This window comes from Tauraco erythrolophus, chromosome 3, assembly GCF_009769465.1.
Source record: "Tauraco erythrolophus isolate bTauEry1 chromosome 3, bTauEry1.pri, whole genome shotgun sequence".
Lineage (NCBI taxonomy): Eukaryota > Metazoa > Chordata > Aves > Musophagiformes > Musophagidae > Tauraco > Tauraco erythrolophus.
In genome coordinates this window covers 38027452-38099540 of record NC_141467.1, presented here as the reverse complement: position 1 = coordinate 38099540, position 72089 = coordinate 38027452, and positions in this window count along the sequence as shown.

The following is a 72089-nucleotide window of genomic DNA, read 5'->3' as shown; positions in this document are numbered from 1 at the left end:
TTCTCTCCTCCTACTGGGAAACTGTTTTAGGACCTCACTGCATGATGATTGGAAAGTATTTTCTAATCTCCAGCCAAAATTCAGTCACAGCCAGTTTCTGCCCATTGTTCTATTGCTAACATCATCTTTCACTTTAAACATCCCTTTTCTAACTCTTCAGAAAATATAATAATAAAAAAGCAGCAAGATAAAAATCAAAACTTCCCTCTGGTTTTGGGAGGGCGTCATGAAAATCAACATTGGTGATATTTAATCCGTACTGCGAGGTGAGAAATCTCCTGAAAACCCTATTATGAGACTGCAGTTTAGAAGGGAAACGAATATTGGCATGACTGGACACTGAAGTGTTTTAATATCTCACTTTGCTGGGATAGAAGCTTCTCAATTGCTATAAAGCTGTACTGTCTCACTAGAGCTGCAGGCAGAGGCCTTCTGGCCAAGTATTGTGCTGTGCCTGAAATGAGCATTGCTCAAATTTAGAAGCAGAAAAGACGTTTGTCTTTTTAATGTGCTACCTTTAAAAATTTAAACATGTATGTCTCTGTAGAGAATTCAGCTAAATACAAGAAACATGAAGTCTTAACGGCAAGACTCAAAAGCTGGTTAAGAAGTTTGGCATCAGCCAGCAAAAAAATACTCGTGAGGTTATAGAGAGGCTCAAATTAGCCGGTGTTGATTAGGTGAAACACGGGCATGGGAGGAGGCTGGCATCCTCTGGGAACAGTCGTCTCTACAAGGGCAGCCGCATCACCAATCTAGTGCAGAGATAGGTTTCTTTCAGCTCTGCAGCCCACTTCTTATGTCTGTACTTGATGTGCTGTGCAGCCCACGTCTTCACACCACGGATGCTCAGATAAGGATTTTCACGATTTCCCGTTGCAGCACATGCTGGTCAGTATGTGCTGAGATTGGTAGAGAGCGGTTATGTGTCTAGAAGGTTATGAAGAGCTCGGTTCAAACAAACCTGGATTAATGAGGTCCTTTTGTACAAATTCTCCAAACAAAGCAATTAGACTGAAAAATTTCTTAACTAAAACTCATTAGCCTGCCCAGTCTGCATTGTCAAGCAGCTGAGCCATGTATCCACTATTCCAAAATCATGTCTAGCCGTCTAGCCAGGAGAGAGGGGAGGGAGGAGGCGCCTCATAAGCATTTAATTGCACTCTGTTATCTGCAATTCTAGGCTGTGTAGCCTAAATTGGTTTTGCATTGGAGAAGGAAAACCAGCTCACAAAAATAATCTGTCTGTGGTGTTGATCTACTTTTTTTTCCTAAATTATTAAAAATATCCATCTTCTTTATATGTATATACATTTATACGTCAAAGCGGTGGATTTGAAATTAACAATAAATTATATTATTACAGCATATCATTAAGTTATACTCAAGTCATTTCAGGTCTTTTTATCTAACTTGTTATTAGAAACTGTTTGGTCTATGCTGTCGACTCTGGTGCTAAAAAATTCTCAGTATTATGAAAATTTTCTTAGTGGCTAACCTAAATATCCTGTCTCTAAATTTAAGTCCATTGCTCCTTCCTTTTTCACTTTGGACATGGAGGTGATTTTTCTAACAAACAAGCCTTTCCCTTATTTGTCAAATTCTGGAGCGTCCTTCAGTTTTTCAGCTCTAGAGTATCAGTTGTGTTTCGGCCTTCTTTTGTGAATCCTTCATATGGACCTGTAATTATTCTTTTTGCTGTCATTTTGCAGTGTCTTCACTATCCATTACTTGAAATGAGGTACTCACAGCTGGATATAGTACACCATATTCTTGGTGCTATCTGCTTTATAGCAGAAGCCCACTGGATGGCCTAAAGCTATGCTGCTTCTTCCGCTTGGCAGTATGATCACAGAAGGATATGGTGATGTCAACGTATGTTCAGCTTGCAAGATATTAGAATCAACAATCCTTCTTCCACAAAGCATCCCCCTGGTCAGCTGTTCCCCATTCTGCCTTTGTGCAGGTGATCGCTCCTTCTCAAATGCAGAAGCCTGTACATGTCCTAACTGGAAGCTAATTCCTTCAGTTCATAAAAATCCACTTGATGCTGTTCATCAGTGGAATTGCGGCACTTCCCATTTCAGAGATTTTGCATCCACCTTGTATTCCGACCTTCTTCAGATCTATAAGCTTACTTATGAGACACTGTCAGAGAAGATCTGATTAAATGTTAAAGGCCTGATTCAGAGTTTGGACAAGCATATCTACAGCTTCTAATCCATCCTCAGGCCTTTTATCCTGTTACAGGAGGAAATCTGATAAATCTGATGTTATTAGGAGAGGTTTTTGTCAAGTACATTCTTTTTAATATTACTCTTCATTTTTTCTTCCATTTCTTTACAAATAGTGCATTGGGTTTTGGGGTTTTTTTGCAGATATCGTAGCATAATATACAGCATGTTTTGAATCTCCCTTATTCCCTTTTAAAGAGAGCCATTATTTTCACCTCTTAAAACCTTATGCTTCACGAGTTCTCTGAGATCACGTCAGTCAATTCTTTAAGCTTACTTGCATCAACTTGATCAACTTTATTCTTTGCCTTCTTACCATTTTTCCCCTTCTCTAAAATTCTTTGGTGCATTTAATTCTTTTAACTCCGGTAATTCTTTTTAGAAAACAATGAAATGAAAGAAGTGCTGTGTTGCCAATGGTCATTTCTCATGATCTGTCACTTCTCAGGTCATTTTCCAGTAGATTTTCTTCTCACAAAATCAGCAGAGTAAGACTTTTCTTGGTTCTTTCCTTATCCTCACATGCAGAGATAACAAATTGTGACTCCTCAAGTTTGTGTAAAAACAGGCCATGAAGGAGTAGTTCTTGGATAATTAGAAATCTCCTCAGAGTGAAAATTTTGTTATCTATGTGATACGAATTTCATTGCTGTCTCATCAAGACACATTGCTAGGTAGCAGTGATAAGCAACCATGTTGCAAAGAAAAAAGCTTTCTTCTGTGCCATTTTTGAAAATAGGAACTGTTGGAAGTCCATCATATGAAAGCTAAGCAAATAAATTCTCAAAATGCAAATGATTACAATTGCTACTAAAGTGATTTATTGCTATTCTACATGGTGGAACTGATGAAACCTACTATTCATATAAAAGACTAGAGGAAAAAGAGACGACTAGTAATTCTAACCAGTAACACATGTTTAAGAAATACAAACTAAACAAATTAATAGGCAGAAAAAACCCGAAACCCACAAAGTTGCCATAGAGTATGAGTGCAGTTCACACTGAAACTCAAGCAGTAAAAATATCCTGAATTACACAAATACGGAGTAGAGTGTGAAAGCAGCATGATGGTATACAGTTGCCAAGAATCTGCTTGGTCCACAGAGAAGTGTGCACTCACTGACCTCTTAACGTAGTGCCTGTTCACAGAAACCTGTGAACTTTACAACATGATCTCACATGACCATTATAACCAATGTTACTGTGGTAGGAACACGTTCTGCATGGCAATGGCCATAATATGATGCAGAATAAGCAAATAGTAGCTTTTTATATGATGTAATAGTACATAGGAGCAAAGTACTTTGAATGCTTTCTTTCCTTTTTTGTTTAATCATCTGTTTTGTGGAAGACAAATTACTCTGAAAAAAATTTTTATTGCCTCGCAGTTACATTTTTTTCTTGGATGCTCTGCTTTATTTTGTTGTTATTATTAGATTAAAGTTGAAAATGAAATCAAAATCTCACTTCTAAGGAAATGTGAATTTAGGGAAAAGTCACATTCATGCTTCAGAACTCATACCCGTCTGTAAATTCATGATCAATAGCATACTTCCTTCATTTCTCATCTTTCCTACTCTTTGGATTATATTAGTGTTCATTTTGTCTCCTTTCTTCAATGTTATCTTCCATTAAGATTGCTCTAGTGCATCCTAATAAGTAGAGCTGAAGCAAGTATTTAAACCCTTTTTTGGACTTTTTGTATTGCAGGACCATCCACTAGTTTTATTTTATCTGCTACAGAACTTACACCTATCATAATATTATTTGGCAAACTCCACAAGGAGTACTGGAAAATAAGATCAGTATTTTTATAACATCTCTTATTAATTCTTTATGTGGGCTTCTATGAATCATTATAAATAAATTTACATACAAAACAACAAAATGGGATTGAGTTGTCAGTGAACCTATGTATACCCAGATGTCAAATGTAACCCTCAGATACATAAAAGTTTTGAGCTGAATTGTAGTTTATACTTACATTTTTCAGAACAATGAAGGCTTATTTCAAACTATTTATGTGCTGTATAATACCTATATATTTACAATGCGTATGATGAAAATAGTATAAAGCTGCCTAAATTATGATGTGTTGTATATTTTTATTTATGATTATGTTTATGTTTATTTATTAATGTTTTTGCAAAATTCCTTTCCACCAGAGCATAGTTCCTTTATTTATACTGTGCAAGAGTTTCGTACGGTATTTTTGTTGCTGCCAGTGCAGATTCAGGATAGAACATGGTGAATATAACATCTAGATGCATTGTTTTGCATAACAATGAATAAATTAAAATTAGCTTAGCTATGACTTTAAAGGAAAAGAGCTCTATATTCAAACCAGAGTATTTTTTAAATGATATTATCCTTTCCCTTTATTAATTCTTATGATAATTAAATCATAATGTTCTTGTACATCGACATTATTAGGTTCTTTGTTAGGACATGAGATGATTTTCATGAGTAGCTTTTTTTCTCTGTTGTGACTTCACTGAGTCAACCAAAGGGAGCTGGTTTTAATTGTTGCATTCTCAAAAGCTATAGAAATGCCATCTCTTTTATGTTTAAACACAGCTGCACTGTCGAAATAAGCAGCTCTGTTACTGACAGCTGTTTTTCAAATATCACTCAGGGACTTAGTGAAATGTTTGCAAAGTCTCATACAAAATACAGCTGCACTTGGTAGAATACAATCCAAACAATATGTAGTGGTTTAGAACATATAGTTATACGTGAGTTCTCCTCCTATTTGCTCTTTCAGACTGGGCACTTGAAATCCATGCCAGAAGATGACAGTGACATGAGTCTGATTGTGCGATCAGCCAGATATATTTCAGGCCTCCACTGTGAACAACACTGTGTGCAGTTACAGCTCCATAGAAAAACCCCAGAGAATTAGCAGTGAAAATTGTTTTTAAGAAAGAATTGGATTTGTAAGCCTAGAAGTGGTGGGAGTTGTTTTATCTTCTAAAGCGATAAAAAGCATATGGCCAGCAACTTGCAGATTGGGTTTGTTTATCCCTATTTCTTACGACAAGGCCAACTGCATGATTTGAATCATCATATATTTAAAAAAAAATTGCTTTGTAGCACAAGAGGATTAGGCATTCCTTAGTGAATGCATGCAAGTCTTCTCTCAGCCTGGTTTGTTTGAATTCCATTAAAATTCTATGATTGATTTGCAGTTTGTGTGGAAATACATCAAAAGATGTGAGGGAAGAATACGTAGCTTATCAAATGCTTTACAGTATTTTTTAGGCCACTGTGGGGCAGATCCTAATATGGACTTTCAGAAGAGTTTCGCATCAATTCAAAAATTATTTCACTCTGTGATATCTTCAAGGCAATTTATTTGCCTTCATACACAATCGTGATGTAAGTTTTGGGAATGTTGGTAGAAGCGGTTACATGATTTCAGGAATTTCTTTCTCAGCAGCAAAAGAGTAAAATGCGAAAATTCCTATTACAAAGTAATAGTGCCTATGCAAAGTTAGTTGCTTTATGAGATACATTTATCATAGCTTAAATAAATGCAATTTTTTCAAAAAGAGAAAAAAATAAATGCCCTGGAATCCATGAAGCTGAAATACTTTGTGTTGAGTGACTGACTATTCTCATGATTCTTTTATGTCATACATAGTTGTCTTTCTTCAAAAATTATTTTGCCAGCTATACTGTATGTCTTAATTAGTCATTATAATCCCAGTGCTAACTACCTTTTCTATAACATTATCCGAATATCCCCTTCTTAGTGCAGGGATACGTTAGGTAATTTTAATATATATATTTTACTTGTGATAACTTTTCCTATTCATTATTAAAATATAATCAATCAAATCAATCAAATCAATTTTATCACAATGTTTCGAACTTAACTATAGAGGATGTGAAATGAACAACGCAATAGTGTTGCTGTTCACTATAGCATTATACATGTGCTACACTTGCAAAGATTTTTAGCATCTCAGAATTTTAATTTTGTGTGTTCATGTCTTTACCGTCAAAACACAGATTGCAATATATGGGGAAAAAGGTTAAGGTCGAAATTGCATTCAGATTCAAGTATAAACCAGTCTTTGCTTTTGAAATGTGAACTCACGGAGGAAATTACCAGCCTTACTGCTTATTCTTATATTAAAATTATCCAGTGCTAAACAGTCTAGATGAATAAATAAATAGTATAAGGGATAAAAGGCTTGTTTTCCAAATGTAGGAAAAACTTCAGAATAAATAACTATAAGAAGCTTCAAGTGACATGTCAAGTTACAGAAATGTGAATGGAAGAAGGTAGAATTTAGAATTACATGGAGAAAGAAGAGGAATAACAAAAAAAGAGAGCTAAATACTATATGTTTGAAAATAATCCTACAAGTATTTCCAAGAACTGCAGAGAGAGAATGAAACTCAGCTTGTAAATACTTTTCCTGGCTAGAAGAAGATTTTTAGGTACACAAATCTCTCAGATGATTTTTTGTCCCTACTAAGTTTTTCTACAGCCAAGAAGAGCTTCTATTTTGTTCTTACCTTAGTAAATATTTCGAATGTTTTGTCATCTTTATTAAAAATATATATATATTTAAAATAGGCAAGTGATATAAACCAAAATATTCTCTATAGTCATTTAAACGTTTGATTAAATCTCATGCGACTCCAGTGTTTTGACTTTCTAGAAGAGTGCAACAGGGAGATGGTGCTTCCTTATCTCATGGTGTCACAGCTGAAGAGAACTATGACATATAGTGCAGAAACTATTCACTGGACAGGTCAGTGTAAGGAATGTATAGTATTATTCATAAATGGGTTGTAGTTAGTACATCTTTGCGTGGAAAGCATAGATAATAATGTGATGAGGGAGTCTGAGAGATCATCTTCTTTACCTCACATAATCTAATAAACTCACCATTTCTTGTAGCATCCTAACCTCCAGGTACACCACTTAACCGTTTTTATCATTGAAACATACTGCATCAGATTGTGATACAGAATATTCTTCAGATTCATTTTTGCAAAATACTGTCTGCTCAATCATCCCCCAATTATAGCCTGTGCTGCTGATTATTTCTACTTATTTGTGGAAATCAGATTAGTTCCTGTTGAGTGGTTCTAACTCTAATCTTATTCTTAAAAATACTGATCTGTCACTTTTTTGTCACATCTGTAGGTTTATAAGCATGTCTATTATCATCCAGTTGTGCCATAGAAAAAATACTAGGGAAGAAAGAATATAGTACAATTGAGGAAAAAAAAAAAAAACAAAAACAACTTTATCTTAGTCTGCCTTGCTAAGAGAATGTCAGACTTTAAATCCTTTATTCCTTTTTTTTTTTGTAATGAAGAAGAAGATCCATTTTTTTATTGAAGGAAACAAATAATTTGTTTGAAAAACCTAGCAAGATGTAGACCTGGATAACTCAGGCTGGGCCCAGATTTATGTGTAAATATACAAATTCTGCTAATTTCAGTTCCTTTAGAGGCTGAAACCTCGATGCCACAGTGCCTCACACAAGCACTACATCTGCAGTAAGAGAGTTTCTCTAAATTTCTGCCATATCCAGACCTCCTTTTCTGTGTCTTCAGAATAGAATAACAGAATCTTTAGGGGTGTCTCAGCTTTGCAAGAGCGTATTAATACAGAGGATTCCTCAGCTTTCTTCTTACATAGGAATTTCAGGCAGTGAAGCATGAGAAATATCCATTTAGGTAGTAGTATATTTTATTTCTCCAATGGTGCAAAAGAAAATTTTCTACTAAGCCTTCTGACTTGGAAAATAAAATGTTAAAAACCATGACCCTTTTTCATCAAAGTAAAATACAGTTTTAAATAAGATTCATTCAATCATTCTCTCAGTTAAACACATGAATATACACATGAATGTGCATTGTTACTCAGCCTTAAGGAAAATAAGGAACTTAATCTTCTCTGTTACATGCATCAGTGTGTGACTACACAAAGAAGCAAATCACGTGAAAAAGATAGCATTTTTACCCAATTATTGAAGTAAAATTCCTCTGTAGAGATCCAATCCAGAGCTCACTGCAGTCCTTATTCACTTTACAAGGTTTCAGATCTGGCTTAAGAACCCAAAGGAGAAGACTTTCTCCTCACTTTTTTTTTCTTTTAATTAAAAGATAACTGTGTAACTTAACTTTTTTTTATATAACATTTTATGTGAATGAACTTTTCTCAGCTACGTTCCTTAACAGATTCAACAATAAGACTTCTATTAATTATGAATTTGGTAATTTTTATAATCTAGATTTTCATAATCTGGTACACTTTATGGTATTCTATCTTTTGAAATCTTTAAAATATGCCAAAATTCAGAGGTATTTCATCAGTTTTTGAACCCTCTGTGTTTTTATAACAGATACGTTTTATAACACACAGCAAAAAGAACTCTAGAGTTTCAGAGTTTAGTTATGCAAATTTCTCTTTAAATTGGAAAGAGAAAGAGGTATTAAAATTAACACATCCATCAGGTTCCCGCTCTTCAAAAACTCTACTTTTAGGAGTAAGCCATGCATTAGATAGATAAGAGGAAATTTGTTCGGTATCTTTATTCCTAAAAACTTGATTATTGCATTTAGAAACATGACAGACATAAATAATGCTAAAGGATAAAAAAAGGCAAAAGATTTTATGCTAGAGTGTTTTGTATGATATAGAGAAAGAATCATTGGTTTTGAAGGGATGATGAGGATCTGGGCCCAAACAAAAATCAATCAAACTGTCAGTGGACCTCAAAGGGAGGGAATAATGGGCTTTCAAATTAGAAACATGATGAAAATGCTATTGTCACACCTGCTTCATTTCTGACTATTGCACTCTGTATTTTTCTCTCTCTTTTTGAAGATTGAACATACTGTAAAAGGAAGGATGGTACCCCAAAGTGTTTGCAGTAGCAAGGTCCAATAGGCTTCAGATTTTGTGAGATTCATTTTGTGCAGAGTATCCCGAGCTTTTTGTTGAATAACCCTCCATTGTTGGTGGACTGAAGTTGGTAAGCTTTGCAGAAGCATGTCAGCTCCCCGAAGAAAGATGTGTTCAAAGGAAAATAAGCTTTTATTTCCAAAAAGAATGAGTAGTGACATCTCTGTCTCTAATTCCATCAAACCTTCCCATATGAAATTAACTCTGGAAGAACGAAAATAAGCATATTTCTGTGACAGCTTCTGATAGTTATATACAATCTTGAGTTTTCACCCAAGACTGAAAAATAATGCCTGCCATGTGGTTTTAAGAGCTGCGTGAAAGAAAGAAGACGGACATGGATTTGGTTTTGGAGCAACATTCTTCCAAGTCATTAACACCAAGCATCTCCTATCCAACCTGCGTTTGTAGATAGTAATTTCCTGACTGAGGGATCGTCTTTTGTTGGTCCTTGTACAATGCTGAGCATATGACCAGGCAAACACATTCACTTAAGTGCTTAAAAAATTTCTTTGATGTTAAAACTAAGCTGGATTTGCTGCCAGGAGGTAATTTATGGAACAAATTAACAACTCACATTATTTTTTGAGGGAAAAAGATGAAACATTTCAGTTCCTTTAAGGGAAGAAACTAAAATGGTTTTGCAGTAAAGAAAAACTTGTGCTACTTATAAGGGACAATCAAATTATTAGACACTTACAGTGAAGCAAAAATTTGAGGTAAACGTTAGTATTTACATGAGTCTGTTATTATAATTTTCTTCTATCTCTGGCATTGGCATATAGTTTATTTTTCTGATAAAATCTGTTGTGAAGAGATGTCATTGCTAAAAATGATGAAAATACCAGGGAAAATGTTTTTTGTTTCATGTCAGTAAGATTATGCTCTTACTCTTTTTGAAACTGTATCAGAGAACGCCAAGAGCGATGCATTGCTCTAACAACACTCGGAAAAAGTCAGTGGAAACACAGAGGGATGAGGTTGAATCCCATTATTCATTTACACTTACATGAATTCCTATAAGCCTTGTCTGCGGCTCTGTGCAAGTCATGAGACAACATGTTGTTTGAAGTGATACGTGACCTTGGTATCCCGCAAGGAAGACTATAAAGGCTACGCAGGAATATCTTTCCATGCTGGTGCAAGGCAACAAATAGGGAAAATAACATTTTAACCAAAAACTTTTTTATATCTCTCTAACATTTCATGAAAGTTATAGGTCTGAGAGAGGGGTGAGAGACATTTTTTTCTGCTAAATACACTCTAAGATAAATTTGTATTTAAAAGGTTCAATGGTAAGACATTGAATTTACGTTAAATGATTTTCAGGGTCTTAGCTTTTAATGGTTACTTTGTAGTGGATAATTATGTGGACCAAGGTTAAGCATGAAAGACTGAAAATTTAAAATGACAAAATTTGGCAGAGAAGAAGATATATCAGCTCTTTGATGGACTTGTGAATGTCGACAGGAAAGCAATAATGCATCTTCTACTAATCTGTAACTATGTTGGAATGACGCCAAGATGACTATGAGGGAACATAAACATTCAAGGTTAATAATTTCGAGTCAGTACTAGTACTCTGCCTTTGTTACATTGGAGATTGAAGAAAGTACAAAGAAGTAAACTTTGACTCAGTGGAGCTGTGCTTGGCATCAGAGCCTGACCTGAACCCTGCTTTGGACTTGCCAGGAGACTCCATGACTTACAGAGGAGAGCACAAGATAAGCCCTGGCCACAGACACCATTTCTTGTGTATTTCCGGAGCATTTCTTGTGCCCTGGCAGGCTGCCATAAGCTCTGAATTGTGCAACCTCCCTCTTTCCAAAGAGAGGTCAAACTGAGGCCTATTTTCTGTTGCTTGAGGATATTTTTCCTTGGCATTTGTTATTATTAAACACATTTCAACTATGTGAGCTCCTCTTGTGGTTTTAATTTCCTTTTGTTTTCTTCTGTTCCGAAAACCACTACTTTGAAGTGGTTGTTTTACTCTTGCTTATCTGAAACTCATTCTTGGATGAAATAGAGCATGTTTTAGAGGTAGAGTTAGATTAGAAAACATACCTTTAGATGAAAATTTCTATGTTAATCGCAGTACAGTCTAAATCCTTGTCAGTGCGGCATACAAGGACAGGTATCTCCCTCTCGTGTTAACTTGTGTTTGATTTGATTTGGGTAGAGACTTCCCTCCTGCTGGGACAGTAGTGAAGAGCAGATCACTGGCAAGGCAGTGCCTCCCCAGCCAAAAGCAAGTTGCAGAAAGTAGAACCAGGAACCTTGGAACGGAGCTCGATAATTAGTGAACACAAGCAAAGATACCTGACACTCAAAGGTTGTAGTACTTACCAGTTAAAATTTAAAATACAACTGGAGTGAAGCTGCTTCTATTTGATTCAAAAGAAATCTAGAAATTTTGACCAGCAATGCACCACTGCTTACCAGTTCTGCCACTTAATTGTTCACATTTATTTTAAATAAATAAATCCATGTTTCAGATAATATGCCATTGCAACAGCTAGCAACGTCTTATCATAGAAACAATGTGGTTGTATTCCTGCTATGATTAATAGCAGTCGAGAGCGTCAGTTAAACTTCCTATACAGAAAGCAAGAAAACTCTCATATACCCAACTTAAACTTGAAGTGTGTATTAGAATATACTAGAAGTATGCTTTTACTTTTTGTTCTTTTTTCTCCTTCAGTTCAAAGCATTTCAGAGAATAGAAGGATTGTCCTGTATCTCAATAGATGAGACTTCTGTAGGAGGCTGTGCATCGTGTGTGTTGGGGCTGGAGAGTTCCTGGGAGTGCTTGGAGGTGTACAGGCTGCTAGGGCAGTAGTGGAGGGTGCAGCCGCATCCACCATGCTCTAGGTAAGCGGTTGCTGCGGTAAACTGTATCTCCAAAACTGCTTCCAGGCTTTCCTGGAAAGAAAGGTTGTAGGAACATTACAAAGCAGAGTCAGGGAGCAAGCAGCATGAATAACCAGGATCTAGTCCTCATGTTTGTTCCTTGGCCCTCTTTAGTTAAGTGTCATGTGCTCAGTAAGACTTACTATATAGTGATTTTGGTGATAGTCTGAAGACTCTAAAACTAAAAAATCACCTTCAAACTTGATTCAGCATAATGTTTATGAGTCTGTTTATGTGTGTATACACACGTACAATCTGATACAAAGCTTAAAGAAAACATAATGTCTTGGAACAGGCTCGTAAAACACCTGGAAATTGAATCATTTATTCCACATCTATTCTTTTCTATACATGGAAGAACATTAGAAAAATTAGTGGTCAAGCCTACAGGGTAAATTCAAGGCATGATATCTCAATTCTTTCATTTAACTAGGTGTATTTGTCTCATAACAGACCAGTGCAGACTTTCAGTTACAAGAAGTGAATCTGTACTTTCTTTTGTGCAGTCAGTTTTGTGGTAATGTTACAGAAATACCTACTGATGTTTCAGGATTGCTGTCAGATCTTCAATACTTCCATATTCAAGTCAGTTGGCACTCATGCCTCTTTTTTTTTTTTTTCATTATACTAACCCTCAAACACTCGTTTATCACAAAGGTGAATTATCCTGTCTCCAATTTTTATATAACAGGTAAAGGAAATAACTGAAAATAAAGCCCAGGCTAGTGAACGTCAGCAGACCAGGGAATGTACGTCAGTACAAGCGGTGCAGTGCAGAGATGACCATGGAACTATGCATCCAAACCTCTCATTTACTGTGTGTTACCAGAGTCAGAGCATTCAGAGCCTTGCAGGTTTGCCATCTGTGTTAGAAAAGTTAAAAGAAACACATTTTTCATGTATCAAAATATAATTTCTGGTATGAGAACTTCCTCCATGCGTTTTCTTCTTCTGTCACGATATCGCATGAGATGTGTATGTGTGTAATGAATTAGGTGTGAGGACAAAAGCTTTTTAAAACTTTGCCAGATATGTCCTGAGCTCCTTTTTCTCTGTACGTAGTGAGTTTTCTCTGAAACACTGGGAAAGGAATAAAAGAAAAACAAAGAAAAGAAATTCAATTTTTTAGAGTACTAAAGAGGTATTTGTACTGTGACAAGGGACATAGCTCTAGTCAACATCTAGAAATTATAAGAAAAAATGGCCTTGAGGCAGCAACATAACTTTTACTACTCTTGACATTAAATACGTAATTCAATTTTCACTTATTAAGTCCTTTTATTGAACTCCTGATTTCTCATCTTCCAGTACTGGGTGCTTTAAAGTGGTGTTTCTCAAGTAGCTTATTGAGTCAGCTTACTTAACTTGTTGCCTTGTACAAAATTCCAATAATGTTACATTTCATGATTGCATTTGAAAGAAAAATAATATTCTTAACTACTTTTGTTTCTGTGTATTTGGTGACAGTCAGAAAAAAATGTACTAATGCGTCTGTTTTCCTATATTTCTTTGCTTCGGATCAACAGTGTGTATATAAGGCCATTAAGAATGAAAACAGAACTTTGGGAAGTTCAAGCTTGCATAATTTGAGAATTTGAACATTCCAAATTATTTAGTTTGTGGGGTTTTATTTTATAACTTTCTAACTGCCTAAGAGAAAAAAAGTCTATTATTAAATTGATTCCTTTTGTTTCAAATCAATTCTGCTTTTCTGCATTGTAACAGCTAATTAAGTTCTCCCTTTCTTCTGTGAGAGCTTGAGGTTTCTTCAATTTAAATTCTCATTTCAGTTCTTATTCCTTGTTCTTGCCCTCCATTAATCAAGATAATAATCATTAATGATAGTAGGAAGAAAAAAAAAATGTCTTGGATATAATTTTTTGTTATTGTTATTAAATAAAAAATCATCAAAACACTGTTTCTGTTACAGTATAAAGATTTTTAAACTTTTCATTTACATAATCAAGCTTAACAAATTTCTGCTAAATCTTCTGAAGAGAAATATTCCAAAAAGTGACCAAATTGAAAGGCAGGTGACATCTTTTGAGAAATACAAGACACACACACAGAGACAAGCAAAACTTAGTTATCACTGTACAGTGATTTGGAAAAAAATCCTAACGAGTTAACATTTGCTGGTGGTGTTGTCCAGGTTAGTTACACATGCTAGTTCTTGAAGGCCTTCTGAATTTCTGGATATATTACTGTGTGCTCCATGGAAAAGAAATAATAGAGACACCATGCTAAAATCCAGATGCTATAAATATGAAAAATAGGCAGTAAGCTTTGGAAAATCACAGTAACAGTCAAATGAAATTGCCATTCATTTCAAGGAGGTGTATTTCACTGACTTAACAGAAAAAACATTTTTATATTTGGCATGCTTTAACCCCAGCCAGCAACTAAGACACATCCTGCTACCTGCTTGCTCCCCCCCAGTGGGATGGGAGAGAGAATCAGAAAAGTAAAAGTCAGAAAACTCATGGGTTAAGATAAAGACAGTTTAACAGGGAAAGCAAAAGCTGTGTGTGCAAGCAAAGCAGAACAAGCAATTCATTCACCACTTCCCATGGGCAAGCAGGTGTTCAGCCATCTCCAGGAAAGCAGGGCTCCGTCACGCATAACCATTACTTGGGAAGACAAACACCATCACTCTGAATGTTCCCCTCTTCCTCTTTCTTCTCTCAGCTTTGTATGCTGAGCATGACATCACATGGTATGAGACATCCTTTCAGTCAGTTGGGGTCAGCTGTCCCAGCTGTGTCCCCTCCCAATACCTGTGCACCCCCAGCCTACTCGCTGGTGGGATGGGGTGATGAGCAGAAAAGTCCTTGACTCTGTGTGAGCACTGCTCAGCAATAACAAAAACATCCCTGTGTTATCAACACTGTTTTCTGCACAAATCAAAAACATAACCCCGTACAAGCTACTATGAAGAAAATTGACTCTATCCAGCAAAATATTCGCAACTGGCGATGGTGTCTTTTAGTTCTAAGACAGATGTTTACTTGCTTTCATCAGAGTACCACAAATGTTCTGAAATTAAGACAGAGCTGTGAGGAGAAATAATATTTTACATCAGACCAACAAACAGAGCTGGAAAAATCAAAGATCTTCAGAGCATGCCAAGAGTTGATCAAGCTTAATCCTCAGAAACACTGAAAATTAAATGATTTTTGCTTGGAAAGGGGATCTCTGTGTCAATCAAGGCAAGTCCTATTTGTTCAGAAACACGCAGAAGACTAAATGGTAACTATTCAATTTTCACTTACCTGTGGAAATCCAGGGTGGTTTTTTTCGCTTTATTCTGTGCTGGTTACGTGCTGGAGTGATCTGTAGTTCACATACAGCCTGAACATTCAGATTTCTATACCATGGAAAGCAAATAGCAAGAGGCCTGCTGGGTGACTGAATCTTTCTCCAAGACACTGGTTAGACTGGGTATACATACATCCCAGGTCTTTTTTTTTATCCTGAATACGCTGATGAGAATATAACAGGGAGTTCTACCTGATTCTGTAGAGTCAGAAGCACTCTCACGTTCATCAGTGTAACTACAATATGTGAGAAATCTTACATGAAGCAACAGCCCTTGGATTCCCTTGTGTAATATTTCCCTATAATATTTCACTAGAGAGAGATAATGCAGTACAACCACTTCTGGTACTGGTGTTGCCTGCCTGGGCTTCATTTTTTGTGATTGATCATGTCATCAAAAGAGACAAATGGGATTATTCTCTTACTTTTCTGAACCAGGCATAACTCTTGTTGACTTAAATACCCATTACGCTCATTGATGGATGCTAAAATATAGTAAAATTAATTTTAACCTTATTTAAAAGATTAGAATCTCAGAGTCAATATAAATACATCATATGCCATGAAATATGAAAGAATTACAAAAAGTGAACTATTTTAATTTTCTCAATTGTTTGTTGAACAATTTTCCATCACCCTATAACAAGGTGCCTTCAGTTTTAAATCACGACAACATGGTTTAAACAATATCCATCTGACAGCTTCAGCAAGCTGCTAAATTTGCAGATAAGTTGAAAAAAAAGAAAAAGATAGACAAACAGAAAGCAAGGAAGCAAGCAAACAAGAAATAAGAGTTTGAAAACACAATAGAAAATTAAATTTATTTTGCCACATGAAAGATTAAAATCCCATTGGAAAGAAATAGGATAAACTACTCAGACATTTACGAGTTTTCAACTCGCTATATCCATTAACAAAATCAAATATGACATTTACTTTTGACAACTCAATAAAAATAAAAATAAAGCATTAAGAAAACCTATTTCTTTAAGAAAAGAATAAAAGAAACACCAAAAACATTAGAATGACTTATAGATCAAGTCCTTAATTCTCATTGCCTGCTCCCAGCAAGATATCATAAAATTATTGGAGACATAGGAAATGCAAATTTCTAAATATCATCACAGCTCAGTTTTGAGAGAACAAAGATCTGAGATGGAAATGGCATTAGGTCGCTGCAGAGAAGATAAACACATTCCCATATCAGAGCCCTTCTTTGCAGGGCACACTTCAGAGGATTTGTCTCGACTTAAACTGACTTAAGAAGAGGTTATGGAGCAATTTAACAAAATCAGTGGTAACAAATTGCCTGGGTCAAAATGATATTACCTGGGAGTCTGAAGACCAGTCAAGGATGAAGAACCTGAATTGCTAATGCAGGTGGCTCGTCTCTTGCTTAGAGATGTCTCAGTGCCTGCAGCCTGAAGGGTGGCAGGTCTACCCTTGCACATTGCCAAAAGAGCTTCCAGTCCTCATCTAAAGAATTACAATCTCACAAGCCTGACATGTGTACTGGGAAAATTAGAAGAAATTATAGTGAAAAGTAAGAGTAATAGATACCTGATAAACACTATCCACTGGAAGAGTTAACTTAGTTTTTTTGTTGATGTGTGCGTGTATGTGTGTGTGTGGTGTTTTGGTTTGGGTTGTTGTTGGGTTTTTTTAAGCAGCCCTGTAAGTCTATTGAATATATATGAAATTCGAAGTAAAGAAGCATGTGGGTAGGAGTGAGGTTGGTTGAGGCAGGTTTGTAAAAAAGTTCTGGGCAAAGACTGGACACAACAGCTTTAAGGAAACTGAGTATCCATAGCAGAAAAGAGAGAGCTCTTGCATAGATAGCTGGGTAAAAGACAAGAAACAGAGAGGAAGAGGGAGAGGATGGCACTCCCAGGACTTTATTAGTGAAATGTCTGTCCTGAGATATCTGCTGGTTAACAGCCCTGTGAAAGGCCTGGGCAATGGGATGAGCAGTGAAGTTAAAAAGTCTTATGAAGATGCACAGTTATCCAGGATCATAAAGGCAATGAAGAATTTGAGATGGACTTCAGAGACTAAATCACAGGGCAATAAAATGGCTCAGAATTCGTTGTGGATAAATGGGAAGTAGAGGAGGAAGAAATCAACAATCTTGACTCCAAAGGCTAACCAACAGGTTGAGCTATTAATTTTTTGGAGTAAAGATTTGGAGCTATGATAATTGCAACAAAAGGTCTACTCAGTGTTTGACAGAGGTAAAAGAGATAAATCAAATCTTAGTAATTCTCAGGCAGAGAACAGACAACAAAACAAGGGGCATGATGCCACTGTTTGGATCCACAGTTTGCCCACATCTTGTGGGTGCAGTTCTGGTCCTCTTGGACAGCACAGTAGATTTGAGAAGAGTTGAAGGCAAAGCAACCTGAAATAATCTACTTACACTGGCACTAGCATTTGTCTGACTGCTGAGGGAGCCTGCTCAGCTTGCCAAGCCAGGGGAGGAATAACCCAGCAAAACTAAATGAACATCATTGAGCCAGGTAGGAGGGAAGGGGCAGGAGGCTCATCCTTTCAAAATAATTAATGACGATTTACGCAGAATTTGAGGAATAAATTAGACATTCCTCTTTAGGAAGACATTTTAGACTAATAAAAACACATCAAATTTTAAAATAACACTACTTAACTACAGTACTCTTTCTAACAAGCTAGCTGAGGCTAGGTAACATCAAACATATATATTAGATCATTTTACACCACTACAGCAGTGTAAAAGGGATTAAAAAGCAGATGTAAATCATATTGGCACACACATTAAGGCACTGTTTGGATAGTGTCATGTGCCTTCTCTGTAAATGAAATACTGGTTTCTGCGATGGCTAGTAAGCGTATCCGATTACGTTACTCAGTACTACATTAAATGGATGAGGAATATCAACATTCAGACCTCATGGAATAAGCCAGTCACTAATTAAGGAGGCTTGAAAAGATTTGGTTTGAACAATTGACTGTTGGCTGTGTCTTGAAAGCTATATATTTCTTCTAATTTCTATTTTTTGTTACATTTTTAGATAAACTTTCATTGGTTTCTTCTAGAATACTGAACTAGGTGCAACGATTCAGTAAGGCAATTCTGCAAGTTCAGCGTGGTAGAATTTGGTGAACAATAGTTAAGTAGAATAATATTTTTCAAATTTTGAAGAAGGTCATTAACTCATTTCCCACTTTAGGAAGTCTTTCACTGAATCCTGTCTTGCTCATTTTGACAGATTCTTATCAAGCTATATATTGAGTAGGAATTAAGGTGCTACAAATTATTTTTTCTGAAACTTTGCTTTCCTCTTTCCTGTAAAAGTTATTAAATAATACATACTTAGGCATCCAATGAATTCTTTGTACCATAGAAGCTAATCAACTAAAATGTATCCATAAATCTTATTAGTGCTCTAAGCCACTGTATATTTCAACAGGGAACCCAGAAGTGGCCCTAGAAGGCAAAGATCCTACAGCCTACCCATTTTATATAATTCATAACTACAATCATTTGACCTCCAACATAATCCAGATGACTTATTACTACTGCAGGCCCAATTCTAAATGACTACTTCCTATGTACGTGTATATATATCAGGGTGCTACTACTACACTATACACTGCATATAGAATGCTTATCTCTGGTCAAGGATAGGTAAAATCTCACAGCCTATATGCTCTGACTCTTTTTCTTCCTAGTTGAGAACAGATTGGATCAAGCTATGTCCATATAATGGATTTTTTTCTCATTATAGAAGGTACTGTAGAGAAGCAGGAACCACACCAGTTTCCGCTGTTTTTCGCACTCTGGATTGTATAATGTTTGTTTCCAGTCCAGGTCTTAACTCCTGCCTGGGTTCTATAGTTAAAGAAAGGTGTATTGTCTATTATAGTTTATGGTAGAGTACTGCCATGCATGCAAAGGTCTTTTTCTCTATTTTTATATGGACCTTCTCTGCATATCAATAAGTGTTAAGGATATGGGGCTGATCTGTAAGGCTTCATAAATCATAATATTAGATTCAAGCCTAAGTTTAACAATTATTAAGCTAATAAACATAATATTAGTAGAGGGGGGAAAGGACCATAGATAATGCATCCGTCAGTCTTAGGACTCAGATGGTTTTGTCATTAAGCTAAACTAAGCAGACACACACAACGGACGTTGCAGTGACCCAATCCAGCTCTTTTGCCCAGATGCATCTCACTAATTTTAACTGTCTAAGAATTAAATGTCTGATCTAAGCTTGCTGTCTAAGCTCTCTTAACACTCCGCAGAGAAGAAGTCATTTCTTGAGGGTGATTCATCTGGCTTGTGTTACAGAAGTGTTTATTACATGCATATGTTGGTTTAGCTTAATAATCGAGCTGCTAGGGTTTAAATAAGCAGCTTCCTAGTAAACATGGCAGGGGGTCATACAAATTCTCAGTGCTTTTCATGGCCAATTCACAATGTTGAAAGCAATAACTATCAAATAAAGTAAGAGAAGTAATTTTTGAACAAACTGTGTAGATTTCTTGCATGGCTACAGGAAATAAGGAAGCCCCGTTTCCCACAAATCTCCATCTGATGATGCACAAATGCTGGCTGCAGTACTGCTTACAGCTGTGGCAAGTATAAAGCCATATAGATCTTCTAGGGCACAAGAATATGCTGCAGTTAGCTTCTTCTCATTAGATAAACAAAGAACTTCTGGCTAAAATCAAATACAAAAGGGGAATACACAAAGCATGGAAGCAGGAGCTGGTAGCCTGAGATGATTACAAGGAAGTTGCTTGTGTACTCAGCGACCAGGTTAGAAAAGCTAAGGCCCTGACAGAGTCAAATCTGGCCAGCGATATTAGAAATAACAGAAAAGGGTTTTACAGGTATGCGAGAGGAAAAATAAAAACGAGAGAGAATGTGGGGCCCCTCCGGAAAGATAAGGGTGACCTGATTACTGAGGACATCTGTTCTGGGTCCAGTGCTGTTCAACATCTTTGTCAGCGACATGGATGACGGCATTGAGTGCACCCTCAGTAGGTTTGCCGATGACACCAAGTTGTGTGCTGCCGTGGACTCACTTGAGGGAAGAGATGCCATCCAGAGGGACCTTGATAGGCTTGAGAAATGGGCTAGTGCTAACTGCATGAGTTCAACAAGTCAAAATGCAAGGTCCTTCAGCTGGGTTGGGCCAATCCTAGGCACAAATACAAACTGAGCACAGAGTGGGTTGAGACTAGCCCTGAAGAGAAGGATTTGGAGGTGTTTATAGATGAGAAGCTCAACATGAGCCAGCAGTGCGCTCATGCGGCCCAGAAGGCCAACCACATCCTGGGATGTATCAAGAGAAGCATGGTCAGCAGGTCGAGAGAGGTGATTCTCCCCCTTTACTTTGCTCTTGTGAGACCCCACCTCGAATACTGCGTCCAGTTCTGGTGTCCCCACCATAAGAGAGGCATAGATCTGTTGGAGTGTGTTCAGAGGAGGGTCACAAAGATGATCCAGGGGCTGGAGCACCTCTGCTACGAGGACAGTTGTGGGAGCTGGGATTGTTCAGCCTTGAAAAGAGAAGACTTCAGGGTGACCTAATAGCTGCCTTCCAATACCTGAAAGGAACCTACATGAAGGCTGGGGAGGGACTTTTTACAAGAGTGTCCACTGATAGGACAAGGGGAAATGGGTTGAATTTGAAGGAGAACAGATTTAGATTAGATCTTGGGAAGAAATTCTTCAGTACGAGGGTGGTGAGACTTTGGAATAGATTGCCCAGAGAGGTTGTGGATGCCCCCTCCCTGGAGGTGTTCAAGGCCAAGTTGGACGAAGCCTTGAATAGCCTGCTCTAGTTGAGAGGCGTCCCTGCCCATGACAGGGAGGTTGAATTAGATGATCTCTAAGGTCCCTTCCGGCCTATGCCATTCTATGATTCTATTTTATCTTGGCTCTTGATTTTTCACTAATTTATTGGCAATGTGGGGAGACCTTGCCCCAGGAAACTGAGTAGAAACTGAGCTATAGGTTCCAATATTAGAGAGGATAGGAAGGAAGGAAAGCTACGCGCACATGCACACAGATATATGCTTGTCCCGATCACATAAACCTCCTTTTCATAAAATTCCATTCTAAAAAGACAAACAATATTTCTCCAAGAAAAATGAGGTGTGCTAAAACCCCAATCTAATGTTTAATCTTCTCCCCCTGACGTGCTAATTAGAAATGTATTGGCTGGCCCATTTTTAACAAGTAAGGCTGACATTAAATAGCAGATATCATAATCTTATCCACAAGACCATCAACACTATTCAAATGAAAAAACTTGTACGCTGACACCAAAAACTGTGAGTTATATGCAGAGAATGATAGAGAGTTGATAAGTGAAGCAAAAAAAAATACAAATCAGAATCACTAAGGACAGCACAAAGAAACTTTCAATTATTAAGATAAAAAATAATGGATAACAGTATTGGCTCGTCATTAGATAGGTATTGTGGAGATCTCAATAATAAATCAGAGATGCTCAGATTTTTCAGTGAGGTTTATAATCTACATTTGAGAAAAAACAAACAAACAGATGACGCAGTCTTGTTGAAGAAGACTGATGAATAAATATGTGCTAGTTCAACTGTCACTCAGAATAGGGCAATGAATAAAAATAGAGATTTCTAAATCAGCAACTCCAGAGGGTTTCGTCCAGCAGCTGGCCAAGAAGCTCCCTGAGCTTGCAGAAAACTGGCATTGCACCCGTAGTCAACAAGACTGAATAAGATAGCATTAAAAGAAATTAGTCCATCAACCGTGGCATTGATGCTGGACAAAGAGACAGAAGGGCTTCTGCAGGAGTTGGGAAAACAAGTTTGAGAGGACTGAGGAGCAGAAACTGCTGACTTTGCTGGCAAAAGAAACATGAGAAAAGAACAGCCTCTGCGCGCTTTCACAGTTTTAAGGCCTTTTTTTTTCTCTTGCTGGTGAAGTCATTTCTTGAGCAGACTGCAAGTTCGATGGATAAAGATAATATTTTTGATGTAGCAGACTTATTCCTGTAAGGCGTTTGACTTAGTGGTGCATGACATCTTGATCAATTATACAGGGTGGTACAGTATCAACATGGCACTAATTAATTTAGGACAGATTAAATTACAGGTCTCATTAGTAATTATAAATAGGGAATAACTACTGAGTGATTGTGTTTTTTCTTATGCCCTGCAAAGATCACTTCTTCGGCCTCTGATGCTTAATGATTTTATCTGTGTTCTGAAAGAACGTTGAGTATTGGTGGTGAAGTTAGCAGTTAAGCTGGAAAATTAAGTGTTGAATTAGAGGTGTTTCGATTATGAAGGGAACGTGTATTCATAATAGCTCTCTCTTTCTGCAAGTACTGTAGAATGTAGTCTATCAACAGCTGAAACTAGATAGAACAGTGGGCTGCTCTCTGCAGATCTATAAAGAATGGTTTAAAATTAGATTTTCGGTATGGTTGGGACTAAACTGTGGGTATTGTGCTTGAAGCTCTGAAGCTCATTTCAATTATTTTTCCATCTCTAAGCACTGGAAATCTAGCTACAAAGAATAACGAATTGTCTTCTGCTTGGTTAGTGATCTGAAATGGCTCACTGTAGGCTGATGAGTGCTGGAGCCAGCGTGAAAAGGACGGGGTGAATGCATGGCAGAGAAAAGGGGTTCTGGGGAGGGCGGGACCATGGTGACCAAAAACCACAGCAGCTCCTGTGAAACTGTTTCTTCCCAGAAGATTCGCCAAAACCATATCCACAATATAAACCATATAATGTCATAATTCTGTTTTATTTACTCATGGGAATAAATGCATGCAACAAATGCATGCAGAACTAACCCAGCTCCCACCTGAAAGCAAAGTCAAGAGCATGGACTCGGTCTGGGGTGCAAGTGCAATTACGGCACTGTGTCTTCTGACACAGTCTATTAGCGGGTGCTAGCAAAGGTTTGAGAGGTGCCTTCAGTGCCTTGAGATTTCTGCAACATCACCGTGTTTGTTCTCCCCATTTGCAACCACCTAGCTCTGCTAGTTGGTGTTGATGGAGGGCACAGACCTGTCAGGTATTCAGGGTCACAACCTGATTACATGACATTCCTCAGGGGCTCCGTATTTTCCCTTGCACAGGGCTACAGCTCAGCATATGGCCCGAGATAATTGAGCTAAAAGAGCTTGAATATGATCCCATTTAGAAGCTAGTCTCACTTGATTTCTTAAATTGTTCCGTTTTCATGGCAGTTCAACTCTCTTGGCTTCATTGGAGCCATTCTCTGAGAAAAGAGATTGTGTGAAAGGTGGTTCTAGGTCGTTCTGTCCCTCACTGATAAGGTAATATGACCTATTAGTTACAGATACATGGCATGCTTCTTTTGCAGAAAAGCCATTTTTAGGAATTCCTAGTATTCTTGTTGTACCTGTTCCTATACTGTCTTTTGCTGTCCCTCATTTGCAGCAATTCGACTGGTTTTTGTACTCAAGATTGGTGGAAAGACTGGGTGAAAATAACAGTTTTCCTTTTGGGGACTGATTGTTTTAATGGAGGTCATCACAATGGCAAAGTGTTCCACAGGGCTATACCAGTACTTCTGATAGGGAAAGGGCTTCTGCAGGAGTCGGGAAAGATGGAGCTGAGAGGACTGAGGAGCAGAAACTTCACAAGCTGACTTTGCTGGCAAAGGAAACATGATAAAAGGACAGCATATTTGTGCTTTTGAAGTTTTAAAGATATTTTGTCCATTACTTTCCTGACATCTCTGTTTATTAATAATATAATGGCTTTTGTGTGTTAAAATTAATATTTTAGCTGTTATAAATTATCTGCATCCTTATCATATCCATCTGCTTTAAAGTAGAAATGTTAATCCCTTCAAAGCAGGAACATTACTCTACTCTTTCCTAGATAAATCACTTGCAAGGTAATATCAATATAGAATTAATTTCAGACTAAATGAGTACAGACTATATCCTTCTGCGTGACTTTCATTTAGAGATTACACAATTAATTTAGCTCACAGAGACATTTCAAATTAAACTCCCTCACTGTGATATTTTAATTATACCAATTAGTGAATTAAAACTTTAATGTATCAGGATGTCAACATTTCTAAGCAATAAATAAGTAAGATTGCTATGATCTAACTGGCAAATATTTTTCTGTGTTGAAAAGAGTATTTGAAAATGTATCTAATGTTAGGCAGTTTCACAGAGAGGTATGGAAATTTTGCTGGCTGCTTATAAAACATGCCCGTGGAGACCAGTGATGAGTGGCGTTCCTCAGGGGTCGGTATTGGGACTGACACTGTTAAACATCTTTGTTGGCAACATGGACAGTGGGATCGAGTGCATCCTCAGCAAGTTTGCTGACAATACCAAGATATGTGGTGAGATGCCATCCAGGGGAACCGTGACAGGCTAAAGAGGTGGGCCTGTGAGACCCTCATGAAGTTCAACAAGGCCAAGTGCAAGGTGCTGCACATGGGTCGGGGCAATCCCAAGCACAAGTACAGGCTGGGCAGAGAATGGATTGAGAGCAGTCCTGAAGAAAAGGGCTTGGGAGCGCTGGTTGATGAAAAGCTCAACATGAACCAGCAATGTGCGCTGGCAGCCCAGAAGGCCAACCATATCCTGGGCTGCATCCAAAGAAGCATGGCCAGCAGGTTGAGGGAAGTGATTCTGCCCCTCTACTCTGCTCTCATGAGACCCCACCTGGAATACTGTGTTCAGCTCTGGAGTCCCCAACTCAAGAAGGTCATGGAGCTACTGGAGCGGGTCCAGAGGAGGGCCACAAAGATGATCTAAGGGCTGGAGCACCTCTGCTATGAAGACAGGCTGAGAGAGTTGGGGCTGTTCAGCCTGGAGAAGAGAAGGCTCCGGGGTGATCTTATAGCAGCCTTCCAGTACCTAAACGGGGCCTCCAAGAAAGCTGGAGAGGGATTTTTTTACAAGGGTATGTAGTGATAGGACAAGGGGCAATGGATTTAAACTGAAAGAGGGTAGATTTAGATTAGATCTAAGGAAGAACTTCTTCACTCTGAGGGTGGTGAGGTACTGGAACAGGTTGCCTAGAAAAGTTGTGGATGCGCCATCCCTGGAAGTGTTCAAGGCCAGGTTGGATGAAGCTTTGAGCAACCTGGTGTAGTGGAGGGTGTCCCTGCCCATGGCAGGGGGGTTGGAACTAGATGATCTTTCAGGTATCTTCCAACATAAACCATTCTAACATTCCGTGATTCTAAAATGGCAAAGTATTTAGATTTTCTGAATGAGAAAGACTGAATATAAATGGCATATATTGTCTTCAAAGATAAATGACTTTTTTTAAAAAAGTTGAACCTATTTAAGTAACTAATAGAAGATGATAATTTCCTTTTTTTCTTCTTGCCACTTGTTCTTTTAACTTGCCTTAATAACTCAGTAGTGATAGGGGAGATAAGGGACAGTTGTTAAAATCATAGAATTATAGAATGGTTAGAGTTGGAAGGGACCTCAAAGATCATCTAGTTCCAACCCCCCTGCCATGGGCAGGGACACCCTCCACTACACCAGGTTGCCCAAAGCCTCATCCAACCTGGCCTTGTACACTTCCAGGGATGGGGCATCTACAACTTCTCTGGGCAACCTGTTCTAGTGCCTCACCACCCTCTGAGTGAAAAATTTCTTCTTTATATCTAAATCAATATTTAGTATGTTCAAAAAGTAAAAGATTTCATAGCAGAGCAATGACTTACCTCAGATCAACTTTCAGTAGCACAGAACATAAATTTTATCTACTTCCTTTTATATTTATTTATGTATTCACAAAGAAACAATAATATGGATATTCTGTCATTTAGCTTTTAAAACAATATTAGAAAGATCAGGCTTACTCACTCTTAAAACATCCTGGATAGGTAACAACAACTACAAACACATTTTTCTAACTAAAGCATAAACAGAAATTTATACATTTATATCTGTGTCATCACACTTTTACTGAATTACAAGTGTGCAAGAGGAAGCCTGAGCTTAGGAATCATTATATATTTCTAGAATAAGATTCTCATAATACTGGTCCTTTTGATATATTTTTGTTTATTTTGATTTCATTTTATGTTTCAGTCATGCCAAATACAGTGCCAAATACATTGTCAAGTGAAAATCAGTCTTTACTCAGAATTGATCCTAAAGGGTGTAGGAGAGTCCTTTTAAAGGTAGGAAATATTAACCAGAAGACTCATAGGTTAAAGACCTGCACCATGCAACTACATCTCAATCATGAGATGGGCTGGTCCAAGCTTCTAGTTTGCTCCTTTTGAAAGAGGCGGGTTTACCCTCTCTCCTCCTCCTCCTCCTCCTCCTCCTCCTCCTCCTCCTCCTCCTCCTCCTTCTCCTTCTCCTTCTCCTTCTCCTTCTCCTTCTCCTTCTCCTTCTCCTTCTCCTTCTCCTCTCCTTTTCTCCCAGGTATGGAGTCCCATTCCTCCCTAAAAGGTGCCTGATGGCCTGGGAACAGATTCAGCTTGCTACCCTGGCAGGTGTGTTTATCTTCTGGCTTACTTGAACCAAGCACAAAACTACTTTTTTTGATGTTTTATGTTGGAGATGTAAGATGGAAAGTGTTCAGCCATGCCATACAATGCTTTTGTATCTGGTGTGAATAATCCTTTGATGCATTATGAGCTAATTTGAGAGAAAGTAATAAGACACTGGAGAAATACTTATTCTCAGAGGAATGTTCGCAGAAGTCTGTGACTGTAAATCTGTACCAGATAAAGTCTATAATTTCTGATCTTAAAAATGAAAGCAGAGAACTGAATCTTTAGAACTAAATCTTTAGAACTTCATTTCAAAAAACAATATTTTGTGATGACTAGTATGTCACTATAACGGAAGTAATTTAACAATATTTCCAAGTCCAAGAATGTATAAATTACTTTATTATTAATGTAAAACAATGAGTGAGAAATCACATTATATTTTGTAGAAAACATCAAGCAGTGTTATTAGAGGAAACTTGCTAAAAATATTGTCGTGGTTTAGGCTGATCCGGCAACTAAACTCCACACAGCCGCTCTCTCACTCCGTCTCCAGTAAAGCAGAGAGGAGAAAAATATAATAAAAGAACTGAGGGTTGAGGGAGCACACACTAACCATGGTCCCGGGCAAAACAGACTTAGCTTTCTTAAAGTAAAACAATTTATTAACAGTTACTTAAAAGAATAAAGACAAGCAAAACCAGTTACTTGAGAGGATAAAGAGAAAACAAGGCCATATCTTAAAAACAACACCTCTCCACCTCCTTTCCTTTTCTTCCCGGCTCTACCTCCTCCCCCCAGCGGCGCAGGGGGACAGGGAATGGGGGAGTGCGAATCAGTTCATTCCATGTTGTTACTGCTGCTCCTTTCTTAAAGGAGAAGGAGTCCTTAGACCATTTTCCCTTGCTCCAGTGGATCCCCTATTCACGAGGAAAATCCACAAACTTCTCCAGCATGAGTCCTACCTGCAGGATGCAATCCTTCCCCATCGGATTGCTCCAGTGCAGGCTTTACCACAGTCTCGGATTCTTAGGGAGTTGTTGTCACTTGCTCCAGCGTGAGTCGTCACACAGACTCTAAATGCCTCTCTACCTTGTCGTGTGTCCCATTCTTCACGACCTATCTCAGGCCCAGGCATCTCTTCTCCAATGTGAACTTCTCCATGGGCTGCGAGTGGGTCTCTGCTCCACCGAGTCCGTCCTGGCTGCAGGGGGCCGCCTGCCGTCTCGCCACCAGTTGCAGGGGAAACTTAGCTCCAGGACACCTCATGCCGCTCCGTCTTCACTGACCTGGTGTCCGTGTGGCTGTTTCTCTCAGATCTTAGTCCTCTCTGGGTGAACTCGGCCCAGTGGGCGCCCTGGGAGCGGGGCTCTCCCCGAGTTCCCCAAGCGGCTCCACCGCCGCCATCCTCAGTGGGTGGCGCCGGCCCGACACGAGCCACCACCCAGCCAGGAGCCGGGGAGCGGGGGCAGTGCCCTCCTCCCCTCTCCTCGCTCCTGGGCAAAGCACCTTTTCCGGTTCCTTTGTCCCAGCTTAAATAGAGCAATTCGCAGAGACACCAATTGGCTCAAACCCCGAGGGGGATGGGAGTCCGATCTGGTGGCCAGAACCGGGAGGTCACAGGGAGCAAATCCCCTCTCCTGCCACCAGAACCCCCCAACACACACATACATTAAACCATCACAAGTATGAATCTATGATTTTTTTTCACATTGGAACAGTAAAAGTTGCCAGTGGTAACCTAGTGTTGGTTTATTCTGTGCTAACTTAACTCCTAATGTCACTCATTATATCCATGTCTCCTCCTACAATTATGCTTAAGCGAACAAAGATACAACTAATAGAAAGCTGTTTCAGTTCAGGAACCCTCTCTGCGTTGGGCCTGAAAGAGGAAACCCCGAACCTGATCTTGCACCGCTTGCTTCTTCTATCTGTGTGCGCACTTGCACAGACTGTAGCTAGATGGCCACAGGACTATTAAAATGGCTACGCAGAAGGCAAGATTCTCCTGACGCTGTATTCAGTGCCTCCAGATAGACATAAATTCGGGGGTAATCTTCCTTGACGCTGTTTACCATCTTTGTTTCTTGGTCTGGCACGTAATTGCAAGAATGGCTGATTTCCAAATGCTCCACAAATAGCTATCCAAACGATACTGTAATTCTTTGCAGGTAAATGTGCACTTACTCTTCCTATAAGCTAACCGTACTGATGCTTATGGATGTTGCTATGTCAGAGGTGTATTTTCAGTTTTTTCCCCAACATAATTTCTGAAGTTCTTAAACTCTGCAAATAAAAACTATCTGCAGGGGTACACTTACCAAAATTGACATAAAATGAACATACTGTAGTTTTTTCCACACATCAGTAGTCACATACCTATTGTCCCACTACTTCTTGTTTCTGGCAATAACAGATCGTGCTAGAGAAATCAACATGTATAATACACAACTGAAATGTGTCATAGCTCTGTGATAACTGCATACTTACGATATATTTGTATGAATCAAGTGGACTTTTGTAGTTGGCCCCAAAGCTGACTGCATCTAACCAAGTGATAACGGGGTATCTGGTCATTTGAACTGCAGCCAAAGACAACCAGAGTTTCTCTCAAGTTGTTAGCTACAAAAGCATCCTTCAATGCCATCAAAACAATAACTGGCCAATAAATGGCTCAAAAAAAGTGGTTTCTGCAGAAAGGGAGAATGGCAAATTTGAAACTCGCTCCTGGACTTTACTGGTAACAACTTGTTCAGATTATGCAGGAGAATAACACATTGTGCCATTGCAGCTCTCCTAAATCTTTCACGTTTCACGTTTTGAATGCTGTTCTCTAAGGAGTTTGACGCATGAAGAAAAAACCCATAGCAAGAATCAAAATAAAAAGGTTAGAGAGTGAATTAAATAATCCTAGCCTCTGGACATCTTAAAACAAAATTATAGAGAACTACAGTGTGTGGCCAAGAGAAAGGCAAGGGCTGTTACTGGACCAGGGATTAGCTGGTGGGGAAGCAGAAAGGGCTGCACTCAAGCTGCCTCATTAATGAGAGCTGTGGTAATACAAGAGAATAACACCTGCTGCCGATTTTGTTCACATCTATGGGCAGAGACAGGCAAAATGAAGTGGATGGAGCCAGCTCAGTTCTTAACTTCAATCATACGCTCCCCCAGCAATCAGAAGAAATTCTGGTAAAGTCAGCCAGGAGTCCTACTGCAGCACTCACAGCTCACACGACTCGTCTCAGCCATCTGCACCTAAACCTTCTCTGCTTGCCCTCAAATCCTTTCCCCAAAAACACTGTTCATGTCTTGTAAGTGTTCATCCAGAAGCAATCACCTGCCATGTCCTCAATGGACTTTATCAGGGACAGCTTTTTCCCAATTCTTTTTGATCTCCTTTAAGACAGCATTCATAGGAGTCCTTTTCCCAATTCTTTTTGATCTCTTTAAAGACAGCATCCAGAGGGGGTCAATGGGTCTGAGGACACATATGCACAGAGCTTTTAGCTGTTGGTCCTCTGGTTCACAGAAAGTACATGGTGACCCTCTCTGGAAGGCTTTCTGTTTCTCAGCTGGCGTGGGTGGGAATGAACAACAGACCTGTCAGGAGCAGTCTGGGGGAGAATTTACTGGCACTACAGCAGCAGTAATCGAGTTTGCCCTACAAAGATCTGTCAAATTATATTCTTATGAAAGACATTTGTCCTGACACATGGCGTAGGCGCTGCAGCTGAATGATTGACCCATGGGACCGATTCGTTCTTTATTTTCAGCTTCATTGTATGCTTTCTCTATATATTACTGCGATATTCCTGAGCACAGATTCTTCTAACAACTGCCTTCGGTTTCCAGTCTTCTGCCACATTTTCCAGGACAATTTGGACTGCAAAACCAGAACCACATGAGACCTGAATTTCAATTCGGAGTCTGTTAAATACTCCTAAATTAATTTAGGGTAAACCTAAGATTATTTCACTGATGAAATCCAGGGTGGAAGGAATCCGAAGGGAGTTTTGCATGCCAAGAAGAAAAGGAATGAAACGTGATGCAGCGAACTGCAGGGAGAAAGAGCAAATCTGTAAAAGTGAAGTGTTCGAACTAAACACCAGACTTTGAGTCTCATTTTACGTAATTTAAATGCTAGCTGCAGTTGAAAACCATCAGATAGTAACACTTTTAGTAAATAAACCAGAACGAGAGGTAGCTGTCTGGTTCTACTATCCCTTCCAGCCAATCAAAGGGCATGGTACCGCCAAAAGTGGGGATGGAGATGCTGTTGTTGCCACCTACACTTTTGTCTGGTGTTTCCTCACTTGCTCTGTCATCCATTAAAGAACTCAATGTAGCTGTGCAATGACTGGAAGCAAACTTGATATACAAAAAAAAGAATTTATGTTCAGTCAGATTAATAAACCGGTCAAACTCATGAGACTATGCCATCATATAGGAATATACAGTCATGGCCAGGGAAAGTGTGAGATCTTTGGCAGCAACATGGTTTTAGACCAGCTTAGATTGGTTGAAAAACGTCTTACATGCTCATACTCAGAATGTGATACACAGAGAATATAGAAATTTAAATTTCACAGTGAGGGTGATTTTCGTCTGAAAAAGAATATGTAACACAGTTTTCCAACGCACTTGAGTAATCTGCAGCAGAGCAAGGTCTCCACTGGGTCATTGACCATTAGCACATACTTCTTCTGAACTGCAGCCTGGGAGAGTTATTCTCATCACTGAGGCTGGGAAGGAGATTCTCCCAGTCCAGCACCATACTTGATACACCAGAAAAAGTGAGACTGGTTGGGAGTGAAAACTGGGAAAAGGGACTGACCTTTTTGCTGAGGCAGCCAACCAGCAAATCTTTATTTCCATGGGATGACAGGAATAGATAACAGTGTAAGACCCAAGTCTCCAGTATACAAATTCACTGAGTCTGTTTGTTAATTCAAAATTTTGTGCAAATAGCTGTTCTTTATTTATGTCTGTGACTGTCTTCATAGTGAATAAATCTGGATCACTGGAATAATAGATGAATGAGGGCAAATTTATTATCTCCTCTGTGTATTTTAAAAACTAGTAATATGAGTATTAAATTCAGCAATTATGTCTATGGAATCCTATTGTCTTTTTTATATTCATCATAGAATTAGAATAGTGAAAGTAACTTCAGCAACATGACGGAGTAACAGTCCCTGTTCCCAGACATGTGTCTCTGTATTTATCACAAATAAATGACAAGCTGGAACAGGAAAGACTAAACACGGGGAAACCCCAAATCCAATGGCTTTATTTTTATTAAAACAAATGCTTTGTAAAAAGTGATTTACTCTGACTTACGCATCAAATTGATAAATTTTATGACTAGTTTTGTAATTCATTCTTGTTGGTCATTGTTGCCAGTTTTGGATGTATTTTGAGCTTGGATATGATCTGATTCTGTTTTTCTGTTTATTTCTGTTTCATTTAGGCAGAGACTGAAGTCTCTAGTTTTCCTCCCTGCTCCTTTTGTGGATTTGTTATTCAATTTTGAGTTAGCTTTTGGAGTTCTTCATCCTTTTATGTGTTTTTTACTTGTACAAAAATATTCTCCTAGGGCTAGTAGCACCTCATGTTAACTTTTATTGAGTTTTGGGCTCCTTTTTGCAGTAACTATACATAGAGTTGGTATTTAAGGTCTATGAGCAGAAAGAAACTGTCCAGGAAAGCCCAGTGAGGATAAGCATTGCGTTGACATACAGAGGAGAGAAAGGGAGGGACAAAAGAAAGAGTCCTGCACTCTGTGCTTTTTCATACGGGATGGTATTTACATAGAAAAGTAGTGAGTGCACCATAGAGGGAAGTGCAGACTTATGATAATGTGAAAGTCCAAGCAGACAGAGGAGAATGTTTGAAGATAATGGTCATCCTAACCTAAGGCAAGAGCTTACAACCTTGCACAAATCAGGAGCATAACAGAAGAAAAGGAAAAGAAAATTTATATAAAATGTTTCCTTTAGGCAGCAAGAAGTTTGCATGCTTCTCTGTACTGCAGTCTCTTTCTAAATAGTAGAAATCGTTAACAGAAAAGAAGGGGTAACTGGAGAGGAGCAGTTATCTACGTATGAGTTAGCAGAACCGGCTGGGCAACTTTTTTGCTTAAAACCAGTTTGTAGAAGTAGACAGTGGTAGGTCACTCTTCTATGTCAGATGAAGGTCTTTGGGAGGTTGATGTCAGCTCTTGGTGCCTGACTTCAGACATCTAAATCAGCATTTTCAAACATAATTTTAGAGCTTCATAGAAAGTACTAGTGTTTCAAAGGCACTGGGGAAGAGGAGGGATTTTCAAAAGAGTTGATTCCCACCACTACCAGTTATTTTTTACATTTTGAATGTTGAAAAGGATCAGGCCTTTAGATGTTTCTTGTTTGACTCTCAAAAAAAGGAGACCTCCCTTCTTTCAGTTTGTCTTAGGTTTACACGCTATAACTCAATTCTGTGCATGTTGTTACTGTGTTTGATTTTAGTAAAATAATCTGAGGAAGAATAAAGTCTCCAGAGGCCTGGGGTTTCAAATGGATTGAGGAGATTATTTTAATCCCAATCTCAGCAGCAACTGCATTTGGGTTGCTATCATTCACGAAACTGGAGAAGAAAGCCTGGCTTCTGCCAGCATCATTGTCAACTTGTTTCTGCTGAAAGACTCAAAGGTTTGAAATTATGAACAGGGTTCAAGGAAATGAACTGTAAATGGCTGAAGACTGTGCAACTGCTTATAAATACCATGCCTAATACCTTTGACATTTATATGAGATGTGAGTTTCTTAGCTCAGATATCAACCATCGATAGCTTTGTAAAACAGACTGTTGTGGTTTTAGGCTGATGCAGTTTCCTGACAACCCTACATCACATCCACGTTGCTCCACAATGCTGCATCATATCTGAAGTGACAGTCTGCGCCATGTGATGGATCTAACAACACACCAGCAAAACAACCTGAAGATATTAAGTGCTTGTACTAGGGTTGTTTTTACATACTGGGTTTGTTTACTTGAATTTGTTGTCATCATGATTGTTTCTTTCCTTCTCCAAATGATGCTCAATTTACATTAATTTCTGTCAAGGCAGGTATTCTGTTTTCCTTTCTTATATGGCTCCAACATTCGAAACAATGCCCATGGGGACACCTGGCACTCTTAAGTGACAGAATTCTTGTCTCACCTTCCCAATGATGAAATCTTTCCACTCTATCTTTCCTTAACAATATTATACCTGTAATCATTTATTCAATTAGCCCTACTTTCCAATGGCATTTAAGCAGCAATAACACAAGCATGTTATGCTTGTCCATTGAAATATTGGATACTAACACTTTTTAACACATATGTATTCATTTCTCTACCTTCTGCATAGCAATTCTGAAGTTACACAACAGATTTTTAAGTTACCGGTTTTACATGGAAAGGCAAATTGTGAAGGTCCATTTCAGAAGATTGCTGATGACTTGTTACTAAGTGACTTTCTAATATATATTTATTTTTCCAACACCTTCTGCATGTTAATGTCATTCTGATGTTTGCTGCTGTCATGGACACTCCTTTTAAGAAACTGGAACAGGACTATCTGGAAAAGAATAGCTTGGTAGGTGAAATACTGATTGAAAACCACCTAAGTTCAATCTTTTTGTTTGGCATCTCTGAATGGATCATTGGTACCTCAGAAAAATTTGGTTAAACCACATTGAAAATCATTACTTCATAGAAGGTGAACAAAGCATGCAAAATGCTTAGGAGTGATAGATATCTGCAATTTTGCAGTGCTCTTTGCATTTAAAGAAAGTGACAGGAGGAAGGGGAGGGGAGAGACTTCCAGAAGAGAGAAAGGAGGTTAACAGAAGTGAACATATTGCATATGTTTTTAATCATGTGTGTTTCACCAAAAACCCATCTACTAACCACTGAACTAAAGGCAGCTGCCCTTTTTCCCAGCATAGTATTTCTGCTTTAAGACTGCAGTAAGAAGTTTGCAACTATTTGCTGGTTTGTTATAAAGTAAGAGGCAGAGGCATGACTGGGTACAACTCAGCAGTGCTTAGGCGTTTTCCTCTACCTAATGGATGATAATGGCCTGTGAAGTGCAGTAAGAGCACTCTAAAAGGCCTGTCTCACGCAGGTGATACTGAAATGTGCTCTGGGCTCAGAAATCATGCTGTAAAAATATGAACTACTTGCAGGCTATTCAGAGATGTGAGCTATTTGATCAACCCAAATACAGCTAATATTTTTTCATATGCTTTGCCTGTTTCTTACTCACACACTTTATTTTATAACTGTTATCATACCTACAAAGCAGCATAGTATTTTATTTCGTCTCCAAGGAATATGTAGACCTTCCAGCATTCCTGAAAGCCTCCCAGTTTATCTTGCCGGTAGAGTTGTGGGTGGTGAATAGAATCACAGCAAAATGTTCGATGTCTGACTGTACTTACATTGACAAAAGGTATATCACATTGCGATAGTAATAGCGAGGCATCCAGCGATGCCACAAGGGAAATGATTTACAGGCTTCGCTCTGTTATCTCACAGAGGTTTTGGAGTAGAACAATGCTCACAGTTGTTGTTTGATATGAACACGGTATCTGTTTTCCTCTCCTAGTGATGGAGAACTCAGACTCCCAGCCAGCCGCAGTGTCGAGGTTCTGCCTCCAACCCCATCTCCCCAAACATCCTCACACAGAGAAGAGCCTCTCATGCTGCTCCTGCTTCACTACTGCTTCTCATCAGTGCACTTACACACTCCATTAGAGCTATGACTGCAGATTAATTTATTAGCAAAATTGCTTCAAAATACTGCCTAGTTTTGCAGCAAACTCTAAGCCATGCATCAGAGCCTTTTACACCTTCATTTCTAGCTGGACTGCTGCAGCGACCCTACGTCTCAGAGAAGATCCCAAAGAACTCCATATGCTGTACCCCCCAGAAAGGTTTTGCCCAAAAAGGTATCACACTGATGCTCCCACTACGCCGGTGGTCTCAGCCTGGTCAGGGCAGGTGAGCACTGGAGAGGGAGTTCACAGAGAAGGTGCTGGGAAATTTCGGAAGTATGAGCTGATGGCCAGAGAGATGAGATGCTCCTTCTGGCCATGAGTTACACCAGCTGTTTAATTGGCCAGTTCTTAATTAGTCTCATCTTTTGAAGCAGTCACATGAAACTGGGCAAAATCGTTTCAGGAATTACTACTATACAGTAAAAACAGCAAGACACATTTTAACATTCCTTCTTGTGACACTGCAGCTGTCGGTTTTTTAGAACACTGTGGTGATAACAGTACCCTAACAGTTGCATATGACACTTACAGTCTATCTGGCTTTGTGCAACATGGATCAAATGGACAACAGCTACCTGCTCTTAGAAAAAGAGCCATTCCTTCATCAGAATAAACTGCTCAAAGCTGCAGTTTTAACCCATAAATCATCCAACTCACTTATCTATGTACAAAGAATTGGTTTTAACCTAATGAAACACAGAACATACCTTCTTCTATTGAAAAAAAATGCACCTAAATCTTCCTTATAATGTCATCAGGATCACAGTGTCATCAAATATTAGCTTTGAAGGCACCTCAAGTGTCTATAAGGACCCTCAGTGTTGAAACAGATTCATCACCTGCTTTGCATGTATTACAAACCTGACATGAATATCCAGAAGTGTAATACTATTGTTATACTATTAACATGGATCATATAACCCTTCTTTTTATGTTTATCATCTATATACAGAATATATTGATAGAGACTTACCTCATTCTTACATCCAATATTCCAAATACTCTTATATCTGTTATTACAAACAACCAAGCTAATCCTCTCAAATCCTAAAATCTATTTCCATATCCATTGTGACAAAAGGATTTGAAAATGACAACAAATATCATAGTACTACCATTAGTATTATTTTAACTTCCACATTGTCTGCATTTTAATAACTGATATGTGACAACTTCAGAAAGTAGAAAAGCCAGAACTTCTTTCCCACCAATATGTTAATAGAATTTCTGGCTGCTGTTTAAATCCATTCTCATGCCTATTTTCATACATCAGTGTAATCAATTTCTACACAGCGTGCAGGCTGAAGCAGTGTTAGTCAACATGCTACCGGCTGTTATTGTTATGTTATGAGTAAACATATTATTCAGGGTAGATGATGAATTTTTATAGCAGCAGGCAGTTAACATCCACTTTCTATAATATAAATTCTAAGTAAACCTCCATACTAACCCTCATCTATTTTAAACAGTGAATATTTCTATTAAAATAAATGCTAGGAGGAGTATATATGCATATACACACACACATCATAAACTAGAAAAAAACAGATTGGGGAGCGTCATAAATTTTAGGCAAATATTGTCACAGGCTAAAGACATCCCACTTTGTGCTGCAAATGAAACAGGGAAGACTGGAGACCTTCCTCATGAAGGGAAGACCCATCTTTCTTGGTGCGGTTTATGTTTTTCAAACAGTAGCTTAGTGGGAAGATCCAGTGTCTGCTTTCTAGTTTTTCAAATGGACAGCATAAACTAAAATTTAAATTTATTGGTGAAAAACTTAAAAATGTAGCACATATGGTAGTTGCAAGTAGTTGCTTTTAAGTGTTCTCTGAAGAAAAGGTGGTTTCCCATCAGACTCTTAACAATCTTCACAGAGGTGAGCAGCCAGAAGATCGAGCTTCAGAGCTTTTTCAAATGTACCACGATGTGTAGACACACCACTCCCTGTACATACACAAGCAGAAACATTTAATTTTACTGAAAATGAAAATCAGATTCACATGGATATGGCACTGAAAATATGCAACTGTATATTTTAATAGTATTAACCAGAGAATACCTGGTCTACACACAGGGTCAGGCAGTGATGAAAGGGAGAAGTCAAGGTCAGATTAAATGGAATAAACAGTACCAGAAGACCAGAAGGGCAGGTTTGTAGGATGAGCTCTACAAACTGTGGTAGGAGTCGGAAGAAGTAGCAGGGTCTGGAAAAGTAATGATCTGCTGAGCATGACCCAGAATTACAGCAGGTGCCTATCTGAATGGGGTGTGCATTATTGCTCCTTTTCTGCACTGAAAGTTTGCTGTGGGGCTCCCACAAAATTTTCATCCATAAAACCAGATTCTTGCAAGTGGGGAAATATTAGTGAGCTCTGGGATGAACATTAGAAAATGAGAAAAAATCTGGGTCTCATTTTCTATACAAAAGGGAAACATAGTTTAACTCTTTGTCTTGGAGAGCACGCTTACAAGACTGCCTATCCATGACCAAAGATTCATGTTTGTCCTATTTCCTATGAAAAATTGTCTTATAGTCCCAGAAATTATAAAAAGAACAATAACTTCACTACTACTGAGAACTGGACAACCATGTAAACAAGCATCACATTAAAGAGAATTTGTTCCTGATTGTAGTAAGTCTTACTAAATTGAAATGCACCAGGGAGAAACAAGAACAGTGTCAAACTTGTTTTCTTGCCAATCTTTGAGACTCTGTTCATATTGTAAAAAAATATCAGCTGTTGACGAATGTCATTATTTTGTAACATAAGTTGCAAACAAAGCAGGTACTTAGCGATCACACATCCTGTTCCATCTATTTAGAATCTGAAAAATTTAACACGATATAGACATGCACTTTTTCAACAAATCATGTGGCACAAAATTCTCCCATGTTTACTCTTGGCGATACACGCTGAACTTGTTTATCAAAGCCCAGTGTTATTTACATATAAAATATGATTTTGGCTCGTCAAGGGACGTCCCTGTTCCCTGGCACCGTGGACTTTAAATGCCGAGTGCATACTGCCCTCTGCAGTCATTCTGGATTCAAAAGCTCCTTCAACAGCGTTGATACCAACGCCGTGGTTACTGTGGTGGTCTAAGGATTTAGGAAAATAATTTTTAAAATTAAATTATCAGAAAAAAAAGAAACACAAATGAGGTCCGGGGAGGGGGCACAAGTTGTTCTTATGGTCTAAAACAGAAGCAGGAAACGTTTTTTTCAGGCTGGGAGAAAGGCTGATATGCTGAAAGTTCCTCTGTTTCTTCCAACCTGTATGACTAAAATTAATTACAAATATCACCACTCCCTGCAAGCCTTTCCTACCTGAGTAAATGAAAGCACACACAGATTGCATCTTGGGTAGATGTGCAAGGATGTCTGCCTCTGCCGTGTATCTTTCTGAGAGAGCTCTGAGACATCTGAACAGCTCACCTAAAATCTCTCCTCTTAATGTGAAAACTGGAAGTGGTGGAGAACATACTATATCCCCATGGTCATTTACTCTCACTGCACAAATCTACATCTTCTTATCAACAGTTGGGCACAGGAAAAAGCCTTCTCAGTTTATCTGACTTCTGTTGCCTCTTCCCTGCCAGCCTCCCCTGACTTCAGGGCCATAGACTTACAGCATGAGAAAGCCAGTTGTAGGACAACAGTTGAAACCCTGCTCACCTCTAGCAGAAAAGCTTTGACACGCTTATTGCTCGGGCCGTGTTGTAGGCTTTAACCATTGGGTAACAAGGAGTCCTCATCCCTTGCTTTCTTACCTTTCGGCAGCACTCAATTTTAAGCTTTGACCTAGACGATTGCAAGCTCACGTTCCCTGCTCAGTTTAAAGAGCTGGTGAGAGGTTATTACCTCGTAAAATGCATGTGATAACTTGGAGCAGTTGCTTGTTTCCACCTGTCAGGTAGGAGGCATTGCAAGGATAGAGTAACTCAGACATGGAAGACAGAACTCTCTCCTCTAAAAAAAAAAAAAAAAAAAAAAATTCGGGGAAAAAGTAGGCTTTAAGAACATTTTGCAAGGAAGATGCATATTTTACAAAGTAGAGAAAGAAAAAGACAAAGGCAGGCATGCTGATGTGACCACAAAATGAGCTATTACTCCTCACCCCTGTCCCTTAGATCTGCAGCCTTCTACAAATACAGATTTATAACCATACCTCTATTGATTGAAATTTAATCTTACACAATATTTGAAGCAGAAATCATGTTTTCTGCTGTACTACTAAGAGATTTCTGGAGACTATATTGCCTTTGTTTGATGTGACCCCTTTTTGAGTCTCCTTTATTTTCCGTGTCAGTTTTCCTGCACTGCCTAAATGGAGGCAAACTGCATCTTCTCTTTGCAACTTAAATGACCATTTTCTTTCCATTCGGTTTTTCATAATTGGGCACAATGTATCTAAACATATGTTTCATTATGTTTCTGTTTTCAAATTCCAAGTTTATATTTTGTTATTCATGATACATTAAAATCCTGTTAAAAATTTTCATTCTACTACTCTGAAGACTCTGATGGAGCTGCGTAGGAAATGTAACAAGAAGATATTAAAAATGGTAAATGTAGGCATTCTCCAATATAGCATGGAGCCATTAAGCCAAATTCTACTCTGATTAATACTGAAAAAATCCCTAATAATTCTACTGAAATCCCACTTTCTACACCCCTTGCCCTGGTTAATGAAAGTAGAATTTATTCTGTTGGCTTTAAAAAACAATTGGAACTTCGCCATTGTCTCAAATAATAGCAGGATTTTACCCAAGTTCGGTTTTATTTCCATCATAATAGGCAGACTCCATTTCTGATATCAAATTCACTTCATTTATTCTTTAATTAAGCCAGTCATTCATTTTAATATTCATTTTATTCTTTGGCTTTCTTTGAAACAAACACAGACAACATTATGATGAAACACCTAATGAAAAGATTTCATGAAACCCATAATGAATCACAGAATATTTAGGACAAGAGCAATCTAGCCTATATTACATCATTCCAATGCATTGCAGCAGTTATATTGTACATCTTTCCATTAAGGGATTTGCATCCTTCATTGTTAGGACGTGGCTTTACTGACACAGCCAGTTGGAACTCTTTCTATCTGATACCATATTCATCCTAACATAATGCCTAAAATCTATTACATTAAGGTCAATATTCCTAAATGAGTTAAATAGGAGCATTAAAATTTCTAAAATCAGTATTAGAGAAATTAAAAAAGTTTACAATATGATCTAATACCTTCTGAATTATTTGCAATGTATAATACCAAAAAATGCTTTGTAAGCTTTATCTAAATGTAATATATTCACTCTCATAAAAAGACTAAAAATGAATGCTTCTCTTATGTTCTTATTAACATGTGCAGAACACTAGATCATGCTTTGCCTCTTCCAGAAACTGATTCTCTGATTTCTGTTCAGTTTATGGCTTCAGGACATCTCTAGGTAACTTTGCTGTGATCATTTTTTTATTACTCTGTTTTTGTTTCTAAGCTGTGAGAAGGAAGTCCTGGCATACCTGTAGCACATCCCATTCTTGAAGAAGAGACTAGGGCCATCATTTGCTTTACACAACCTTGAATGCAGGCCCATGCAGGAGCATTTAAGAACGTGTCTGTTCTATGTAAGGCTCCTTGAAATTAAATGCTTTTCCTACATAGCAGAGGTAGTGCAAAACAGCAGTTAAAAGGATTTGTTTTCTGAGATCATTAATCAGAAAATACTTAGTCAAAATTTGCTGTCTTTCATGCTCATTTTTCTAGTGTGTTTGGTTCTAGTACCTTAGTGAACTAGCTAGAACTTTCTTTAATAGCTTATAAACATTTTCTAAAGTAGTCAAATTCACGTCTATAATGCTGTGCCAGATAATAGGTTTTAATAGGGACAATAGTAAATATTTAGTATCCAAATAATGTTTTTTCAAAAGCATAGCATATGGGGAGGACTACCTGTTATGAAGCAGATGTAAATTTATAGATATATAATATATTGCGTCACTGCTATTTTTTGGAAATGGACATATACTTTTTCTGTTAATGGTATAAGTCATAAAAAGTGAATTAATGTGTGTAAACAAAAAGCTGTTCTTCTTATTTGGACATTCAATGACTCCTAAGTTCTTGGGAGGAAATATCCTTCTTAGCAAAATGCAGAATAATCTCGAGAGGTGTTATTAGACATCATTTAAGATATAGATACGATAATATGGCTATTATCCAATTTTTTTGAGTGACTGTCACTTAGAAAATCAAGCAAGAAAGAGGTCAGATAGCAGTACATGCATAAAAATGCTTGAAGTAGAAAAACTACACAGATGCTTTCACAAGATAATGAAAGCCGATATTCTGAATTCAGGTAATGGTACGTGAGTTAGTCTAGGCTAGGCTGAAACCTCGCATTTGAGAAAAAGTATTCTTGAAGAAATAATTTCCAAACTTAAAGCAAAGCATAAAACGTTACTAAGATGTCTCTTGCCTCTCCTTGGCCTCTTAATTGTCAAGAAAACATCTTTCTTTGTCCAGAAAGCGCTTCCCACAAGCAGAAATACCTGTGCAGTGCCTATTGTTTGACTAGTGTCGTGCCCCTACAAACCCACTGATTCACATCCTACTTTGTTGCTTTCAAATGAGGCTTTCAATTTCAGTTTATATCCTGAATCAAAATGAATCAAATGTCTTTTCACTTGCATGAACCTCCCCCTAATACTGACAATCTTTTCAAGATGCTAAAATCTACAGAGCTACAATGTCAAACTTTAAGGGAACCTGAGGATGCAGGAGTTTTTGTAGGTAATAACAAATAATTGCTCACCAAAGGCAGAGCTTGAGCCTGGCCTCCCACTTTTGAGGGGAGCCCAAGCATTGGCCTCAGTAGGATTCAGGGAGAGCCAGAAGGGTTGCTCCCCTGCTTTAACTGGGGTTTGCTGCCTTTGGGACGAATCTGATGTCAATCATGTGGAGGAAGGACTGGATCTGCAGCGCATGCCTAGCTCAGCCACAGCTAACTCAGGAGCTGACGTGCAGAGATGCTGACAGGACCTGGTGCCAGGACACAGCTGAGACATCCGAGGGATCCTTTCACAGTGGGGGAAGTTTGAAAAATACAGCCTCGTAGACTTTAACTGAGCAGCACCCAGTTTTACACTCACACCTTCTCCCACTTGCCAAACTCTACCATTTAGTGTATTAGACAGAAATTGCTAGGTGCAGAAAAGATTGCTCAAATTTTGCAGACGTATCATAAGCTTTCAGCACCTTTCCATATAGTTGACTTATTTTGCTACAGTTACTCTTCAGAACTAAAAATTCAAGCATCCATTGGATTATAATGTAACAGAATTACACTTTTTGTATTTTGTTCTTTCAGCATTCAAAAGTGATTATGATAATGAACTGTAATATTATCTTAAGTTGAATATCTTTTATTTTTACCATTCGGTAATACTCTTCAAGCATCATTTTGCTTTTACCTAAGCTCAAGCCAGACAATACAGACATTTGGGCCACTTTCTAGCCAGCGATTTTTGCTACTTACAATCTATTATCCTTGTGTCATTCTATGGCACTTACAGTGATGTCAAAAGTATTCAAGTGCCTTAGATCTGACAGTATGTCAGAAAAGAGCCAGTAACCGTGCACTGAACACCGTGCAAACATCATCCTCATGTTTGGTCTACCCATGTATGTATCTCTAGGAGGCACCTGTTTCTGTTTTCTATGAGGAATAATGCAATTTTAAGCAAGAAAGCCATTGATGCTGGTATAAAAATTCACACTGGAGGTCTAGAAAAGATCTTCATGGGTTTTAGGTACCTCAAATTACACCTCAGTGGTGACACAAAACTTACAGTTGCCTTTCTGCCAATACACCTCACTGTCATGGTACCCAGCCACATGGGAAGCAGGATGATGGTGGGACAGTCACAGGACCAAAGGAGACAAGAGTTTTAAAGCAGAGACCTACATCTGTAGAGTTCAGGCACTCTTCCTCAGAAACATGTCCCACGTCCATACTCCTCCTTTCAAGTAGAAGGCAGAGAATTATTTAAATTCTGTTTGAGGATTACTTAATTTTTACTTGTTCTGCAAATTTACTATTTCATGAAGTATTCCTGTGTGGTTTCACTCTCCAGTATATCCGCTCTCTTGTGTTTCAGCAAGTGCTGCACATGTATTTGAGAACGATAATTGGTTGTGAATTTCCATTTGGTGAACAAATTGCAGTAACAGAATAAAAAAAAATTTGTTTCTGAAATACAGAACTCATCAGACATCCTGATGGCAGTAATCTGGTCAGGCATGCGGTTACAGCAACAGGCTTCAATTTCTCCGAAATGAGAAGTGGATGTGACTGGGGGGCAGGGGATGTGGGGAAGGTTTACCCAGCACAAGGTGGTGGTGTTCTAAAGTTAGTGGTCCTCTTAAAGGGGGAAAAAATTACTCCTGATGCTATGGCACACAGGTGACAAACCCATTAAGAGACTTGGATGTAATTCTTGGTAAAAGAGTCTACTTGTCACAGTGCAGAGCCAGGCAGAGAGAATACAGCTGTTACAGACTGCCTGCCATAAGGGTCTGATACACCTCGACTCTCCAACTTATTTCCAAACCTGAGACTTATCTTTAAGGAAGGCATAAAGGCAATCGAGGTGTGGATTGGGTTTTCACTCTTGACTTGGGAGCTGAGAACTGCTGCTGGATGTAACTGATCCTAAAATATTACAAAGTGGTATGCAGTGTGCAATCTAGCCATCGAGTATTTATTGTAAACTACAAATTTATTTTTACTACAAAACTTTTTTAAACATCCTTTTGTTGAAGAAACACTTAGCTTTTTCAATATCATGTTCTTATCTGTAGTAAATGAGTTGTGATGGTTGTGTCTAGGGTTAGTTAGTGATGAGTGAACAAGACTTGAAATGTTAGGTACTGCTCTAGAAATTCTCAACCTTCAAAGTTCCCTAAAATTAAGGTTTAACAGGTTCTCCCTGAAGCTTGAGAATATTGCTGGAGTTGTACCTAGCATACCCACAGCTGCTTGGTTGTCATGACAATTATACCGACTTCGTGGCTTTCTCTTTTTAACTTCTTTGAATAAAGACCATTTATTTATCAGTAAAAACATTTTACATCTTACTAGGAAGAAGCAAGTTATGATTACTTTATAATGCACCTCTGGCAGTAATGGCATGGAAAAAGTGTATATCTCATAGAGGTTTAGTCAGCCTGCTGACCAGCTCTCTGCATGCTGGGGTTGCCTTGGTTTACTTCTGTCTGAGTCTAAGACAGAAGAGCCTTCCTTGTCCCAGCTTCATCAAGGAACCTGTGTTCGTTTTGGTACATTCATTCAAACAACAGAGCTGCTACTTTGTTTGGCTTGTTTCTGTGGAGAAACACCGAGTACGGGGGCAACCAAGCCTATCATTCCCGCCTAACGAGGGGGCAACTGCTGCTGTTTACAGCTCATTGGACGGGATTTGAAATGCTTCACCTTATCAAGGAGTCATGGTGGCTTCCCGGAGGAGGAGAATTGTTCTTTCTGCACCCACTCTAAGGGATATTGGTGTTCAGGTCACAGGCTGTGAGGAATGTCATAGCTTTTCACTGGTAGCTGGGAGCAATCCTGAGGATGGCTGTGTGAGATGCCACCAGGTTGATGACCTGCTAAAGCAGGTGGCGCAGCTCCAGGATGAAGTGTTGGAGCTCAGGGAGGAGGTGAGTAGGTTAAGAAAAATTGGGGAAAGCGAGAGAGAAATTGATAGCTTCCATTATCTGGTTGTGGCAGAGCTGAAAGAAGAAGTGGAGAGGTTAAAGGGGATCAGGGAATGCGAGGAATTAGGGGACAGGGGGCAATGGCACAAGGTCCCTGCTCCGCGTGGCAAGCACAACTGCCTGGCAATTCCCTCACCTCCCCAGCGGTCCTTGCATAACAGGTACAGTGCTCTGCAAGGGGAACTGGGTAACAGTGAGGATGATGGTTCTCCCTGCTTGGAGGTGTCACCAAAGCCTAGTCGGACTGCCATCGGCATTAAAACCTCATCAGTAAGGAATAAAAGACAGGTCATTGTCATTGGTGACTCACTGCTTAAGGGAGCAGAAGGCCCGATATGCAGACCGGACTCGCTGCACAGGGAGGTCTCTTGCCTCCCAGGGGTCAGAGTTAAAGATGTCAGGAGGAAGCTTGCTTCCCTAGCACAGCCCTCAGACTGTTACCTGCTTTTGTGGTTTCAGGTAGGCAGTGATGAATTAGGAAGAACCACTCCAAGGACAATGAAGAAGGACTTCAGAGCCTTGGGGTGCCTGGTCAAGGGATCAGGAGCACAGGTCATGTTCTCCTCTATCCCTCCAGTTCTGGGCACCTCATCAGGGACCCAATTCAAATGCCTCTATATGAATGCCTGCAGCTTGGGCAATAAGCAAGAGGAGCTGGAGATGCTTGTGAGCCTGCAGCGCTATGACCTGATTGGCATCACAGAGACATGGTGGAATGACTCCTGCAATTGGTGTGTTGGACTAGAGGAGTATAAACTGTTCAGGAAGGACAGGCAGGGGAGACAAGGAGGGGGTGTTGCCCTCTATGTCAACAAACAGCTAGAATGCATGGAGCTCCACCTGGCAAGTGATGATTGAGTGCCTGTGGGCCAGGGTGAAAGGAAGGGTAGGAGACTTTACAGTGGGGGTGTGCTACAGACCACCCAATCAGGACGACCAAGTGGATGAGGCCCTACATAGGCAGATAGGAGTTGCTGCTCGTTCACAAGCCCTGGTCCTCATGGGGGATTTTAACCACCTCGACATCAGTTGGAAAAACAACATGGTGGGGAACAAACAATCCAGGGGATTCCTGGAATGCATTAACAATAATGTCCTTATCCAAGTGATAAAGGAACCAACGAGGAGAGGTGCCATGTTAGACCTCATTCTCTTCAATAGGGAAGGGCTGGTAGGTAACGTTGAACTCGTGGGTAGCCTTGGCTACAGTGACCATGAGATGGTGGACTTTGAGATCCTAAGGGCAGCTAGGAGGGGGAAGCTCAGCAAGCTTGAAACCCTCCATTTCAGAAGAGCTGACTTTCGCCGTTTCAGGAACCTCCTTGGTAGTGTGCCATGGGATAAAGCCCTGTAGGGACTGGGAGCCCAGGATTGCTGGTTGACTTTCAAGGATCATCTCCTCCAAGTTCAAAGGCATTGCATCCCTAAAAGGAAGAAATCAGGCAAAAACACCAGGAGACCTATATGGATAAACAAAGAACTCCTGGCTAAAATCAAACACAAAAGGAGAATACACAAAGCATGGAAGCAGGGACTGGTAACCTGAGATGATTACAAGGAAGTTGCTCATGTACTAGAGACTGGGTTAGAAAAGCTAAGGCCCTGACAGAGTCAAATCTGGCCAGTGATATTACAAATAATAAGAAAAAGATTTTATAGGTATGTGAGAGAATAAAGAAAAACGAGAGAGAATGTGGGGCCTCTCCGGAAGGATACAGGTGACCTGGTTACTGAGCACATGGAGAAGGCTGAAATATTCAACAACTTTTTTGCCTCAGTCTTCACTGGCAACAACTCAAACCACACCATCCAAATCACAGAGGATGTTGGCTGGGTCTGGGAGAGTGAAGAACCACCCAGGGTAGGAGTAGATCAGGTCTGGGAACACCTAGAGAACCTGAAGGTGCACAAGTCCATGGGACCTGATGAGATACATCCACGGGTCCTGAAGGAACTGGCGGCTGAAGTTGCTAGGCCACTAGCCATCATATTTGAGAGGTTCTGGCAGTCTGGTGAGGTTCCTACAGATTGGAAAAGGGCAAACGTAACCCCCATCTTTAAAAAAGGGACCAAGGACAACCCAGGAAACTACAGACCAGTCAGCCTTACCTCTGTACCAGGTAAAATCATCGAACAGATTCTCCTGGTAGCTGTACTAAGGCACATAACAAAAAACCAAGTGGTTGGTGACCGCCAACATGGCTTCACTAGGGGTAAGTCGTGCCTGACTAATTTAGTGGCCTTCTATAACAAAGCTACAGTGCTGGTTGACATGGGTAAAGCAACGGATGTCATTTTCCTGGACTTGTGCAAGGCGTTTGATGCTGTCCCACGTGACATCCTTGTCTCTAAAATGGAAAGACACAGATTTGACAGATGGACCACTCGGTGGATAAAGAACTGGCTGGATGATCGCACTCAAAGAGTTGTGGTCAATGGCGCAATGTCTACATGGAGACCAGCGTCAAGCGGTGTTCCTCAGGGGTCTGTTCTGGGTCCAGTGCTGTTCAACATCTTTGTCAGCGACATGGATGACGGCATTGAGTGCACCCTCAGTAAGTTTGCCGATGACACCAAGTTGTGTGCTGCTGTGGACTCACTTGAGGGAAGAGATGCCATCCAGAGGGACCTTGATAAGCTTGAGAAATGGGCTAGTGCTAACTGCATGAGCTTCAACAAGTCAAAATGCAAGATCCTTCACCTGGGTCGGGCCAATCCTACGCACAAATACAAACTGGGTAAAGAGTGGGTTGAGAGTAGCCCTGAAGAGAAGGATTTGGAGGTGTTTATAGATGAGAAGCTCAACATGAGCCGGCAGTGCGCTCATGCGACCCAGAAGGCCAACTGCTTCCTGGGATGTATCAAGAGAAGCGTGGTCAGCAGCTTGAGAGAGGTGATTCTCCCCCTTTACTTTGCTCTTGTGAGACGCCACCTTGAATACTGTGTCCAGTTCTGGTGTCCCCACCATAAGAGAGACATAGATCTGTTGGAACGTGTTCAGAGGAGGGCCACAAAGATGATCCAGGGGCTGGAGCACCTCTGCTACGAGGACAGTTGCGGGAGCTGGGATTGTTCAGCCTTGAAAAGAGAAGACTTCGGGGGGACCTAATAGCTGCCTTCCAATACCTAAAGGGAACCTACAGGAAGGCTGGGGAGGGACTTTTTACAAGAGTGTCCACTGATAGGACAAGGGGAAATGGGTTGAATTTGAAGGAGAACAGATTTAGATTAGATCTTGGGAAGAAATTCTTCAGTACGAGGGTGGTGAGACTTTGGGATAGATTGCCCAGAGAGGTTGTGGATGACCCCTCCCTGGAGGTGTTCAAGGCCAAGTTGGACAGAGCCTTGAGTAGCCTGCTCTAGTTGAGAGGCGTCCCTGCCCATGACAGGGAGGTTGGATTAGATGATCTCTAAGGTCCCTTCCAGCCTATGCCATTCTATGATTCTATGATTGCTTGAAATCTGTTGTACCAGGAGATTGCTGTATTCTATACAGTTTAAAAGTGGTCCTTCTCAGACTTAACTTGGATCAATTCAGGGGAGAATATCACCATCGCATTGTTGAAACACCCAAATCCAGGGAAATTACCGGAATATTTGTTTCCACAGTTGTAAATGCCGGTAAAATGAGACACTTCATTGCTTAACAGAAAGCAATTGGGACAAAAGAATAAAAATACAATATAACAAAAATGAGTGCGTCTGAGGATTCTGGAAACATGTAGAGAATTCCCATCTGTATAACTTGCAAGCTGGAAAACAGTCAGAAGGAGCAGAGCTGATGATAAACAAAAAGGACTGCTGTTAGCCTTGATGGATACCAGGCTCCTAGAGTATCCAGCTCCCATCATTTCCCTGTGTTTTAATCAACACTGCTCAGTAACAGATTCAGCCTGAAACTGAAGCATCATTCCCATAATTCGCGCAAGTGCACATGGAAATAGAAGCTTGTAAGCAGTCTCATCAAATCAAAGACATGATGTCAAATATAAAATAGTTGTTGTCTCTTTCAGGTCTTCTCTTGGCTCTGTTCTCACTTCACCTGCTCTGTTATTTGTCACCATAAAATAACTAATTCCTATCAGTGGTGACAGCTTCATCAGCTACTTGTCTTTCTATAAAAATTTACAGAAAAACTACATCTTTCTTCTAATGAACTCCTTCACTTAGAAGAAAATTTACAACCTCTGTAGGTAATGTAGTCAAAGCGGAAGAAATGGAGGTGAAATGATTTGTGGCAAGCCATTTAGTCAGGTCAGGATTAGAAGGAGATGACAATTCAGGTGTGAGGTCCCATGCTCTGGTGTGTTTGCATTGCTTTCACAACTGCACCGTGCTGCGACAGGCTTGCGTGGCACTCTATGATGTATTCTGTAGGGGACATTTTGTTTCCTAGTCTGACAAATTCCAAGTGTCAGTTGGCTATCAAAACTCACAGTTTTGCATTGAGCATATATTATACAGCTAGTATAACCTCATGAGTTTCAGAAAACATCAGTCCACTCTGAGGCTGTATCTCCACAGAAGAAAGTATTGCGAGGTTTACTGTGCCAGATTCAGCCCTACTCTGTGCTTTCCTTGAACCACAGATGCAATGCTGAGAAAACTGAAAGCCACAGGTGGTATTAAGATGGGGAAAAAAAAAAAAAAAAAAAAAAAAGACCGCCACAAAACTGTTAAATATCCTTTTCTCATGTCCTAGCTGCTGTTTGATAACTTGCCTTGTCTGAAGTCCCAGATAATCGCTCCTTTTTGCTCACCTCTAAACCTGTCTTTCTGCTTTAATTAAGTAGGCAAATGCAGAGAACAAATTCTTTGCTTGAGACAGTGTAGATGATATGAGTCAGCCTTACTTCATTTTCCTGAGCAGAGTGAAAGCAAAGATAAAAATGAAGTGGCTTGAGAGAAATATTTATCCACAACAATTTAGCATGCACTGTGAAAATTGCTTTCAGAAAAAGAAAATGGAAATTGTCTTGAAGGACGTATGTCAATGAATTTCAGGCCCACTTGCATGTGCTTTCCTTAATAAAAATCTGTCCCAGTGCAAACGCCCATGCACCGAGTGTGCAAACGGTGGGTTTGGAGTAGCTGTTAAGCAGAAACCTTCAGTCCCTTCAGATTTGTAGTTGATCTAACTCACTCTCATTTCTACACCTGACATGGCTGCCTGCATAATTTTTGTTTCATTGGTATAAATATGTATTTCGTCTGGGAGTGTGAAGGGAAGGATGAGAAAGAAACATTCCCTTGGCAGGTTCTTGTTTATGAAAAGAAAAATATTGTAACTGTTGCCTCCAGTATGTATGAAATGTAAAAAAGCTACACATGCTCATAACCGGAAAATAAGTGTAAATTCAACTCTTACCACCTCATTATCTTAGTTCACAGCTTTATGAAGGCTACTCTTAGAGGTCAAAGAAAGTATCCAAGGCAAGATGAGAAAACATGGTTATTTAAATTGGGCTTTTTCACCTCTAAATTAACTACAGATTGCTAAAAGTGAGAAAAGAGTTTTCCTAACTTTCTGTAGCATTATTGTGAATGTGTTTTAAGCGAAGTATGTTTTGTCACCTATCACTGATGCCAGCTCATTTAAGGGAAAGAATAGAGTGTTAGGAAGGAAATAACACTGATGTTTAGTGTTCCTCACATCTAGTATAGATTTTAGAAATCAGGGCTCTCAAAAAAGCCCTAGAGGATATTATGGGAAGTTATGAAGTGAAGGGAGAAGCTGAAAGCCTATGTTAAAACCTGTTAGATTGTGCTTGGTTGTTTCTTATTCACTACAAGCGCTCTGTATAAAGCTGAGTAAAGAAAAATAAGATAAATTCCATAAGATTCAAATCCAAAGTTCTGGTTTCAGTCTCAAACACTACTTCAGATGGCTTCCTTCAGTGCTGCTAAGTTCAATCTTTCAAACTTGCTCGGCAGACCCACAATGTAACAAGTTGCCTAAAAATGCCGAAACGCCAGAACACAGCAGAGGTTGCCTTTATCTTCATTTAAGCCTTTGTTTGTCACACCTTTTTCAAACCCTTCTCTGCACTTACTTAGGCCAGAATCTTCCTTAAACAATCAAAAGTGTGTTTCTCTAAAGTATTTTGCCCGTATGAAGAAAATGTTACAAGAATCCTTTTTTACACCAAAAAAAATGGCTACCATTGTTATCCGATTTCTTCCTAACCGGTTGTGAGTAAAGATTGAGTTTTCAAGCATACAAACTCTCTGTTTCCACTTTTCTCTTCACTTTTTTAGTTTCATTTCGTTCTTACCAGTAATCTTGAGAGTGTGCTAGGAGGTTCCCTCAGTCTTGAATTTGTGTCCAGAGTCTTCCAGTGTGATTTCAAGGCTTCTTATGAATCCAAGGAACAGATTTTTAGAAGAGATTGTAGATATGGCCCAGGAATTAATGTGGGAATATGAAATTAGGAGTTGTTGTTTCAGTCTCTAACACTAAATCTGTATACAACCCTGGGCTCCATCAGTTTCTGTTGTCAGTCTGGCCTCTCAGATAGGCATTTCAGGATGTCAGATCATCCTAAGACTGTACTTTTCTTTTTCAGCATTCAGTGTGTCCCATTTAGCAGTGACAAAATATAAGTAGTGTTAAAACCATCATAATTACTTACAGGTAATACATGGTACAAATATTTTATTCCTGCTGTCATTGTTTGAAAAGTTTAATTGTTTTAATATATATTGAGTGTTGATCTAAACTATTTCTCCTTAAGGTAAAAGAAAAAAGAGAGAGCTTAGTTTAAACAAAATGCATGTTTTTTCACTGTAAATCTGAGAAAATGGTTTCTTTATTAGGAAAATATTTTCTTTATTTCTATTTTTCCATAGTTCTCTTATTATTCTGTTAAACCTCAATGGAAAAGCTAGGGAAACAGAATGCAAATTGCTTAAGATGAGAAAATAGCACTAAGGTACCAGCATGTGCAACTGAGAAGATTAGTTTGCCCATGCGAGTTTCACAAAGCCTGTGTCAGCCCTCGCCCAGCTTCATGTGCCAAGGCAGTACAAGTGGAGGCACTTAACCAAACTGCCACATTTACAAAACACAACGCTGAGTTGTTGTAGGCACGCTTGAAGAATTTGGTTTAATGTATACTAAAATATTTAATAATATCCATTACTGTAAATATCTATAATTTCTTCCCAAGTGTGTATCGCAAACGTGCTTTTATTGATGACTGTGCCATTGCATTACTCTTCAGATGATGAGGTGGTGCTTGACTCCAATTAACAGGCATGATGTGCCCTCCGGCATGCTGTTGCTGAACACGTCTCACTTTCCTCATGTGCTTCTCTTTCCCTCTGTCCTTTCGCTGTGCTCCTATTATTTTCTCTTCACCTTCAAACCCTATATTTCTCCTCTGGAAGAGGAACTAAGAGTCTCTGTGTTTCCATACTGACCAGATTGGTATATTTTTGACTGTACTTGAATTGTCAATAAAAATAATAAGTCCTAGATGTTTAACAGAGAATGCTGGAGTTTCTACATGCTACAGGATGGTTAAAAACAGCTATAACTGATAATTATTTCCTTATTATAGAATTAGATTCAAAGGTAGCTGTTAGCTGTTAATTCGCACAGGGTTTCAAAGTGACCTCTGCTGCATTTCCACAGAATCCATTTATTTCAGATAAAAATGAAATTGCATAGGAAACACATATCAAATGCACCTATCCACTGGACTTGCTCCAGTATATCAACATTTTTCTTGGTCTGGGGAGCCTAAACTGGAGACAGTACTTCAGAGGTGGCCTCAAATGCCTGAGAGAGGGGAAGAATCATTCCCTCTTGGGAAGTGATAGCAAGGGCTAGTAGCAAGACAGCAAGCAGCAAGGGCTGTGCTCTTGCTGACACAGACCAGGACGCAGCTGGCTTTCATTGCTCTTGGCTCACGTTCAACTTGCTGTCATCCAGGACCTCTTCTGTGAAATTGCTTTTCAGCCAGCTGCCCCCAGCCTGTTCTCTTGCACGGGATTAGTCCATTCCAGATGCATTAGCTTTTGAGATTTTTCGTGAGATTTGTCTCTTTATATGTCAGCCTTGCTCTCCTGCCTGCTGTTTGGTATCTGAATATGCTGAAGTTGCACTACGTCCCACTGTCCAGGTTCTTAATAAAGATGCTTGAAGCACTGGTGCTGGTATTAACCCCTGAGAGACAGCACAAGGGACTGGCTGCCAGTGGGACTTCATACCACTGGCTGCAACCCTTGGAGGCTGGAAGACCAGCCTGTTTTCCATCCACCTATCGAAGCCATGTTTCAGCAGTTTGGTTGTAAGGTTACTGTGCGAAACTGTAAAAAGGCATTAGTATAGTTAAGGTGAGAGAATAGCCACTCTTGTCCGCTAGTCAGCAGAACCAGTCACATCTTCATAGGTCATTAGGTTGGTTAGATCCAACTTGCTTTTAGTTCACCCCTGGGAACAAAGTCTTAATGTGTTGAAGCTGAACTTCTCTCTGTCTGAAAACAGCCTGACAGTTGTGAATGTGGACTTCAGAGGTCTCTTCTGCTGTAGAGTAACAGTACATGAAAATCATTAGACAAAAAGTGTTGTGCTGCTGTAGAGCCCTCTCTTCTTATAAATGTGTGGGAGAACACATTTTTTTTTCCCTTGTGCAATGTTGTTGTACTCATTCATTTCTGAAGCAGTCTTGTAATAGGAAGCAATGCTCTTACTGTCATCTAAACTGTCACCTTACACATGCAGCAGTTCTCTTAACGTCAGAGCCACAGGGCCACGTTCAGTTGCATTGCAGGTGGTTTCAAGTCACAGTTAAACCAGTCACCATCATCTTCTGACCCTGACTCACCGAATCATAGAATCATAGAATAGTTTGAGTTGGAAGAGACTGTAAAGATCATCTAGTTCCAACCCCCCTGCCATCGACAGAGACACCTTCCACTAGATCAGGTTGCTCAAAACCCCATCCAATCTAGCCTTGAACACTTCCAGGGATGGGGTATCCACAACTTCTCTGGGCAATCTGTTCCAGTGCCTCACCACCCTCAGAGTAAAGAATTTCTTCCTTGTGTCTAATCAAAATATACCCTCTTTCAGTTTAAAGTCATTACCCCTTGTCCTATCATTACACGCCCTTGTGAAAAGTCATGTAAAACAATCATTTACATTTGGGTTTACTTTAAAAAAGGTAATTAATGAAGTTAATTATAGGTTGTCACAGACACAGAGTGCAAACTCATCTTCTACCAGACTATACTCATCCATTGGTAATAGTTTAGGGACCTGAAGCTTTTAGACTTTTGAAACTGGGCTCTCAAAGGGCTCCTCATGATTTTGCACAAGTCTCTAACGCCTTGTATTGTCCTCATTGTAGTTCAATACTGTGGTAGACATTGAAGAGGATTTGGAGAGGGAAATTGGGCCTTTCAGTCATTTTTCCAAAGATAATGAAGATGTGTTCAGCTCCTGGCAGCTGAAGTATAAGGGAAGGATTTTGGATGATTCTGAATACATTTTTCTTTTGCCTTTAGAAACAAGGTCAAAAGAGATTATTGTTTTATTGAATCATTTTTTACTCATCCTTGAAGTCATCTCAAGTCATCACAACTGTAACTCAACTGAGTTCAGAGAACAGAGAAAGAGGAGGAGAAGCAGTCAACGAAGAACTTGCTAGGATTTCACCATGGTAATCTCACAAATGCTGCTTTACAATTAATCTATTGTCCTCAAAATAGCTCTAATGTACTCTCCAGTTTGCACAGTGAGCAGGGGGAAAGTGTGTTAATCATAATGCAATGAATTACTGGCTTTTAGGTTAAAAAAACAGAAACTAGAGACTCTGAAAGACACTTGAGGAGAAACTGACCTTCATAAATACTGAAGATGGTATTAAAGGAATGTATTACTTTTAACTGAAAAAAAATCCGAAAGTCCCAATCAAACTCAAGTCTTTGTTGTGTAAGGTACTGAGAAGATGTACACAAAGAGATGGGGCGTAGTCTCAGTGAAACAAACACAAGCAGGTGTTGTTGAGGTTTTGACACATGAGATACAGTATTTTGAACTTAGTAATGCAAATGCAACTCAGGAACTTCTATAATAAGCAAGAGGCCATAATTGCAACAGGTAGCGTCTACTGGAATGAATCCATCCATGTTCCTGTGCTCTCATATGGGATTTGAAGTCATGCTAAACTTCAGGCCACACCAGTGATCTCCAAAATATGATGATCCTGCCTGTGTAGATACACAGATACTGTCTTTGCAGTTCCCATCTGGTGTCAAGTTCTGAAGCTTCATATCTTCAATTTCCTCTGCAACCCCTCTAACAGTCTGTTAGAGTTTTTTCAAAAAGAGAAGCTACCACTTCGACTGTGTTACAATTCCACTTGTCTAAGAGAGTCTAAGAGAATGCCAAATACAAGATTTCTAATGAAATGAAGAACTGGTAACACAAACATGAAAATAGAAAAGCTTTCATCTGTACCTGAGTTTATGCAACAGCAGGCATGGATAACATTTGCTTAAATGGTTAAGTGTCCTCCTTGCTCTGCATTGCAATTAAACTCGCTTTAACTACCTTTGGCTTAAAAATGCCTTAGCTCAGACCTGAACTGACAGCACAAATTTCTGCCCTCCAATCTGAGACAGAACAGATTTTAATATGTCCCTAGAGTCAAGTAGTAAATACATAGTATTGCAGGTCTTTTTAGAAGGCCTTTAATAAGGCATTTTAATACAAATGTTTTTATTTTCATTTTAGTTTCATTTGGAATTAAAAACAAAACAAAACAAAGCAAAACAAAACAAATTGTGAATAGGTGCTAAAAAAATGTCAGGTATAAACTATATGTTAGCACCAAAGTAATGCTAATGAATGTTTACTCCTTAAGTGGTAAAACAGAGAAAGTTAGCTGTAAAAAAAACCACAGTCAGTCTGGGAAGGAAAAAGCAACTCTATCTCCATGAAATACTGTGGGATTACTGCCATCTTCTGGGACATGAAACAAAGGCACATCAATGCTAAACGAAATAATTTCACTTGCAACAACGCAAAAGGTTTGGGTTTTGAGATATAGAATAGGCAGAATTCTTGAGGGTCGTCTCATTTGCCCGTGGTTTCTTATGCATGTCATATTCCAGTTCCTCACCATTTAGACGTTTGACTCCTAAAAGCTAGGTTAACATTGCTTCATAAGCACAGCAAAAGTATACTCCTTTAATGTAAATTGTGAGGAAGACAACTGTAAGCACTTGTTGCACTCTACTTGTGAGGAGTTTCTCAGAGTGACTGCACGGGAACGGGGAAATTTTTTCATGTATATCCTACTGATTGGAGTGGCTTGTCATGGTTCATTATTGTCATGGCTTACCGAAATACTGTTAAATGTTACAAAATTCAGTAGATGTATGTATGTGTGATGCATTTTAAGGGATCTTTATTGCATATTTCAGGGGGTTTCTGTTTTGGGAAGGGCTCCAAGCAGTGAGAGAGTTGGATTCATTTATTCTTTTTGGTGTTTTTTTCGTTTTGGTTTATTTTTTTTGACTTATTGTGTGTTCCATGTGCTTGTTTATCCCGTAGAGCAATTGTGAATAGAAAAGTTTGTCATAGGAGTTCAACACTCACAATATAAGCTATGAGTGGTTTTGTCACGGCTAACAACAAAGAACTATTTGGTGTTTCATCATAGAAGCATAGCTCATGATCAGGAGGCAAGTAAAAAGAAACCTCATAGCACCAGTTTTCTCAGAGACTGGTTACATTTTAGGACCACAGAAAATAAACACTTGATAATAGATAGATAGATAGGTAGGTATGTACGTAGATAGACAGATAGATACATAGAACTCTCAGTTCTTCCTGAGTGGTACATCACTCCTTTTCAAAACAAATGGCAACTCCTGCCCAACCTTAAGGTCTTGAAAAACCTCTAGATTAGGCTGTTTAATGCATACACCTGATATCGAAGAAATATACCACTTCTACCTACCTTCTTAGATATTAACCTGTGGCATAACTAAACTTGGGATTTTTTATCTGTTTTACCAGTTTCTCCTCAATTTCTCTCCAATTCATGTTGGATGTCTCCCAGTCCAAAATTACAATTGACTCCTGGACATTTTTTTTTTTTTTTGCAGGACAACAGAAGCAAGCAAAGACAAAATGTTACCTGTCTAAAAACTCTACCTTCTGGCAGGGGGTGGTAGGAGGAAAACTGCAGTCGTCTGCTCACAGTGCAGCAAGATATATGGGATCTTGGGTGGCCTTTGGGACAGGGCTACCAATTGTACGTCATGTGAGTTGTATAACACTTGTCACCCTGCCTTGGGTTTATCTTTGCTTTTAATATCAGCCATCAATCTTGTTCCTCCAGAGGCTGACTGCTCCTATAAGAAATTGCTTTACTTCTGCCTACTCATTGCTTCTCACTCATAAAAGACAATTCTATACTCGCGGTGCAGCTAAGAGTATCAGCCTGTTGGCTCAGCAGAAATAACCCTGTGTCTTGAAGTCCTCCACACTCAGCTGAGACAGTGCAGGAAAGATGCTACAGAGTCTTTGGGTAATCTGGAGGTGGGTTTATGATCATTGGCAAGTTAAATACACCACTCTCTAATAACAATTAAAAACCCCAAAATCTGGGACAAGATCTGTGCAACATTTAACTGTTACTAAGATCCCATTCTGTTAAAAATTCTAGTACATTTCTTCGCTTTATTTTTCCAAATAAAATGAGATAAAACCCAGCAGTTCTGCGTGATATATGTTTTTAATTACATGATGTAGTTTCTATAATATTAAACTCATTTTTGTGATATCCCAGAGTTACATCATACTTGATAAGAAGACTTTAAATTCTTACTACTATGACAATCCAGAGAAAAGAAAACCCGTGTTCCATGCTCTTCCTTTTGGCATATGATTGAGTAGAAATTTTGTCTAATGTTTATAATACTGCATTTATACTACTTGCTCCATTTTTACTTCTTCTGTTGAATTGGGATGGTTTAACACGAGAACCTTGACAAAAAGAGAAAGAAAATGTTTCCATCAGTTTTTATGCTAAGCAGCTATTTTGCTGGTAATGAACAGTATTTTGCACAGTATAGCTTCTATAAAAGTATGGAGACAATCTGTCATCTGTCAGTAAGTGTTATCCAAGTTATGTTGTGTCTCTAGGAAACATGAAATAGAATTTAAATTAGTGTGGCAGTGTAAATTATTTATCAACTTGTTACCTTTGAACCTTACAAAAAACGTTTTTCTACATTCTAGTATTAATATTTTGAACAGCTACTACTATGTTGGCACGGTTGCTATGTACAGGGAGGAGAGGGGTTTATTGCTTCAGGCTGTCCCAACAACTTCTCTTGTCTTTGCAAAGCAAAGTTATTTCTCACTGTGCTTCTGTTTCTGAGTGGAAAACATACAGTCTCTAAGACCATTTAGATATGACCTTTGTGAGCGTTGGTAGGAGTGAATAGTGAATAGTGAATAGTGAATAGAACAAGTATGCATAAAAATATGCCTACTCCCAGAAAGCCTTGTAAAAGTAGTTGCCTTGTTCTATTGCATATCCACAAATTTAAAGTAAATGTGGCTTAAATGTTATCCTGAAATAAAGCCACTGAGCTGTATCTATGCACTTGAAAATGTAGCCTTTTTTTGCAAATAATAGCAAATTGCTCTGAAGATATAGAAGTTGTGTTGCATTGCTGTATCTACTCATTTTGAAATATCTTATTTAGAAGAATTATGCAATATCTGATGCAGAGAAAGAATCCTCCTGTGGCAATACGCAGCATTTCTCCATTTTAAATATGTATATTTGCATTACCCTTTATATGTTCATGCACCACATCTTTCTTCTCATTAATGAAGTTTGACAACTTGTGGCAGGACAGAAAGGGAATTCATTACATTTAGTAACAGAAAACCCATTTCTCATTTTTCTAGTGCCAGGTAGTTGCAAAGAAATTGCCTAAACCACTATATCACAATTCCTCACCATTGTGGTTCTTCAAGTCACCCTCAAGGGTCTTCAATTTCTTTATGTTCACAGCTTGGCACCTGGTAATTTTCAGTGTCAGGAAATATGAGGAAGCTATATATTTTTATTCTGAGGAGGATTTTTCTTTATTTGAGAAGAAATAAATCTGTCAGGTTGAAAATACTAAAAATCAGAAGCTTGACTGTAATAATCGCAGCAATGTCAATGCCAATTTCGTTTAGCAAACTTTGGAATGAGAATTTTCTGCATGACAAAGAAATTTGCCCTCTTCCTGAAAGAAATAGTCCATGTGCAGGGGAAATTGAATTTTTATTTCAATAATCAATGGAGTTTAAGAATACGTTATTGTAAGAAGGCTGAAAGGCACCCAGCATTATTTTTCCTTAAAAAGTTTCTTGGTATTCTTGGTGCTGTCAACTTCAGTGGGCTATGTTGGCTAAATGAAAGAAGATTAAGTCATTTTCTCTATATATAAAATGGTCATTGGCATTGTATGCAAGTATTAATAATTGAGGAAATGTGACAATAGTCAATAGCACAGAATTCAATTGAATTCCTTAAGAATGACTTCAGATACTTGCTTTGGGCTCTGCAATGAGATGAAAGAAGAGTTGCCTTTTTATCTGACTTAATTTCCACTGAACATGTACTTCCTAATTCTTTATCAGTGTATGACTTCAAACAAAGTACAAGTGTTTCTGTTTCAGTTAAATATTACTGTTAGTGGAAATAGGTTTCTGAATATGAAGACAGGAATTAAAAGCAGTAAAAACATTAGATAAAGAGCATGTTGAAAATCAAACTACTTCATATTTATTCTCTTTACTACCCAAACCCTCCAAAGTTTACCATTTCCATATGTTCTCATTGAAAAATTAATTCGTTTTATCATCAAGGTAAATGCATGCAATGCAAACTGATTCTCAGATCTGGTTATTAGCACTGCCATGGTGTCCTAAGAGCACCAGATTTGTGCTCTGCGATGTCCTTTCCTGTGCAGCCTAACCAGCTCAGCCCTGCTGAGACTTGCCTTCCTCCAAATCCTCTGTTGATGGCTCTGGGTCAGCACCTTCAGAGTCTTAAAACTCTGGCAGAGGAGGGCAGTAGGGGATCTCTGCGGCTCCTTCCACCCCTCAATAACACATCGGAGCAGGAAAAGCAGAGGTTTTACAGAGGAGATTATACACATTAGGATTACTTCAGTAATCAGGGAGACAGTGAGATAAAAAGAACTGCCTTGTGTAGCGCTTTGCACTATTATCTGCTATCACCTGCTGTTACCTTCCCAGAAAAATCAGATCTGCTGAGGAATGTTTGAATTAATGAGGAAGGAGAGAGGACACCACCTAAAAAGATCATACATGAAAACAAGTCTAAGATTACGTAGGGCAGGACCGACCTCTCTCAAAATCAAAGCAGGTTTAAAATTTCCATGTTATATTGAATTTACCAACATAAGGTATTCTTTAAAAAGTTCATTTTTAGTTTGAACAGATTTTTTAACCCCTCTGGATGTGCGTTGTGACTTTGAGAATAACTGATATTGATAATTGCCTGTAATGTATGCAAAGAGGTTCAACTGAGCCAGTTACCAGTTGAGAGCAAACACAACCACAAAAAGTTGTATGTTATGATCAGGTTTTTTCCAAGTTGAAGTTGTGCAGGAGAAATCCAGTTTATCAATATGAACTACAGAGATATTCTCCCACGCGTACACAAACAAAAAAATCTGAAGCTACATCTGCTGCGGGTGCTTTCTTTGTTATACATCTAATTGAAGGGAGCAAACTCCTTGATCAACTCCTTTTTCCTCCACAATGCAAGCACATTTTTGATGATATCATCCTGAGATAATCCTTTCCAATCAATTGTGGAACAAGATTTTATGATATGTGTTAATCATCCTGCTAGTACAGTAGAAAAAAGTATGTTCACAGTGCACCTGCAGATTTACTAGTGCAGTTAGTTTTAGCTCCTGTATGACAATACAACAGACAAGGGTATGTAAGCAAAAATATGTCCTCTTGGACTTTCTCCATGGTTATGAAAAATATAGGTCCTTTTTAAATCAACATCTTTGATAATATATTTTTTATTCCCAGTGGTTAACTGGTTGACTGTTATCCTTAATTATTTTAATATTTTAAATCATATGAATGTGATATTTCTGTATCACTCCGAAAATTGTATACATATGTTAATAGCTTCACATGTCTTTTTTACTGATTTTTGTTTTATATTAGGAAAATCTGGCATTTTTGTCTCCAACATGCAGTTCAAGAATGATGGCTATTGCGTATCATGGATCGTTACTCTATTTGTCTGAGGTTTTTACAGTTACAAATTTCTAGTGTTTCTCTACTAGTTCCATATAAAACTTAGTTCCAGGGAGTTACAATACTGAACAACTTTTCTAATGTTCTTCAGTCTGAGATGTAATAAATCATGCTTCCAGGAGAATTTAAAAAAAAGAACTGTTAAAAAAAGAATTTAAAGCGGGCTATCACCGTGTTTCAGAGATGTTGCTACACTGAGCAGTTGTATAGTTCAATGGAAAACTTTTATAATTAAATTTATCAGGATTTTAGTTGTTATTCTGCAAGAATTGTGTAGGTAGATGTTAATGCCAGAATAACACAGACTGGGAGATGGCATGGCTGTAGATGAGAAGTACAACAATAACCACTAAATCTTTGCAACGTTTAATTTCAAAGAGTTTGCTTTGAGAATTAAGTGTTTAAATCACTGCTGCTGTTTTGGATGTTGTCTTAGCAAATCCTCAGGACTACTAGTTGACTATAGTCAAGTAAACTGCATACCTGCCCCCTCTTTGTTACTCTTCAAAAAATCCTGTTACTTGCTAGCTGACTGTCTCAGATGTAGGAGGAAACAGCTAGGCATGTAAATATGTATCAGATCACTAGATGTACTCCTCCTACAAAATTTCTTCTCATTTTCACTTAGCAAACTGACAAGATTCTCTTTAAAAAGACCTACCACCGTGTACAGCACTAAAAGATTGCCAGTGCAAAATTGTGTAGTCGCAAACGATCTGTGTCCATAAAACAGCCTCAAGGTAGGTCAGAGCTCTGCACTTACGAAATATTTTTTATTACACACAGATTAGGCCCTTAAGGGATACAGAGGGATTTTCTGTCACAGTATGTGTTGCAGAAGCAGGGCTCCTGGGAAACTATCCTCTTGTTGGTGACTTATAAATATCTGGAGTGTATAGATACCCAAGACTGACCATGAGTAATATTTTTTGTTATCTTTGTGCGCTGGTTATATGGCAGCTTCCGTGAACAGATGTATAAACTCTCAAGAGAATTCCTTATTTTTGTGTTATGTGGTGACTTTCCTTTCTATTTTTTCTTGCTGAGGAAATACAGGCTTTTGGTTTATTAAAATTTTCCCAGATGTACTGTCTGAATACAGCCATATTCCTATAGAATATGAATCCCTGCCACTAGAAATGGATAAATATTCATCATCAGCTAATGATAGCAATCTGTAGGGCCTGCTGCAGGCACAGTAGCTGGGACAGTTTTCCTGCTCCAATCTAGCAAGCCCACTTGGCCTCTGGTAACCAGAAGAGATAGGACACAAGATGGGGACGGGAGTAATGTCTGAGGGAAGCCAGTGGGGAGGAAGAGAGGATGAGTATTCATTTTAGTTTTCCCAGGATTTACAACAGTTCCTGACTCTTGTAATGAGCCCCTGGAATTACTCATGCTTCTTGCACACTGTATTACTCAAAAATTGTTTTATATGCTGATAGTATTGATAAGCACAGAATCAGTAATTGTGGTACATGCATGTAGTTGAAAAGTGTAGCTTGAGAAATTGAAGTGTACCGTAAAGCCAGAGGAAAAATGAAATTTTAATAATGGGGTTTTGTTGTTTCTGGAACGCTGTTATTTCTGGTACTAACGGCTGGGATCCTGCACTGGGGCACCGTGTAAACAGGGTTTCCCAGGAGTTTACAGTTTAGGCTGAGGAGCAAGTAAAGTCAAGATGGAAGAAGGATAGCTACAATTTAAAATAGGTTACAGGCTTTTTCAGTGTTAACTTATAAAAAGACACAGTAGGGATATTTTTTTAAGGCAATAAAGAGCCATATAATGGTCTAGGTGTAGTGACTTTTTTAAGATTTCAGCGAGCTGTTGATGTTATTGAGTTTCCAATAAAAACCACAAAATTTTAGAGGGATTTGCTAAAATGTGATTTTCAGATCATTGTGTATAGTTTCATTAAATGTCCTAACATACATCTTCATGCAGATGTAGTAGAGATGAGCCATCAGAAGGTCTATTCCAAAGCACATTGTAATAAATATGTCTACTATCACAGATTTTAGTTTTGATTCACATTTTTTAGTTTTATTAAATTTTTATTATTTCAAGCAATTGAACAGCTTCTACCTTACCATGTCCTTCATTGACAGATTTAGGGATTATGATGTTCTGTCAACACTGAACTTCAGTCATTGCTTCGCAACAATAATCGTTCCCTTATTCCTTATAATTAGAGTAAGGAATAAAATTTGCAATAAAAAAGTATTTTAGTTTCCTCATCTGTTGTAGTCTTCATCTACTTGTGTCTTTTTGGCCTTTATGAGCAATTAGTCACACAGCAGCCATGGTCTTAGCATGGTCCCTCGTTTCTTTGCTTTTTCCTGTAGCTGCCAGGTTCTTAGATATTTCTGTAATGCTCTTAATGCTCCCTAACAGGTAAAACAAGACATGTTTTCCATCTGCCTGCTCTTTACATTTTAGAATAAAGTCTGTTATTAGAATGAAATAGTTTCTTGCACCAAAGTCTTTCAACTACATCATCTCAGCCACCAGTTCTGAATCAGACAGCAAATTTTCTTGGCTTCTGCTTTTTCCTGTTTATCGGAATCACAGAGTAGAATTACAAAATGTTGAGTCTGTAGTGCAACTGTTCTCAACAGCCAATTTACTGAAAATAAGCAACACAACAGCACTGAGAAACGCACGGCAAAAATCATGTATCTGGTTGTGTGATATGTTTCACTGGTTTTATGCTGTTGAGATATGACAGCATATTTAGAAAGTAAAGGTATGGGTTTTTTGCAAGAAAGTAGAGCATTATGACTGTAAAAACCTTTATGTGAAACACTGCACTGTTTTTTATATCAAATAAGACTTTTATTTTCTGACCATGTTTCTTATTTGAATTCATTAGTGTTCTAAGAATAAAACTTTTTGCATATTTGTCAATTGGGTTGATGGTACCGCTCAGAGTTGGGCAGAAATGTGTTGATAATGAGTTTATTTACGAAGGGAAATAAAGATTTTGAGGAAATGGAAAACTGTTGAAAAATGTTTACCAAACTGGAAATACTTTCAAATGAAGTAGAAAATAAGGTCCAAATATTTTATTTGACTTCTAAATGTAACTTTAAAAAATTACATTGTGTATTTTTCTTTGTTGCTAAAATAAGTGAAAGGAATAAGCCAGAATCAACCAAAACTTTTCATATTTAGTTGAATAACATACATTGGCTGATAGAATTTCCTTGTTCCAAAAGGATAAATATTATCTGATAACTTATTTAAATTGACTCCTCCCTTCTTTGTTTTAATTCTTTTATTTGGTCGGCTACACAGGCAGTACTAATTAATGCTAGACACTGTGCTATACCTTATAGCAGCCTCAGTGTTGTGTTTCATATTTCCTGGACTGTACTGATCTGATGCTCACGCTTTTATTCAGGGGAAAATTCCCTCTGAAGTCAAAGGAGATATTTCTCAAAATAAAGGATGCATGGTAGGTACCAGTCTGTGAAAAATGACCTAAAGCTTCCCTAAATGGGAAGGTGACCAACATAATCTTGTAGCCAAAGAGTGTGCACTAGAATACAGGTGCTGGTGTAACTCCTCCAGGTAAATAATCTGTTTTCAGATGAGCATGAGGAGGGTTATTCGCTTGTTTTAGAATGCAGACTGCCCTTTAGAGGGATAATGTCTGTTCTTAGATGTAATTCACATGTGGGAACCATCCACATGAACTTTTTTAACAAAGGTGAAGTCCAGCATATAGTGACTTGGGAGTGTAAAAGATAATAAATCAAAATGGTATTGATGCAGTAGGGATCCAGAACGTACTTTACGTTTCATGCATATGCTTAGGTGGAAAGTGCGATGTTCTGATGGCTAAGTAAAGCCTTGTCTTAAATAATGGCAAGCTTCTAATTTCTAAGATTCATTTCAAAGTTGGATTTTTTCTGCTAAGTTGAAGCTCCCAGGGTACCCATGCAGCAGTACTACACCGGCTGAGAACAGGCAGATGGTGTTCACCAACCTTCCAGGCAGACTCATGTTTTATCATGCCGGTTTTGTCATCAATTATGTCAGTGTATTAAAACAGCGATGGATCTCATTCAAATAACTAAGGCCTAAGACTGAAATCATCTGTAGGCTAGCCATATATGCGATGAGACTCTTTTGATTGGGAAATTATGAGAGGATCATAAACTTCAGTGTGGAAAGTGAAGTTCCTACAGTCATGCACCAAGAACTTACCAAAAGTATCAAGTCACACCAGCATATCAACAATTAAAGTTTGCATGGTCAAAATAACGTGTAGCAGAGCCTTATGACTTTTCCTACCTGTGGAATGATGTGAGACATTATGCGGAGTGAAGGGTTTACTTTGACCATAACTGACTACGTACTTCACTTTACTGACTTGCTAGAAGAAAAGCTGTTGTATGGACAGGTCGAAGTCTGCCCTTAATTTTTCCTTTTATCACTCTATCTGCTTCAACAGATGATAGTACCTATGGCAGAATCTGACTCCCTGCTTTGCATAAATGGTTTCTTTTAGCAAAATTATGTTGGGGAAAACAAAACTATGAAATTATGATTGGAGAGTTTTCTTAGAAAGAATGTTTTGCATATTTACACAACTAAGACATTAATGGATGTTAGATATGCGGACAAAAATATTTGAATAAATTTTTACCATAATTTCGCAAAGGCATGCTTGCAGAATCAAAGAAACTTTGCAAAATCACAGATACTTCTAGTGCAGATTTTTCTTCTTATTTCAAGTTAAGAGAAATGCAAAATGTCAGTTTTTTTCACCCATCACCATTCCATTCTAAACATTAGACTGGACTAACACTCTGGCTTGAGGACACTGGGAAGATCCTGTCTTGTGGTTTCTGCTACTACAAGCCACATTATCATTAAATGCCAAAGCCTATCTATAGGTCAAGGTCAGACAAGAAAAGTGACTGGGAAAGAAGGTAACTGTCATGGGGCAGAGTACTCATTTGCATTCTATCATTAGAGAAATCAAGTTGAAGGAAGAAACTAAAAAAAACCTATAAACTGTAATGATCATGTATAATGAAGCAGTCCCACTTCTAATCAAGTGGACTTTCTATTAATGTTTAATAATTGGTAAAAATGCAAATCTGTCTTCTCTCCATTCACTGGCAGGTATCTTGCACAGCAGGACCAGTTTCACCAATCAGTTCCTTTTGCACCTGACCTTGCATAAGCAGGAGTCATTTCACAAAGTGAACTGCATATGGTGGTTTATAGATGACATAAAGCCTGCTCTGCTTTCACTTCAGAAGACAGCAATTCAGGATGTAGTTTTCCTTTGACACAGCATTCATCCATAAAAAAGCACCATTTGAGATAACAGGCAAGAAATCAAGGAACAAAATGACACCAAGTCCATGCTTGTCTTGTTAGTGCACTTTTTCCAGATATTGATGTCTTGATGTTAACTCTGACCTTATTCAGTGAGAACAAACATTGGTGGAGAAAGACAAACAGAAATGCTTCCATGTAGCATCTTTCCAAAACAAAGTCCCATCCTACGTCCATGGAGTCACAAGAAACTTAAGCTGGAGGAATGGCGCTCACAGAGGGAGTATCAGTAAATTACTTGTTGAAAATTTAACTCTTGAAATATATCTCTGAATGTGGTTTAGGAGGACAACATGCTTTAGAGCAATCCCCCTTACTTAGGACATTTCTTCTGGAAGACAGCACTTCTGGGGCTGTCTTGGTTCTGAATGCTGCTGAGCCTGAGGTTATGATGATGACCTCATGAGGACAAGAACCCTTGACAGGAGTAAGATCCACAAAAATTGTAGAATGATTGTCAGGTACTTGAAGCTGATAAAAATAATCAGAACTGGCTTGTATCTTAAAGCACAAATAACATGAAAATTTGTTTCACATATACAAAGTAGGCAGGTGTTTCGATATTATGTCAGAAATCCTAATTAATGTTTCTACAAAACTCACAAAGAACAGATATGGATTTATATTAAAAAATATGACCAAAAAAGAAAAAAAAAATAAAAAAACCCACCTCCTTATGTAAGTTATATGCTTCTGTAAGTAACCACTTGTGAAAAGCAAACAGTCAGAGTACCAAAAACAGAAAAAGTACAAACACGTGTTCGAGAAGAAGCCGGGATTTTTATCCAGTGGGCACTGCTCATGTTTAACATCACCAGCATTGTTCACTGGTGGAACTTGAAATTACGAGTTCCATGATATTTCACTTTTCTGCTAGATTTGTGGTTAGTGCCACCAGATATAAATATTGTTTTGATCATTATTAACAGGAGGTTTTCTCTCTATATTTCCCTTTCAAGTCTTTCTTAATTGTTTATGTCTCCTCTTTAACAGAGCTGCTCATGACAGGCACGAGGATTTATGATCAGTGTATACTGACACAGTTTAGGACTTGGAAGTTGTAGAACAGTATGAGAAGATAATGAAGTGGTTTTATAAAATCCATATGATAAGCAACCTAGCTTCTTAATGTTGGCAATTGTTTCTGAATGAGTAGGAAGAGAAAAGAACATTATTTAGGCAGTGGGCAGGTGTGTACCAAAACTGAGCAGTTTGGAGCAAGAGTTGTTAGGAACAGTGCCTTTTACAAGTTAGAGAAGTGATGTATTCTATAAAATATTGTCAGACTGGGTATTTTGTGCTTCTTTGAAAATGTATTTTCTCTGCAGTTGCACGTTCTTGCAGGAATTTTTGAAATTAAACTTCTAATCTCTGTTTCAAGCATACAATTTTAAACCAAAATGGAACTGAAAGAGCATCAGCAGTTAATCTACCATAAAACCAGGGACAACTCAACACTTAAACTCAAAACTACTTATGTTTTTGGAAACTCTTCTACTATGCCCGTCCAAGGTCCTGATCCATGTGGAAGAGACTAATGGAGTTAACCTGTGAGAGGCAAACTACCCCTGACTGGATCATGTACACAAATAGATTATGAATTTTGCTGTCATATCACATCTTTTGTACTAAATAAATGGAAGCATTATCCTTATTGCTTACTACTTCAGCACTTTTTTTCCAGTTAACAGCTTCACCTTCTTTGAGTTCATGTGCAAATCACAATTCAGCAACATAGGGTTTTTTTTAACTATCTATTTTGGGGACAGTAATGCTTCAGATATAAACAATCAAAACATGAAGCATCTCACAGCTGCATGTTTTTTTCTTATCCTAGCCACTAGGTGGCAAAAGACACAGAAATAACTCCGACGCCGTGCTCTTTTAGATGATTTATGTCAGGAGTATTGCAAGCTATAGAAATACGGTAGAGCTGAACTAGTATCTACAGTTTTTTTCCTAGATGGATTTCAGATGTCTCATATGGGACACAAGTTTTCTATCTTCTCACAAACTGCAAAGAGAAAGAAATAATACATTTAGGGCATACCGAACAACATTCATAGATGATTATGAGTTTAATGTTGTGGGTGAAAGTGAAGTTGTCATTAACTCAAAAGTAATCTCCTTTAGGGACAGGAACAGGTTTTACAGACTTCTAGTGCCTATAAGGGGGCCTACAAGAAAGCTGGAGAGGGACTTTTTGCAAGGGCATGTTGTGATAAGAGAAGAGGCAATGGCTTTAAACTGAAAGAGAGTAGATTTCGATTAGATATAAGGAAGAAATTTTTCACTCTGAGGGTGGTGAGGCACTGGAACAGGTTGCCCAGAGAAGTTGTGGATGCCTCATCGCTGAAAGTGTTCAAGGCCAGGTTGGATGGGGCTTTGAGCAACCTGATCGAGTGGAAGGTGTCCCTGTCCATGTCAGGGGGTTGGGACTAGATGATCTTTGAGGTACCTTCCAATACAAACTATTCTATGATTCTATGACTCTTCTTTGCTAACTGCCATGTGAGGGGTGTGTGACACTGACCAACTGCATGCAGCTGTCCTGCTGCCATGAGAAATCTGAAAAGCAACTGCAACAGCCCTAACTAATTTTGAGCAATTGATTAGTGAACAGATTTTGAGTTCAGCTTATCCAATGATAACATAAAAAGACTCTGCAGCTCACCAAATTCAGCACTGGAGAATATGGCTTTGAACTCTCCAAGCACTTTCGAAGAATCTTTCACCTGATAGTATAACCAGATTGATGATGAAACCTTTGCTTCTTATGCAGACCATTATTTATTATTTCCTAGGCACGCAAACTCCAGGTGACAGCTTTCCTCTCAAGCTTTAAAGTGCTCCCCTTTGTTTTTCTCTAATTACAGTGGAGCCTGTGGAAGAGAGAAATCTATAGATTCTGCAGAAAATCTGCATTATAATAATCTGCTCCCCTAGGTCAGGAAAGGACGCTCCAGATCCTCATTTCTTATCTGGTTAAAACATCAATCTTAAGACAAGTTTGCATCAAGATTGTAACAACAAGTAAGTTGTTGATCTCCAGATAATGCTCTCATAAAAATTCTTAGGTTTTGCTGCCTGGTTGGAGCAGGCCAGATAAAAACTGATGTAGGGAGACACTCCTGCTGCTCTGTAGGTGAAATAATAGCCTGGTTTTGGTGTTTGCAGCATCAGCAGCTTCAGGCTGATGTATTTCCTTTTCTGCTAAATGGAAGACATGGTGTAAAAATAGACACTGATATTTATTGGAAGCTTAAACCTGCTGAATTTCTACAGATTTAGAAAGTTCACTAATCACTATCAATTAAAAAGGCCGCCTTATTCTTGCATAAATTAACCAGAGTGATGCACTCCACTACAGGGCCTGTTTAAAATATTTATTTTGAAAAAATGTTACCACATTTAGTCCAAAAGTGGTACTTATAGTAACAGTCCAGGCTTTTAAACTGCTATAATTACAAGCATTTTTCTAAATGTCTTATAAACTCAGCAAAGACCATGTTACTACTGCCTTAGCATCTGGTAACTATTGAGCAGTTACTGAAAGGCAAGAATGGAAAGGCAACAGTTAAAACTTACTTTGGATTCCTGAAAGACTGGAAGCATACGACGTTCCTGTGAGACTTTCTTACATTAAAGGTTGTGACAGAAAACAAAGGTGTTCGTTCCACATTACTGTGAGAGAGAGTAACACAGTTCTTACCCAGTATCCTGTTTCTGCAAATGCTTGGACAGAAGGAAGATCACCTGGGTTGAATTCCTGTCTAAATTTATGCCAATGGCAAGGCTTCTGTTAAGATATATGTTACCAGGTTTCCATCTATCGCACCCCTAACGTCCAGAATATTTTCAGGAAAAGAAGCTGCATGCTTTAGTTCTGTACAGGCAACAGTGGTTTCATGCAGAGTGCTATAGAGAAATAGAGGTGTGTGTAGCTTCCTCTTCCAATCTGTAAAGTCTGACTTTGTGGGTTCCCATAACTCACTGTTGTAAAGGCTTCTTGAAAACCATGGAAGGCAGGGGGTCTATGTGCTTGTCAAGGGCACTGTGTTACAGCAGAGACAGTGCACAAAGACTTACAAGCTGGTTTAGTGAAAGTCAGAGCCAATGGACTTATTTTGAAGATTTGTTAAAAGCAATCCCTTGAAGATGGATGTCATGGTGCACCAAAGTGAAAGTGGTGATACCTTTGCTTACAGCACTGAGTCGAGCTAGGGAATTTGGATACTGCTCTATCCTTACTCTTCAACTACCAATATCCTGACACTTCTAAAATGACCCTTTGAGGGAAAATAGAATTGGCAGATGCATTCAGCAAAGATAGTTAAAGACTGATGGAGACTTTCTAGTAGAAAATTTTCTGCATTGTTGCAGAAAGATAAAAGGTTATTTTTATGACACAAAACCACACAAGAAACGAGAATGTTTCCAGAATTTTGTTCAAAGAAGATGTGATGGAAATATCTTATCTCTTCCATTTCCATAATGTCTTAGACAATTTTCTCTGAGTAACTGAGAAACTAGCCTCTGTAAAGTACATTTAGAAATATATGCAGCAAATTTACCTATTCTTTAATGAACATAACTTAAAGTTTTCTTACTTGCACCACTGGTTCCTTACTTGTGTTACAAGGGCACGAAGAGTCTTTTGTGGTAACTGTATCTTTAACAGGAAAGAAAAGAGAAATACTGGACATAAGGCATCAAGTAAGAAGATTCACCACCTCTTTATGTGCTTTGTAATTAGTTTTTGTAAATGTGGGGAATGGGATCCATGTGATCAAATATTAATTTACAATATCTGAGCTGATTCCCTAGATTTTCTTTAGACCTCTTTTTTTTCTTCTGAAGATATGCTCTATTGCATCATTTCTCTCACTCTAATGTAGTTGC